The sequence below is a fragment of the Pelodiscus sinensis genome, chromosome 1 (genome assembly GCF_049634645.1).
Source record: "Pelodiscus sinensis isolate JC-2024 chromosome 1, ASM4963464v1, whole genome shotgun sequence".
NCBI lineage: Eukaryota > Metazoa > Chordata > Testudines > Trionychidae > Pelodiscus > Pelodiscus sinensis.
The window spans coordinates 332,871,752-332,932,699 of record NC_134711.1 but is presented as its reverse complement, the minus strand read 5'-3'; the positions used below and the strand labels follow the sequence as shown (position 1 = coordinate 332,932,699).

Sequence of the window (60,948 nt, the reverse complement as noted above, 5' to 3'; positions counted from 1 at the left end):
GATACAGGGGTCTGTGGCTAAGGCATCAGAGATCCGTAGTTCTCATCAGTCACTAGCATCCTACTCTGTAGCACTGTCTCGAGCGACGTGTGTGAGCATGTCAAGGAGAAACTGGACTCACTGTCTAGCAGGATAGTTTGTTAGGTGGGTGGGATGGATGGTTTTGGGGTGCCACCGGTGACAAGGGTACCACTGAGCTCTCTGACATACCAAAATTGGCTCCCACTCACACTTTGAGTCTGTGACAAGCCACAATCTTTTCCAGGTCTTGCACTTACAGAGCCATGCACAAAGTGGGCCAGCAATAAAGAAGCTACAGCCAGTTCCACAGAGTTTTCCACCATAGAATGCCAGAGCTAAATAATGCTGCCCTGATTGGAAGCCTGATCAGTATCAGTTTATTACCCATCCAATCCCTCCCTCAATGTGGAGAGGACAATGTGCCATTTCCTATTCCTGAGCAAAATTTCCTTTTGCATATATATTAGGTAATAGAAAACAGAATTGTTTAGTACATAAAGATTGACTGTAAGAGTTAGAAGTAATAGCATACCAATCAATCAAAGTCAGTTATCTAAGAAATAAACAAAATTGCTATTTGTATACACCAGTAAGAACTTGGTAAAAAAAAAAAGAAGTATCTCATCCTCATTGTGAAAACAGTTCACCAATCTTTCATGCATAGCCGAGATATTCCTGTAGCCTGGGAATAAAGCCACAGTTGAGTCCTTGCTCAGAATGTGTTTCCAGGGGTTGAACTTGAAATACACTGAGGCCAAGTGTCTATATCAGTTCCACGTTTTTTTACCTTCTGCCACGTAGAAGGAGCTTCTTTTTTTTTCCAAGAAAAAGCTCCCGGCACAAATATTAGAATGGCACAGGCACACAATGGATTCCAGTGTCACATGAGCTGGTGCCATTCCCTTACATGTTTCAATGAGTCATAGCAGAGGCCTTTTCACGTATCCTTGGCAGAATGATCACAGGAATAGCTATACCATGGGAATACGATTCTTCTATGGACTTTAATGTATTCCTTGGCAAAAAAGGACCTGAGGATTGCAGTGGATGAGAAGCTGGATACGAGTCAACAGTGTGCTTTTGTAGCCAAGAAAGCTAATGGCATATCAGGGTGCATTAGGAAGAGCATGGCCAACTAATCCAGAGAAGTGATTATTCCCCTTTATTCAGCTCTAATGAGGCCACATCTGGAGTATTGCATCCAGTTCTAGGCCTCCCATTAAAAAAAGGATGTGGACACTGGAGAAAGCCCAGCGGAGGAAACAAAAATAATTAGGGGGCTGGTGAAGTAGACTATCCAGAGCTTCAAAAAGATTTAATGTTGATAAATGTAAAGTAATGCACATTGGAAAAAATAATCCCAACTATACATACAAAATGATGGGGGCTAATTTAGCTCCAACTATGCAAGAGAGAGATCATGGAGTCATATGGCAAGTTCTCTGAAAACATCCATTCTGTGCAGAGGCAGTGAAAAAAACAAACAGAATGTTAAGAGTCATTAAAAAAGGGATAGAGAATATCTTATTGACTCTATATAAAACCCTGGTACATCCTCATCTTGAATACTATGTACAGATGTGGTCAACTCAACTCAAAAAAGATATCTTGGCATTGGAAAAGGTTCAGAAAAGGGCAACAAAATATTAGGGGTTTGGAATGGTCCTATATGAAGAGAGCTTAAAATACTTGGACATTTCATCTTAGAAGAGAGGAAACTATGGGGGTGGAAAAAGTGAATAAGTAAATAAGGAAAAGTTATTTACTTGTTCTCACAATATAAGAACTAGGGATCACCAAATGAAATTAATAGGCACCAGGTTTAAAACAAACAAAGGGAAGGTTTTCTTCACTCAGTGCAAAGTGAACCCGTGGAACTCCTTGCCAGAGGATGTGCTGAAGGCTAGGACTTTAACAGAGTTTAAAAAGATTTAGATAGATTCATGGGGGTTAGGTCCAACGTTTGCTATTATCCAGGATGGGTGGGAAAGGTGTCCCTAGCCTCTGTTTATCTGGAAATGGATGACAGGGGAGGGATCACATGGGGATTACCTGTTGTGTTCCCTCCCTCTGAGGCATCTGGTATTGGCTACTGTTGGCAGACAGTCCGTTCTTATGTTCTTATGTTATGGTTGAATTAAGATTACCAACTTTGGCTATGTTAAGTTTGTAGCTACATTTGAAGTACCTTAACTCAACTTTTAGTGCTGTGCACACTGCAGGAAGTGGAAGGGAGGACACTCTTCCTTTGACTTCCCTTACTCCTTGTGGAAGCAGGAGCACCGCTCTTATTTTGAATTAGCATGTCTTCACTAGACCTACTCATTCAAACCCTTGACAGTAGCAACTTGGATCTTCTTTGTACTGTAGACATACCATTAGGGCTTCAAAAGGACTATTTCCTCCAAATGTGAATATAATTTTGAGGTTCATTAGATAGGTAAAAAGCGATAATTCCACAGTCAAGGAAGTGGGCAACTTTGGCTAAAAATCTGGTTCAGTGGAAAAGCGAAAACAGCAATTTAGGTTGTGGAGCAGAGGGAGGTGGCATCACAGGGCCAAGAAAAGGTTAAGCATCCTGCAGAATAAAAGACCCAAATTAAATCTTTAGGGACGTACCTGTAAATGGTGCATGTACATAAGAACATAAGAACGGCCGTACAGGGTCAGACCAAAGGTCCATCTAGCCCAGTATCCTGTTTACCGACAGTGGGCAGCGCCAGGTGCCCCAGAGAGGGTGGACCGAAGACAATGATCAAGAGATTTGTCTCCTGCCATCTCTCTCCAGCCTCTGACAGACAGAGGCCAAGGACACCATTTTATCCCCTGGCTAATAGCCTTTTATGGACCTAACCTCCATGAAATTATCCAGCTTCTCTTTAAACTCTATTATAGTCCTAGCCTTCACAGCCTCCTCTGGCAAGGAGTTCCACAGGTTGACTACGCACTGTGTGAAGAAGAACTTACTTTTATTAGTTTTAAACCTGCTACCCATTAATTTCATTTGGTGTTCTCTAGTTCTTCTATTTAGGGAACTAATAAATAACTTTTCTTTATCTGCCCTCTCCACACCACTCATGATTTTATAGACCTCTATCATATCCCCCTCAGTCTCCTCTTTTCTAAGCTGAAAAGTCCCAGTCGCTTTAACCTCTCCTCATATGGGACCCGTTCCAAACCCCTAATCATTTTAGTTGCCCTTTTCTGAACCCTTCCCAAGGGTATTTAGCTTTTCTTGTTAGACGTTAACAATATAAATACAGGGTTCTCCTCTATGCTGTGCTTATCGCTCCTTGAAGTGTATCTGCAGATGATGGGCAATGGTCTTATGTTAATTGTTATAGTAAATTACCATTAATGCCTTGAAAACAGGACTATATGGCATGTCCAGGATTGCCTATTGTTCACCAAAAGGTTCTGAAATGTGAAGAGAAACCTGAATCTGTATAAAAGACCGTTTGATCCCTTTTATCTCAGATCTGCTTAAGGTTTCATGCAGAGTCAGCCTAAGTCAGAAGGATTGAAACTCCAGGCTTTAGATAAACCACCCTGAGCATGATGTTGGACATTGGACAGTAAACTATGGACTAAATTTTGCAGCTACAAAGCTCACTATCTACAATGAAGTGTATTCCTCTGTGTACATATCTTTTAACCAATGTTTTATTGTATAATAAATGTTAGTTTCAATAAGGATTCCCGTTAAGAGGGTTGGCACGATTTCACCAGCCAGCTCTGCACATGACTCAGTCTGAGACCAAAAGTGCCAGGAAAAAAATCTTTAAGTTCCTTTATGAGTAAAGATTTGAAGCAATCTGTCCCGGATCTGCCTGGTCCTCACCCCGTAGATGATGGGGTTCAGCATGGGGGGCACCAGGAGGTACACATTGGCAATGAGAATGACGAAATACAGGGGCACATTATGACCAAACCGGTGTGTGATGGAGGAAAAAAGAGTTGGGATGTAAAAGGCTAAGATGACACAGACATGGGAGACGCAAGTCCCAAAAGTCTTGACCCGGGCATCTTTTGTGGGGAGGCTGAAGATGGCCCTGAGGATCTGGGTGTAGGACATGATGATAAAAAACACATCCATGCCAATCACAAAGAATGCCACAGCGAGGCTGTAGTAACTACTGATGCGGATGTCGGCACAGGCCAGCTTCACCACAGCGATGTGCTCACAGAAAGAGTGGGGGATGATGTTGGTTCCACTATATGGCCACCGCCTTGCCAGCAAAGGATAAGGCAGTATGAGCATAATACCACGCAACAACACAGCCAGGCCAATCTTGGTCACATTGTGGTTTGCCAGGATGGTGGAATGTCTCAGGGGATCACAGATGGCCACGTAGCGATCATAAGCCATAACCATGAAGATCCCTGATTCAATTGCGGAGAAGCAGTGAATGAAGTACATCTGGGTGAGGCAGGCACTGAAATCGATTTTCCGGGAATTGACCCAGAAGATGCTCAGCATTTTGGGAAGGATGGATGTAGATAGAACCAGGTCGGTGATGGCCAGCATGCAGAGGAAATAGTACATGGGCTCATGGAGGCTCGGCTCTTTCTTCACAATGAACAAGATGATGAAGTTCCCTAAGAGGGCTACGGTGTACATGACGCAGAAAGGGATGGAGATCCAGACATGGGCCATCTCCAGGCCAGGAATGCCCAGCAGGATGAAGGTGGAAGGGTTGATGAAATCAGTGGTGTTGGAGTCTGATATGGAGCACATTAGGGAAGGTGTCCGAATCTGAGGCAGAACAGTGTCCCCTGCATGTATCTTCCTTTCCCCTGACTTCCTGTATGTGCCTAGTGTGATGATCCCAGTACAACTACCTGAATGGAGAGATAATATTAATATTAAAAAACCTTTAAAAACAAAGTATGGTCCTGCAGTACCCTAGAGACTAACAAAACATGTAGATGGTATCATGAGCTTTCGTGGGCACAGCCCACTTTGGTCCCCGTACAAATACCTTATATATTAATGTTAGTATATGACACGACATGCACTAGAGGAAGCTGTTCTCATGGGTGAAACTGACCATTTGCTCTTCACACAGTGTAGGTGACATTTTCATTATTCAGAGAAATGAATTATGAACAACTGACCCTACTAGCACCAGTTCCATATTGGAAGGTGCTCCAGGCCCTAATAATTCCTCCATGTCTTTGTATGGGAAACTGTAAGAGGCACCAGTGGGAGGGACGGGTATGGATTCGGATTATCCCTTATTTTCTGGTAATGCAAGGAAGGCCAGGTTAGGGAGTCCAAACTGTAGGAGGTTCTTCTTTCACCCCCTTGCTCATAAACTGAAATTGAAAAAAAAAGTAAGTTTGTCAGGGCACGTACCAGAGGAACCATCCTCATGATCAAGGTAAAGACCCAGGAGACGCTGATAGCGGTTCCACGGGACAAACTGTGCCTTTCCCAGTAGTAGCCAAAGACAATATGTACATGCTTACATAAGAATGGCCAGACTGGGCGAGACCAAAGGTCCATCTGGTCCAGTGTCCTGTCTGCCAACAGTGGCCAATGCCAGATGCCCCATAGGGAATGACCAAGCGATCCCTCCCCTGTCACCCACTTCCAGCCTCTGCCAAACAGGAACTAGGGACACAATCCCTGCCCATCCTGGCTATTGATGAATATCAATTCTCCTCCATGAATTGATCCCTCTCCTGACATCCATGCTTAAGGAATGGGATGGAGAATAACATGTTGAACCTGGGACTTCCAGGGTGTGTCTAGACTACAGGGTTTTGTTGACAAAACTATACCTGCGTCCACACTGCCTTTGAGTTATGTCGACATAATGTTGACAAAACTCAGCAGTTTTGTCAATGTATGTAAACCTCATTCTACGAGGAATAACGCCTTTTGTCAACAGAGTTCTGTCAACAGAAGGCATTATTGAATCTACACTGTCCTTTTCGTCTACACTGTCATGTCGACAAAGCGGCTTGCTTTGTCAACAGAACTGGATGTAGTCTAGATGCTCTTTGACGACAGAAGCTTTGTCGACAGTATCTGTCGACAGAACTTCTGTCGACAAAAGCCTGTAGTCTAGAAATACCCCCAGAACTTAGTGCGTGAGCCTCTACAGCAGGGGCAGGGAAGCTTTTTTAGGTAGGGTGCCGCTGACCTGCAGAAAAACGCGTCAGGGACATCACACAAGTGAGAAGCCAAGGAGGAGAAAGACACTCCCCACATTCTCCTCACACACTCGAGTCTAGCAGGCACAGGCTGGTAGATTTTGTGTGCTCCAGATGCACATCCAGTCCTGGGCCTGGGGTTCCTCACCCCTTCTCTACAGCTTGAGCTATAAAGCCAGCTGGCTCCCCGCTAAGGCTGTAGAGCAAACTCATTCTCTCTCTCTGTATGTGGTCTAAGTGCCACCATAGGGACAGTGAGCCACATCCCCATCGTGTGTGAGTGACATATGCTCTCGTTTGGATGTAGCTGGCATAAAAGGAAATTCTGACACGGGCTGTGACAATGGGGATTCCGGATGATGGATGTTTCCAGACCAGAGAGTTCTGGACTAAAGAGGTTCAACCAGTATAATTCATGCCAGACGACAGCCTGGTTTATGAGGAACAGGTCTTGTAAAATAAAATTACTTACGTTCTTTAATGAGAGGAAAGATTTGATTGATGTGCAAGGGAACTGTCATGGCTGTCCCCCTCTGGCACAATGAATGCAGAAGTGGGGCCTGCAAAACACCCCAAAATCTGATCTCTGCAGGCTTTGGTGCAAAAACTCCCCCCAAAATCCTAATACCCAGATTTTGGGGAATCTGCTGACACCATCAAGTGCTTTTGAACTCACAAATGGGGGTGGACGCTTGAAACCAACCCCAGGGCACCCCAAGATCTTTTCCCCAAAGAGCTTGAAAAGAAAAGACAAAATACATGCTGCACTCTGTGATTGCTGTCCCTTCGTCAGATGCATGCGGATCCCACAGACAGATTTTCCTGAGTTACTTAAAAAAACCACTTTTATTATTAAAACAATACCCCACTTACAAGCATAGCTGGAATGGCTAGATGGTAAGAGCCACCAATTAATATACACAGGGAGGATTCCCCCATGGACCAAAACTTAGTTACAAAAGAGAGGAAAAACCATTTCTAACAGCACAGACATCAGATCCAAATTCTCAAAACAGAGAACAATAAAACCTGATGGATTTATCTCGACTTTACCCTACTTTACACATTATGAAGAGTCTTTTTCTTGGAAAGAGACATGTCTTCTGTCTCCCTCAGTATCTAGAGAGCCAATTGGCTCAGAGACAAAGGAGGGAAGACCCCAAAATTCCTTTGTCTCAGTTTGAAATCCCTATCTGCATTTCTATTGACTGAGCAAATACCTGGCTAGGTACATAGACATAGTTAACCCCTTAGGGTGTGTCTAGACTACCCCTCTCTATCGACAGAAAGATGTAGATAAGACACATTGAAATGGCTAAAGAAGCAGGGATTTCAATATCCCACGCTTCGTTAGCATAAACGTGGCCACCACCTTTTTTCAAAGTGGAGTTTAAAAAAAAATGGTAGTCTACATGCAGATCTGTCAAAAATAAACCCTTTTTCGACAGATCCTGTAAATGTCATTTTTTGAGGAATACAGGATGTCGAAAAAAAGGGTTTATTTTTGACAGAGCCGCATCTAGACTGCCATTTTTTTTTTAAAAAACCCCTCCCTTTTGAAAAAAGGCAGTGACCACGTTTATGCTAATGAAGCGTAGGATATTTAAATCCCTGCTTCATTAGCAATTTCAATGTGCTTGATTTGCATCCCTGTCAGAAGAGGGTTGCAAGCTAGATGTAGCCTTAGTCCCCAGGCTGCTGGCCATCTCTCAAGGTCATGACAGGAATCATGCAACTTTGATTTCTCTGAAGCATTTTCTTTAAAAGGGGAGAACATTCAGCTTTTAAAAAATGAACAGTATGTAATATCAGTCGACCACACTTTACGTTAAGTAATAGCTGGCTAACTGGGAGATCTCAGAAAGCAGTCGTCAATGGGCCATTGTTAGTCAATGGGGATATTTCTAGGCAGTTTCTGCAGGGCTGTGTTCCGAGCCTAATGCTACTCTGTATTGACCTCATAAATCCTCTGCAATGAAATAGAAAGACCACTACCAATACAATTTTTGGACAACCAAAAGATTAGCAGAGTGGTTATAATGAGCAGGCCGAGGTTAAGTATTCTGGGGGTTCGATTTGAGGACTCCTGAGGTCTCTTCCAACCCTAGGATTCTATGATTCTATGAATATTTTGTAAGCGGGACCCGTGCAAACAAGATTTTTCAATACAATCAAATGCACAATTACTCTCTCAAATGCAGGTCTGGCCCACAGACTATGACATAACATTATGGAACGCAGGAACCCTGAAAAGGATTTCATGGACACTCTGGACAAACAACTCATCGCAAGCTCCCAGTGCAATGCTCAGGGCAAAAGGATGGATGGGACTCTTGGATGCATGAACAGAGGAGTGATGAGTTGGAGCAGGAGAAGGATTTTACTTCTGGACATGGCATTGGGGAAACAGACGGGGGTCCACATTTATTGGAGATGGTGCAGAAAAGAGACAGAAATATCATCTGAGACCGAGAAATCACCCGTCAGTGACGGACACTTAAAGAGCTTCATGTAATTTTTCTTCTCAAAACGACCGTCACGTGGAGACTTCCATGGGGAGAAAATTGTGAGTTTTAATGGGCTTCTCTAGTGGGAAGGAAAGGGAAGGTCCAACAACTGGAAGAGGAAGCCAGACTTACTGCAATCGGAAGCAAGGGCCGAATGTTTAGCACTGAAGGTGACTAACCTTTGGAACACACTGCAAGTGGCAAATTTTCCAACGTCACAAGAATACAGATCTAGACCATTTGCTTTTCTGGAAGATTTGCTTGAGAGCTCGTTTACACTTCACACACTACAGCGATACTGCCAGAGAGCTTCAGCATAGGTTGTGCTTATGCTGACAATTGTGGTTCTCCAGTCAACATAGATAAATCCACCTATCTGAATGGTGGTAGCGAGGTCAAGGGAAGAATTCTTCCAGGGGTGTGGAATTTTTTTTTCTGTTGCAAAATAAAGGAGATAAAATTCTTCTTGCATTAGCAGAGGCATAGGATGCAAGTCCCAGTAGATGATGATACCACACTACTCAGCACTGGTTAGGACTCAGTTGTAACACTATGTCCAACATAGTGGTGGGGTGGCTTCCCCCCACGGCCTAGGGCGCTCACCTGGGAAGGACAGGGTTGTGGGTTCTAGTCCTGGGTGGGGGTCAGGGCCAGAGGGATAAAGGGCACCCTGACGGTAAGGTGGTGGGGCAGTTTCCCCTGTGGCCTAGGGGATAGGGCACTCGTCATCTATAGGAAGGAGGTAGAGCAGTTGTAAAGGATCCAGAGTTAAGGGGCAAAGATGTGAAAAGGGATGGAATTTCAATCCTAGTTGCTACCTGAAGGAACGGGGTCCATTTAAGTTGGAAAAGAGCAGATTGATGAGGGTGATCTTCAGAGACTTGCAAGGCTGCCATGAAACAAACATGCAGAGACGTTGTTCTCTCTCGCCACAGAGGGCAGCACAAGAGGTGATGGGTCAAACTGCAGCAGAGCTGATGAAGAATAAATCTCAGGGAAGAAAAATCCTGTCCTTAGGGACTGCAGGACAGAGCCAGATGCCTTTAGAGATCGTGGAAGCTCTTTTGCTGTCCACAGGATGGTAGAGAGCCACCTGTCTCTACTGATTCAGGCACCACAAATCCTGCATTTTGGCAGAGGGTCAGACAAGCTGACCCATGTAAAACTGGATTAGGATTTAGGATTCTATGAGTTACTAACCTAGGGTGGACCAGGCCTTAGTCAAACAGAACACATTGGGGGTCAATAGAGAAATAACAGGGTGAAATTCAATGCCCTGTGTTACAAAAGAAGTCTGACAGAATTATCTCATGAACCCTTCAGAACTTAAAATTTATGACTCTGCCAATGACGAATGTAGACCAGCCATTTTGCCTCACAACCTACAAACAAGGGAACCTTACATTTCACGGAAAAGTCTGAACATACAACATGTTCATGGAGGGGAAAAATGAGGAAGTATGTCCTGTGCAACTCCCGGCCACAGACATTACTGGAGCAAAGAAAGTAGCGTAGTGGGATTCACAAATGGATTGGTCATTGTATATGGGCCTAGGGTCACCACTTTCAGATAGAGCCATTGGACTCTTCCACTGGGAGACAAGCTTTTCAGTTGCTTATACGTTTGCCATAATGTAAGTGTTGGGACTTGAATTTCCCATGCTGGGGGTCTCCATTGACTTTCAAAGATTGTTTCAATATTTCAGACATAAGAATTGGGCTAATTTCTCAAGCGAAGATGGGCACAGCCTTACAGCCATTCCAGTGCGAAGCCTGAACGCATCCCCAGTTCCCAGCAGATAAATGTCAGGTAACACCCCGCTCACATGCAGATCACTGAGATGCAAGGGGAAGAGATGACTGTGTCTGTGCATTCACACACAGCTGGCCCCTGAGGTCTTTCCTCAGGTCTCACTCCAACAGGAGTTTTCCCTCAATGGTGGCTGAACAAAATACTGGCCAGCGCTTCAGAATCTAGCCTTGCGTTGTACATTGACTAACATCCTTTGTACTGAGGGAGCTACTAGTCACTGAAAGGCAGCTGCCTTGTGGCTAGAGGCCAGTTGCTGGGGTGGGGCAGGGGTGAGAATCAGCCAAGAGGTACATTTTGCCCATAATGCTGGAGGAGATTAATTTCCTGACCGACTTCCTCACTCATCCATCACCCCCACCTTGCACTGGGTGTGTGGAGCAGGGCAGCTCCTCAGCAGGAGATGGTACCTGTGAGTGTTGAGAGGGACGTGTCTTCCCTGGGATTCCCCCACAGGCAGCCGCGTTCTGCACCTCTCTCAGCCCAGCGTCTGCAGCAGCGTCCTGCGCCGAGAGCCGGCACAGGGGTGTGCACTGGTTTATAACACAGCTCTGGGTCATCTCTGTGGGGTTAACTCAGCCTCTAGGGGCAAGGCAGCATCTGGATGTAACCAACCTGGAGACTGGAGACACTCTAGTTAATGTCTCTATCCACGTCTGGGCTTCTGGGCTACATATCCAGCTTTAGCAGGAAACAGCAATTAAGGGACCCTCCCAAAGGAAGACGAGAACTCTTGAGCTCTCAGCTGAGGTACGGAGAAATTTGCTGCTCTGTGTATACTTACAAATTATAGTTGATTAATAAAGAATAAAAACAGCCAGACTGGGACAGACCAAAGATCCATGTAGCCCAGTATCCTGTCTGCCAACAGTGACCAATACCAGGTACCCCTGAGGGAGTTAACAGAACAGGAAACCATCAAGAGATCCCTCCTTGTCACCCATTCCCAGCCTCTGACAAACAGAGGCTAAGAACACTATTCCTACCCATTCTGGCTAATAGATATTGATGGACCTAACCTTTAGGAATGCATCTAGCTCTTTTTTGATCTCTGTTAAAGTCCTGGTCTTCACTGCATCTTCTGGCAGGGAGTTCCACAGGTTGACAGTGCACCTCATGAAGAAAAACTTCCTTTTGTTTGTTTTCAACCTGCTACCTATTCTTTTCATTTGGTGACTCCTAGTTATAGGATAACGTTAGAGGTGGTGAAATTGCTATTTGGTAACTGCTCATCTTGCAGTCCAGTGTCCAGGTGGGGTACCCAGGGTTGGGATGCCTCAGGAGACTGAAATTTTGGATTCCAGTTAACCAGTGTCATGAGACACAATTTTATATTGGTTGAGAATTTGAAAGTGGAAGGCAGCTTGGGTGACAGGGATCACGAAATCATACAGTTCATGATTGTAAGGAATGGTAGAAGGGAGAACAGCAGAACAGAGACAATGGATTTCATGAAGGCAGACTTTAGTAAGCTCAGAGAGCTGGTAGGTAAGGCCCATGGCAAGCAAAACTTTGGCTATGTCTATACTACACATTTTGAGAAAGATGTGGAGAAATTGGAGAAGGTCCAGAGAAGAGCAACGAGAATGGAAGTGGAGGTGGGTGACAACCTGGGAAGCAGTGATCATGAGATGGTAGATTTCAGGATCCTGACCAAAGGAAGAAAAGAGAGTAGTAAAATACACACCTTGGACTTCAAAAAAGCAGATTTTGACTCCCTCAGAGATCTGATGGGCAGAATCCCCTAGGATGCTAATATGAAGGGGAAAGGAGTCCAGGACAGCTGGCAGTATTTTAAAGAAGCCTTATTGATGGCACAGAAAGAAACCATCCCGACGCGTAGCAAGAGAGACAAACATGGTAGGAGACCGGATTGGCTTACAGGGAAAATCCTTGGTGAACTTAAGTACAAAAAGGAAGCTTACAAAGAGTGGAAACTTGGACAAATGTCCAGGGAGGAGTTTAAAGTTATAGCTCGAGAATGCCGGGGGGTTATCAGGAAGGCGAAAGAGCAAGTGGAATTGCAACTGGCTAAGGATGTGAAGGATAACAAGAAAGGTTTCTACAGGCATGTTAACAAGAAGAAGGTGATCAGAGAGGGTGTGCGGCCCTGTGACGGGTCGCGCCGCCCCCACACCCCACCCGGCGGCCCGCCCCGCACTCAGCCCGCGATCGCGCTGGCTCTCCTGGGCGCCACCCAGGGAGTGCGGCAATCCTGCAGGGCCTGCTCCTCTGCCGCGACCTGGATAACGGGCGGCGCGGCGGGGGTGGGGAGACGTCAGGACGTCCACGTGAGGCGGGGGCAGAGCCTGGTGACGCGGCGTCTGGCGTCACCAGACCCGGACGCACGGCGGGGGAGGAGCCTGGTGACGTGGCGTCTTACGTCACCAGGACCGGACGCCGGCGGGGGATTTAAAAAAGGGGAACAGGGAAAGACAGGAAGGGAGGACGGAGGAGCAAGGAGGAGGAAGGAGGGAGACAGAGAGCGAACGGAGGAGGAAGGAGCGGAGAGGGAGGAAGGAGCGGAGAAGGAGGAGGAGGGAAGAACAGAGGAGGAGGAGAGAACAGCAGAGGAAGGAGGCACGGAACACAGAAGGAGAGGCACGCAGCACAGGAAGGAGGGAAGTGGGGTAGCACAAGTGGTGAGGGGGACTACGTAGAAGGGGGGGAAGCAGAGACGACGGGGAGCAGGACGGGCTCTCCCGTTACAGGCCCCTAATGGATGAAGGAGGTAACCTAGTGACAGATGATGTGGGGAAAGCTGAAGTACTCAATGCTTTCTTTGCTTCTGTATTCACGGACAAGGTCAGCTCCTGGACTTCTGCGCCAAGTTATGCAAGATGGGATGAAGATGGACAGCCCGTGGTGGATAAAGAACAGGTTAGGAACTATTTAGAAAAGCTAAACGTACATAAATCCATGGGTCCAGACTTAGTGCATCCGAGGGTACTGAGGGACTTGGCAAATGTCATTGTGGAGCCTTTGGCTATTATCTTTGAAAAGTCATGGAGATCAGGAGAAATCCCGGATGACTGGAAAAAGGCAAATGTAGTGCCCATCTTCAAAAAAGGGAAGAAGGATGATCCAGGGAACTATAGGCCGGTCAGTCTTACCTCGGTTCCTGGAAAAATCATGGAAGGGATCCTTAAGGAATCCATATTGAGGCACTTGGATGAGAGGAAAGTGATTAGGAATAGTCAGCATGGATTCACAAAGGGCAAGTCGTACCTGACCAATCTGATTAGCTTCTATGATGAGGTAACTGGCTCGGTGGACATGGGGAAGTCAGTGGATGTTATATACCTTGACTTTAGCAAGGCTTTTGATACGGTCTCCCACAATATTCTTGCCAGCAAGTTAAGGGATTGCGGATTGGATAAATAGACGGTAAGATGGATAGAAAGATGGCAAGAAGGACGGGCCCAGCGGGTAGTGATCAATGGCTCGATGTCAGGATGGCGGTCGGTTTCTAGTGGAGTGCCCCAAAGTTCGGTTCTAGGACCAGTTTTGTTCAATATCTTTATTAATGATCTGGATGAGGGGATGGATTGCACCCTCAGCAAGTTTGCGGATGACACTAAGCTCGGGGGAGAGGTAGATACGCTTAAGGGCAGAGATAGGGTACAGAATGACTTAGACAAATTGGAGGATTGGGCCACAAGAAATCTGATGAGGTTCAACAAGGACAAGTGTAGAGTCCTGCACTTGGGACGGAAGAATCCCAAGCATAGTTACAGGCTGGGGACCAACCAGTTAAGTAGTAGTTTTTCAGAAAAGGACCTGGGGGTTACAGTAGAAGATAAGCTGGATATGAATCAACAGTGTGCCCTTGTAGCCAAGAAGGCTAATGGCATATTAGGTTGCATTAAGAAGAGCATTGCTAGCAGATCCAGAGATGTCATCATTCCCCTTTATTCGGCTTTGGTGAGGCCACATCTGGAGTAATGTGTCCAGTTCTGGGCCCCCCACTACAAAAAGGATTAGGGGTCTGGAGCATATGACTTATGAGGAGAGGCTGAGGTAGTTGGGTCTGTTTAGTCTGCAGAAGTGAAGAGTGAGGGGGGATTTGATAGCGGCCTTCAACTTCCTGAAGGGAGGTTCCAAAGAGGATGGAGAGAGGCTGTTCTCAGTAGTGACAGATGGCAGAACAAGGAGCAATGGTCTCAAGTTGTGGTGGGAGAGGTCCAGGTTGGATATTAGGAAAAACTATTTTACTAGGACGGTGGTGAAGCACTGTAATGGGTTACCTAGGGAAGTAGTGGAGTCTCCATCCCTAGAGGTGTTTAAGTCTCGGCTCAACAAAGCCCTGGCTGGGTTGATTTAGTTGGAATTGGTCCTGCCTAGAGCAGGGGGCTGGACTTGACCTTCTGAGGTCTCTTCCAGTTCTATGATTCTATGATTCTAAGGTAGAACAGCAGAACAGAGACAATGGATTTCAGGAAGGCAAATTTTAGTAAACTCAGAGAGCTGGTAGGTAAGGCCCATGGCAAGCAAAACTTTGGCTATGTCTATATTACACATTTTGAGAAAGATGTGGAGAAATTGGAGACGGTCCAGAGAAGAGCAACGAGAATGATGAAAGATCTAGAAAACATGAACTATGAGGGAAGGCTGAAGGAATTGGGTTTGTTTAGTTTAGAAGAGAGAAGACTGAGGGGAGACTTGATAGCAGTTTCAGGTATCTAAAAGGGTGTTAGAAGGAGGAGGGAGAAAATTTGTTCTCCTTTGCCTCTGACAGGACAAAAAGCAATGGGCTTAAACTACAGCAAGGAGGTTTAGGTTGGACAGTAGAAAAAAAAACCCTTCCTTTCTGTCAGGGTGGTTAAACACTGGAATAAGTTGCCTAGGGAGGTTGTGGAATCTCCCTCTCTGGAGATATTTAAGAGCAGGTCAGACAGACACCTGTCAGGGACGATCTAGACAGTGCTTGGTCCTGCCATGAGGTCAGGGGAATGGATTGATGACACCTTGAGGTCCCTTCCAGTTCTAGTGTTCTAGGATTCTATATTTGTTACCGACTTGGTATAATGTAATGATGGAACAACCACCAGAGTCTGTCCTTTTTCTCAGGAGTTTGTCCTGAATTTGGCTTCCTCAGCGGTGTCCCACTGAGGCACAGTGACACATGGAACGAGGTGTACAGCTAGTTCAGATTAGGAAGCCTAATCCGAACTAGGTAGTCCTTGCCGCGTGTAGCCGCGGCACGGAGTCCAACCTAGCTAGCATTTAAAAATGGCGCCGGCCGGATTTATGCAAATGAAGCCCGGGAAATTCAAATCCCGGGCTTCATTTGCAACTCCGTATGACTAAATTACCCCCCCTAGTTCGAACTAGGGGGGTAGTGTAGACATACCCTTTCTTAGTCTCTCTCATGGTTGAGAACAGCCCGGAACTGTGGTATTTTCATTGCCATTGGCTGGGGATCTTCCCTAATATCAATGGGGCTTCAGGCAATTACAGCTGAGCATTCAGAATGGCTCATTTCAACAGAGATAAAGCATCAGCAGAGACCAGTGAGCTGGGAGGGAACAATCCCAGTTCTACCACGGAGTCGCTGGGTCACAGCGGATAACTCACTTCCTCGCTCTCGGTCACAGCCTCTCTCTGTATGAAACGGAGATGATTATTTATTATTTCTAGTGCGCTGCTACCAACACAGGGCTCATCCGGGCTTCGACTCACATGCCAGATGGATTCCCCCATATGTCACGATGAGATAAAACCATAAAGTCAGCAAATAATTTAAAGTTTCTTTGATTGGCAAGTCACTGTTTCTCCAAAAAACGCCATGTCACCAGCCAACACACCAGGGAGTGTGGGTTGAGATCCACAGCCTCAGGAGAAATCTTTAGTCCCTGTATGAGTAAAGAACTGAAGCAGCCTGTCCCGGATCCGTTTGGTCCTCACACCGTAGATGACGGGGGAACACACTTAGGGTACGTCTACACTACAGCGCTAGTTCGAACTAACTTAGTTCGAATTAGTTAATTCGAACTAAGCTAGTTCGAACTAGCGCATCTAGAACTAAAAACTAGTTCGAACTAGCGTTTTGCTAGTTCGAACTAGCGCGTCCACACTGATTGGACGCAGGGGGGCATTTAAGGGCAGCTGAAACCGGTTCTGGCAGGGCATCAGGTCAGCAGTTGCTTTGTGTGGCTGCTGTCTGAGGCTATCTGAGGCTCGTGCTTAAAGGGACCCCCCCTGGACAGCCGGTTCTCAGCTTTTCCTGCTTGCTTGCCAACCTCGCCGAGGGACAGCAAAGCGTCGGTCTCTGTGCCCGTCTGTGTCGGTGCTTCCCTTCGGGGGGGCCGCCGCAGGTGGCAACATGGAGCCACGGCTCGCCCTGCACCTTCTGGTGCACGTTCTGGACTTGCTGCTGCAAGCCTGCCAGCAATGGCTCGAGGCTGCCTGGCACCACCTGGGGAACGTCAGCCCCCTGCCTCTCCGCCTGGCCGCCCTGGGGGCCGTGGAGGAGCCGCGGCGGCGCCCCGGCACCGGCGTGCCCCGCCGCATCTGGCGTCTGGACACCAGCAGCGACTGGTGGGACCGCATCGTCCTGGAGCACTGGGACGACCGACAGTGGACCCAGAACTTTAGGATGAGGAGGGACACCTTCCTGGAGCTCTGCGAGTGGCTCGCCCCTGCCCTGCAAAGAAGGGACACTCGCATGAGGCCCGCCATCCCCCTCCAGAAGCGGGTGGCCATCGCCCTCTGGAAGCTCTCCACGCCGGACAGCTACCGATCCGTCGGGAACCAGTTCGGCGTGGGGAGATCCACTGTCGGAGCAGTGCTCATGCAGGTACGGCGCTCGTCGGCCACCGAGCCGGGGGGGAGGGGGGCTGCGAGGAGGGGATGGGCCGCCCCAGGGACAAAGGGGGGGGGGGCGGGAGGAGGCGAAGGCGCCCCGCACCGGAGGGGTCGGGCTGTCCCGGCCGTACTACACGCCGCCAGGGGGGTTGCTTCCGGGAGTGGGGCGCGGGGCACTGCCAGGGCACGCACGCTCCCAGCCACCCGGGCGCCCCACTGATTGACGCTTTGCTGTGTCTCTCTCCGCAGGTGGTCAAGGCCATCAACCGGGTGCTGCTCCGCAGGGTGGTCTGCCTCGCCAACCCGGATGCCGTCATCCGGGGATTCGGCGCCCTCGGCTTCCCCAACTGCGGGGGGGCCATCGACGGGACGCACATCCCCATCCGTGCCCCGGAACACCAGGCGTCCCGGTACGTGAACCGCAAGGGGTACTTCTCCGTCATCCTGCAGGCCGTATGTGACCACCGGGGACAGTTGACGGACATAAATGTGGGCTGGTCCGGCAAAGCACACGACGCCCGGGTGTACCGGAACTCCTCCGTGTGCCAGCGGCTGCAGGACGGGACCTTCTTCCCCGACCGCCACATCAGGGTCGGGGACGTGGACATGCCCGTCTGCCTGGTGGGGGATGCCGCCTACCCACTGCAGCCCTGGCTCATGAAGCCCTACACGGGACACCTCAATCCCTCCCGCCAGGCCTTCAATAACAGGCTGAGCAGGGCCCGCATCGTGGTGGAGGGGGCCTTCGGGCGACTGAAAGCCCGCTTTCGATGCCTCCTCACCCGTCTGGACCTGGCCGAGCACAACATCCCTCCCGTGGTGGCGGCATGTTGTGTGCTCCACAATTTGTGTGAGCGGAAGGGGGAGGCTTTCTTGCCAGCCTGGATGGCTGAGGCTGACCGCATGGCTGGACACTACGGTCAGCCCCGCACCGCCGCCGTCCGGGAAGCCCAGCGGGGGGCCATCCGGATCCGGGAAGCCCTGCGGGAGAGCTTCCAGGTGGAGGAGGAGGAGGACTGACCTCTCCCTGCATGCCCCACCGGGGCCTTCTTCCACCCTACCCCCCCCCTTCCCCCTTCCTACCTACTGTCAAATAAAGACACCTGTTTTTCCAACAAAAACGTCTGTTTATTTCACAGAACTGGGGTGGGGGAGGGAGGAATGAAGGTGGGAGAAGGGAGGGGGAAACCTGGGACGAGGGAGCTGGAAGGGGAGGGGAGGGAAGGGAGGAAGGGAAAGGAAAGCTCAGGGGTGGGAGTCTGGGTGCCTCTCCCGTCTCGCCACACTGCGGGTCCGGGGGCGTCGGTGGGGAATGGTTGTGGAGGGGGGGGCAGAGAGGACAGGGGGTGTGGAGGAAGCAGGAGCGGAAGCAGGGGGAGCAGGAGCGGAAGCAGGGGGAGCAAGAGGGGGAGCAGGGGGAGCAAGAGGGGGAGCAAGAGGGGGAGCAGGGGGAGCAAGAGGGGGAGCAAGAGGGGGAGCAGGGGGAGCAAGAGGGGGAGCAAGAGGGGGAGCAGGGGGAGGAGGAAATGGGAAGCGGTCTAGCAGGCTCTGGAGGTGGCCTCGCAGGGCACGGCCCTGCTCCTCCAGGGCCTCCAGACTCCTCTGGCGCAGCCTGAGGTCCTCCTGGACCCAGTGGTCCTGGAGACGGAGCTGTCGGTCCAGGAACCGGAGATGCCGCCTCTGGTAGTCCTCCTGGTTCCTGGCTGTCCTGCTTGCCCGGGCGCGGGCGGCTGCTGCAGGCGGGGTGGTGCGCCCTGCAGTCCCCGGTGCTGCAGCTGTGGTGCAAGAAGACCAGCGGTCAATTACCCCAGGGGCCCAGGTGTGTGAAACCCAGCTCCCCTCTGCAAGGCCAGGGCCCCTGCAGGATCCCCAGCTGCTGCTCCGTAGTGGGCAAGGCCCAGGCGCACGGTCCCGGGGCTCCCTCTCGCCCCAGCCCCCCGTACACATAAGGGGAACACGAGGGTACTCACAGGTGGACGCCTCCCCGGCCTCTGATGATGCAGGCGAGCGGCTCTGTGGGGTGCCTCGGGGGTCCCGGGTCCTGGGAAGGCTGGCAGCAGGCTCCTGGCTCTCAGAGCCCTCTTCCTCCTCCTCGGTGTCCAGGAGCGGTCCCTCTGCCCCGGGGTCAATCACGTCCCGGGGGGCAGGGACGGCATGAGGCCCCAGGATGCGGTCCAGGGCATGGAAGTGGGGGCAGGCCTCCGGGTCAGCCCCTGGCAGGCAGGCCCGGGAGTAGGACTGCCGCAAGTCTTTAATCTTGCAGCGCACCTGCTCCCGGCTGCGCTGGTGGCCCCTGGCGGCCAGGCTGGCAGCCATGCGTCCATAGACGGCCGCGTTCCGGTGGCTAGTGCGGAGATCGTGGACATTTGAGGCTTCCCCCCAAACCTCGATGAGGTCCACGATCTCCGCACTTGACCAGGCGGGCGCCCGCCTTTTGCGCCCCCGGGCAGGCTCCCGGGAGCCGCCAGGCTGGTCGTGGGGAGCAGTGGAGGGCTGGGAGCCCTCGGATGGCTGGCTCATAGTGTGGCAGGTGCAGGCTGTGCAGGCACGGGTGCTTGCAGCCTTGCAACTGGCACAAAGTGAGTAGCCAGCCCGTGGCCCTTTAAGGGCTCCGGGGCCGGGAGGGGGGCAATAGAGTTTCCCTGGTGTTGGCCAGAGTGGCCACCAGGGAAACCTGGGAAGCCTTAGCCTCCCACTAGTTCGAACTAAAGGGCTACACAGCCCTTAGTTCGAACTAGCTAGTTCGAACTAGGCGTTAGTCCTCGTAAAATGAGGTTTACCTAGTTCGAACTAAGCGCTCCGTTAGTTCGAATTAAGTTCGAACTAACGGAGCGCTAGTGTAGCGCATAGGAAAGTTAGTTCGAACTAACGTCCGTTAGTTCGAACTAACTTTCTAGTGTAGACATACCCTTAGAAAATTCAGTCATCTGAAGAAGTGGGCTACATGTTTTGCTAATGTAACCAGATAACTTGTTGTTTTTTAAGTTTATCCTGTTCAGACTAACTCGGCTACCATCCTCTCCAGGTGAATTCCAGAACTAGTTGGGGTTTGTGAGCTTCCCACTCCTGGGAGGTGGGAACTCCTCAACTTCACGTCTCCTCCCACCCAGAGACCTACCAACCGGTCACAGCCAGTGGGGCCTCTTTGGGGGAACACAGGGTACGTCTACACTACAGCGCTAGTTCGAACTAACTTAGTTCGAATTAGTTAATTCGAACTAAGCTAGTTCGAACTAACGCATCTAGAACTAAAAATTAGTTCGAACTAGCGTTTTGCTAGTTCGAACTAGTAAGTCCACATTGAGTGGACTCTGAACAGGGCTTAAGGATGGCCGGAAGCAGTGCCGGCAGGGCATAAAAGGAGGACTTAGAGCATGGAGATGCTGTCTCAGGCTAGCCGAGGGCTGCGCTTAAAGGGTCCCGACCCCCACCCTGGACACACAGTTCTAAGGGGTGCCCCGCTTGCAAAGAAGTTCTGGCTTGGAGTGCCCTGAGTGCCCACACTGGGCACATCACACCACTCGGCCATCAGCCCGGCTGCACTTGCCACAGGCTGCCATCTGGGGAGAGGGAGTAATTGGGGGGCTGCAGGAGAGCTTCCACCCCCAGAAGCCCTCAGAGCCAGCCCAGTCCTCCCCATCGGGGGCTCGTACCCCATTCCTCCCTCACCTCCTTCCACTTACCCTTCCCTAGCCCCCCTTCTTATTGATGTACAAAATAAAGATAACGTTTCTTCCAACATTGACTCTGTCTTTATTGAAAAAAACTGGGGGAGACTGGGAAAAGGAGGTGGGAGAGGGGAAGAGAGAGGCTGGGAGAGGGGAGGGCAACTAACATGATCAGGGGTTGGGAACAGGTCCCAGATGAAGAAAGGCTACAGAGACTGGGACTGTTCAGCTTAGAAAAGAGGAGACGGAGAGGGGACAGGATAGAGGTCTCTAAAACAGGGGTTGGGTGGAGAGGGTGCATTCAGAAAAGTTCTTCCTGAGTTCCCATAAAGAAGGACTAGAGGACACCAAAGGAAAGGAATGGGTAGCAGGCTTGAAACTAGTAAGAGAAAGTTGTTCTTCTTGACAAAGCAAATAGTTAACCTGTGGAACTCCTTGCTGCAGGAGGCTGTGAAGGCTAGAACTAGAACAGAGTTTAAAGGGAAGTGAGATAAAGTGATGGAGGTTGGGGCCATGGAGTCCTATTAGCCAGAGGGTAGGAGTGGTGTCCCTGCCCAAAGTTTGTGGAAGGCTGGAGAGGGATGGCACGAGACAAATGGCTTGGTCACTGTCTTCGGTCCATCCCCTCCAGGGTCCCTAGGGTTGGCCGCTGTCGGCAGACAGGCTACTGGGCTAGATGGACCTTTGGTCTGACCCAGGACGGCCATTGTAAGCTCAGGGCTCAGTGTCGGGGGTCTCAGTGGACCCCCTTGATTTTCATGCACACCTGGTCCTGGGTGGCCAGGCTGGCAGCTCTCCTGCCCTAGACGGCCACTTTCCTGTGCCTAGTGCGGAGATCATGGACGAGTTCCACGATGTCCGCACTAGCCCAGGAAGGTGCCCGCCTCTTGCGGTCCAGGGCAAGCTCCCGGGAGCCGCCAGCCTGGTCCCGGCAAGAGGGGGTGGGCTGGGGGGCATCGGGTGGGTGGCTCTGTGCCGTGCCAGGTGCAGGGTCTGCTAGCTGGGTGCTGGCAGGCTTGCACCTGGCACGGGCACCGTAGCCAGCCCGTGCCCCTTTAAGGGGTCCGGGGCTGGGAGGGGGGCATAGAGTTTCCCTGGTGTTGGCCAGAGTGGCCACCAGGGAAACCTGGGGAGGGCTAGCCTCCCACTAGTTCGAACTAAAGGGCTACACACCCCTTAATTCGAACTAGCTAGTTCGAACTAGGCGTTAGTCCTCATAAAATGAGGTTTACCTAGTTCGAACTAAGCGCTCCGCTAGTTCGATTCAAATTCGAACTAGCGGAGCGCTAGTGTAGCACCTATTAAAGTTAGTTCGAACTAACGTCCGTTAGTTCGAACTAACTTTGTAGTGTAGACATACCCACACTGAGTGCTGAGGATGATGTTGGTTCTGCAATATGGCCACTGCCTCGCCAGGAAGGGATAGGGCAGTGCAAGGATGCATCCACATAACAGAATGACCAGGCCAATCTTCATCACCAGGGAGTTTGTCAGGATGGTGGAATGTCTCACGGGATGGCAGATGGCCACGTAGTGATAGCACAGGTTGTACTGTAGCTAAGACCAAAGCAGACTGTGAAGAGCTTCAAAAAGATCTCACCAAACTAAGTGATTGGGCAACAGACTGGCAAAAGAATTTTAATGTTCATAAATACAAAGTAATGCACATTGGAAAAAATAACCGCAACTATACATATAATATGATGGGGCCTAATTTAGCTACAACTACTCAAGAGAGAGATCTTGGAGTCATTGTGGATAGTTCTCTGAAAACATCCTCTCGGTGTGCTGCAGCAGTCAAAAAAGCAAACAGGATGTTAGGAGTCATTAAAAAAGGGCTATAGAATAAGACAGAGAATATCTTATTGCCTCTATATAAAACCATGGTACACCCACATCTTGAATACCAGGTACAGGTGTGGTCTCTTCATCTCATAAAAAGTATATTGGCATTGGAAAAGGTTCAGAAAAAGGCAACAAAAATGATTAGGGTTTTAGAACTGCCGCCATAGGAGGAAAGATTAATTAGAAGGGAACTTTTCAGATTAGAAAGGAGGAGACTAAGGAAAATATGTTAGAGGTCTATAAAATCATGATTGTTGTGGAAAAAGTGAATAACGGAATATTATGTACTTATTCCCATAATATAAGAACTAGGGGCCCCCAAAATAAATTAATAAGCAGCAGGCTTAAAACAAACAAAAGGAAGCTTTCCTTCATGCAGCACACAGTCAGTCTGTGGAACTCCTATCTCCTCTCCTTCCCTATGTCCTTGGTGTTTCCATGTATGATGACCACCAGCTCTTCCCCAGCAACACACATATGTCTATCTAGATGTTACAAGAGATCCACAATCTTTGCACTTGGCACAAAAGTCACCAGTGGTTCTCCCACTCAGCGCAAACCCAGCTATTTAGATTTCTGATGTTTGAATCCCCCATGGACCATTTTTTGTTACTATGTGGAGTTCCATCCCCCGCAGAGGTAGCCTCAGTAGGAGAGGATGACATGACATCAACTCAAACGAGTGTCCCAGCTGCTCCAATGTGATGTTCTCCTTCCTTGCTTCTTCTGCCTCTCCCAGCTGTTGTTCTCCCAGTTTCACAGCTGATCCCCTGCCCTGCCTCACAAAACCTGGCTCATGCCAAAGGGCGCCCAGCCCACACCCAGTGCAGGGACCATCCCTGTAATAGACGCCAGCAGGGAGGTACTGAAAAACTAAAAAAAGGAAATGACACACTGAATTCATTTTTCATGGCTTTGTAGCAGAGCGTTAGGGCCCACACGCAGTACGAAGCACAATCTTGCCTTTCTGCATCACAGCCCTGCCCCCAATCTCCAACTGGGGTTGTACGTGAGACCTGGCTTCTCTCTCTGCTCCTGCCCAGTGTGTCGGCTCCAGCGCTGCATCCTCCTGGTCCTGAGGTCAGGCTCATGGTCAGACTGCAGCAGCTTCCGTCCCAGCCCTGGAGCAGACGGAATCAAGATGGCGAGGTACAGAGGTGGAGATGATCCCGTGAGTGATGGGGGTGGGGAAGTGAGGAGAGAGCAGGGTTGGTGTTTTGGGAAAAGAGGGTAGAACAACAGCAGAAGGATTTGGGGGAAGAGCTGAATCATAGAACACTAGGACTGGAAGGGACCTCGAGAGGTCATCGAGTCCAGTCCCCTGCCCTCATCGCAGGACCAAATACTGTCTAGACCATCCCTGATAGACATTTATCTAACCTACTCTTAAATATCTCCAGAGATGGGGATTCCACAACCTCCCTGGGCAATTTATTCCAGTGTTTGACCACCCTGAAGGGAATCTGAAGGGAAGAAAGGAGGCAGGGAAAGGGGCTTCAGTGCTCAAGTTACCAGGAATTTGAAAGTGGGAAACTTCATGAGTGAATGAGTTGAACACAGACCAATTGCTCGGTTTGTCCCACGGACACAGCATAGTAAGGCCAGCCCAGGGTTCAATGTCACTTTCACGTTATAGTCAAATTCAGAGAGCAGGGCCCAGCACCATGTCGTCAATCAGCTCTTCTCTGATCTCAGTCTCAGACACAGAGCAACATTAGAAATTCTTAGGAACCCTTTTGAGTAAAGAGCCGGAGCAACCTGTCCCGGATCTGTTTGGTCCTCGCCCCATAGATGATGGGATTTAGCATGGGGGGCATCAAGGCACACAAGTTGGAAATTAGAACTTGGAAATGCCGGGGCACATTCTGGCCAAAGCGGTTCGTGAAGGAGATGAAAAGCATGGAAATGTAGAAGGCTAAGATGGCACAGATGTGAGAGCCGCAAGTTCCAAAAGTCTTGAGCCGGGAGTCCTTTGTGGGGAGGTGGAAGATGGTCCTGAGGATCTGTGTGTAGGACAAAGCAATAAAAATCGCATCCGGCCCCATCACACAGAATATGACAACGAGGCCGTAGTAACTACTGACACGAATGTCAGTGCAGGCCAGGCTCACCACAACTATGTGTGAGCAGTACGGCTCAGGAACGATGTTGGTTCTACAATATGGCCACTGCCTTGCCAGGAGGGGGAATGGCAAGGAAAGTATGGCACCACGCAGCAGCACGGCCAGGCTGATCTTGGCTACAGTGGAGTTTTTCAGGATGATGGAATGTCTCAGGGGATCACAGATGGCCACGTAGCGATCATAAGCCATGGCCGTGAGTGAGCCAGACTCCATCAGTATAGACCACTGAATGAAGAACATCTGGGTGAGGCAGGCACTGAAATCGATCTCCCTGGAATTAAACCAAAAGACGCTCAGCATTTTGGGCTGGATGGACGTACACACCACCAGGTCGGTGACGGCCAGCATGCAGAGGAAATAGTACATGGGCTCATGGAGGCTCCGCTCCATCTTCACAATGAACAGGATGGTGATGTTCCCCAACATTACTATGACGTACATGGCACAGAAGGGGATGGAGACCCAGATGTGGGATGCCTCCAAGCCAGGGATGCCCTGCAGGATGAAGATGGAGGGGTTGGTGAAGTTGTTTCTGCTGGAATCTGACATGGAGAAAGGGAGAACGTGTCCAGCTTGGATGCAGAATAGTATCACCTTCAAATGAATATTCCTCTGATGTCTTGTATGTACCCTGGGTCTCAGGTGACGGTTACAGCACAAATGCCTGGATGGAGAGACAATGTTCGTATGAGACACGACATGCACTGCTAGGGGCTGTTCTCATGGGTGGAGCGTATTGGTCACTCTCCACACACTGACCAATGACATTTTGACTATTCAGAGAAGTGAGGTATGAACAAGCTACTAACACCCATTCCACATTTTATGATTGTCCATGTGTCAAGAGTGCCAATATGCTGTGATGCAGGAAACCTGAATAGGCTCCAGTAGGAAACACAAGTGAGGATACTCGTTACACGTCTTTGTTCCGTAGTGCCCAAGCTACAGAGAACCTGTTCTAGTAAGTTCACAATTCAGCCTGTTTCTAAAAATCTCAGCGTGGGGAAATGCGAAACCAAGACACGTACCAGGGGCAAACGTCCCAACCAGAACACCCCTCGGGACAAGTCCTGGGCATCATTGCTGGTAGCTCAATAGAACCGAACCGTGTGCAACACAAACACTATTCAGGTGCCAAAGGAACAGGGAGGTTGTGGAGCTGTCATGGGGTCGTGCGCCCTTTACACCTTATGGAGGGGAAAATATGGCCTGGCGGCCGAGTCTGTGCTGCACCTTGTCTGTGGGGTCAATATGGCCCAGCTGTCTAGTCTGTGCTGCACCTTGTCTGTGGGGTCAATATGGCCCAGCTGTCTAGTCTGTGCTGCACCTTGTCTGTGGGGTCAATATGGCCCAGCTGTCTAGTCTGCACTGCCCCCTGGCTGGGGTCAATATGGCCCAGCTGCCTAGTCTGCACTGCCCCCTGGCTGGAGTCAATATGGCCCAGCTGCCTAGTCTGTACTGCCCCCTGGCTGGGGTCAATATGGCCCAGCTGTCTAGTACAGAGCTGGCCAGGTTAGGAGAGAGTTGAGAACCTGGTCTGGGATTAATTAGTGCCAGTAACCAGTATGATGTCTGGAAAACTCCTCCACTAATACGAGTGCACATCTGGTTGAGAAGGGAACTGAGCAGATACAAGAGACTTTGATTTCCCTGAGGCGTTTGATGTAAGAGGGAAACCTGACAGACCAAAAATGCACATTCTGCAATAGCAGAAGAGCTCCTGTAAAGTGGACACAATGTACTGACCTCTGGTCACTCCCAGATCCCAGAGAGCTGACGTTCATGGGCCCATCCGCCAATGGGGCTGTTTCCAGCGGGGCCCTGCAGTGATCTCTTGTAGGTCTCGTGCCCTAACATAGCTTTATCATTGGCAGAAGTAAATGGAAAATATCTGGAGATAAAATCTGTGCCTGAGCCGAAGGCCGGCAGAGGGGTCACAAGGAGGAGGCCGGGGCAGGCACCGATGGATCCGGAGCGCTGGCTGAGCGGGGCCCGTGCACACACAGGGTTTGATACAGTCACGTGCAGGCTGTATCAGTGTACAGTCACGTGCAGATTTCTGAGGCGGTTCCATAAGGCCAGGTGCAGAGTCCTTCCCCGAGGCCAGAAGGCGACAATCTCTGGGCAGTGACACACAGCCGGCTTCTCTGGTCCTTGCCCAGTTCTTGCTCCCAGGGGAGTTTTGGCTCCATGGGTCTGAATCAAATCTGAGCCATGGCCAGAGAATACTGTCCGGCCTGGTCCATCTACTAGCACCTTTTATCTGACAGGATCCACTTTGCACCTAAAATGCAGCAGCCTGGGGCTGGAGGCCATTTGCAAAGAGGGACAATTTGGCCAATAACAGTGGATTAAAACTCATCCCCCCTTGGGGCAAGGGTACCTGAATGTTTAATGTCTGGGCAGAGTAGAAAGGACCCAGACTTACCCTCTCTCCCAACACTCCCACAGTGCACTGGGTTAGTCGAGCAGTTGTGCTCCTCAGCTACTGCTGGTACCTGTGAGTGCTGAGAGGGACGTGTCTTCCCTGGGAACCCCCCTCAGGCAGCCGCGTCCCGCACCTCTCTCAGCCCAGCGTCTGCAGCAGCCTCCCACGCCGAGAGCCGGCACAGGGCCATGCTTGGTTATATCACAGCTCTGGGCCGTCCCAGTGGGGTTGGCTCAGCCTTTGGGGAGAAGCGGCATCTGGATGCAAACAGGCTGGGGAGCAAACACTTTCTAGCCAGTGACTCTCCAGGGACCCTTCCATGTCTGGGCTTCTGGGCTCTTTATCCAACTCTAGGAGTAAACAGCAATTAAGGGGCCTTCTCAAGAGCGGAGGAGAACTCCTGGGCTCTGGGCTGAGTCAGAGGAATTGGCTGTTCTGTGCACTTGTGTGTATTGTAAAAGTACTGTTCACTACTAAGAAAACCAGGGATAATTCCTAGGTCTTCATAGGCCCTTGTGCCTTGTCAACGTGCAGGCGGGACAGGTAGAAAGTGAAGGCACAGATCTGGAGACCGATAAATGTGAGGGGTCAAAACCACTTTCTGGAGGACCCCCTATTAACTATGAATAGAAAAACATTTACCACATTCAGGGTGTGTCTAAACTACATGCCTCCGTCGACGGAGGCATGTAGATTAGCCAGATAGGCAGAGGGAAATGAAGCCGCGATTAAAATAATCGCGGCTTCATTTAAATTTAAATGGCTGCCCCGCTCTGCCGATCAGCTGTTTGTCGGCAGATTGGGGCAGTCTGGACGCGCCGCGCCGACAAAGAAGCCTTTCTTGATTGGTACAGGTAAACCTGGTTTCACGAGGCATACCTGTGCCGATCAAGAAAGGCTTCCTTGTCGGCGCGGCGCGTCCAGACTGCCCCGATCTGCCGACAAACAGGTGATCGGCAGAGCGGGGCAGCCATTTAAATTTAAATGAAGCCACGATTATTTTAATCGCGGCTTCATTTCCCTCTGCCGATCTGGCTAATCTACATGCCTCCGTCGACGGAGGCATGTAGTTTAGACGTACCCTCAATGTGCCATGCCCACTGCTTTATACGATCCAGGGCAGTGTTCATTAAACCAACCCCCAGAATCAATCCCAGAACCATCTCCATGCTTACCAGGGAGAGCCGGCAAAGTCGTTCCCAGGACCTTCTGGAGACGGGGCAGATTACCCGGGTTTTCTATTCCCCTGCTCATGTAACACCAGGTCAGCCTGAGGGATCTGCCCATTCTCAGCAGGCTCTGGATTTGCCCCAGGCTCCAAGGAACAGGCAGCTCTGGGCCTTCCATGAACGCTCGCTGAACGACAGGACCTGACTCCTGGGTGTGACTTTCTCGGCACAGTGTAAACCAGCACTTCGGGACTGTTGAGTGACAACAACATGGGGATTTGATTCCAATTTTTTCCCGTATTTTATTGCATCATCGGCATGTATGGGTACAGTGGAACCTGATGAGATCCCTACGGGACTTGTGATCATGAGCCTTGTTCTGTCTTGGGCTGTGTTGCTAGTTGTAGTGAGAGAAACTTCACCCGCTGTGTTGGCCTGTCATGAACAAGATGAGCCAGCCATCCAAACTGGTCACCTCTTCCTTAGAAACATCTTCTTGACATGTCTCTGGGAAAGCCTTTACGTTACCCACCTGAACAAAACCAGCCCTTTGGATGCTGCTTGACCTGGAACTGGCAAACTCCCACACCACCTTTCTAGAGGAAGGGCAAGTTGTCTTCCCTTCTCCCACCTAACCACTGCCGCTGACTCCTACTTCCTCCCAGTATGCTTCACTCCCTGATGCTGGTGCACCTCAGTTCCGAGAATGTAACCCCACAGCCTTCGCCTCGGGGTTCACAAGTTGGCAGGTTGTCCCAGATGTAGGCGCTATAAGCACTTGAATCCATTGGTGTTTCCTGACACCCATCAGTTTCCACAGAATCATAGACCCATCCAAAGTTAAAGTTAGATGCGAGCTCAAAGGATCATTCAGGCCAATCTCCTGCTCAAAGCAGAACCCAATAACCCCTGTCATGAGACAGAATTTTTTATTGGCTAAGATTTTGAAAGTGGAAGGAGTTTGGGTGACAGGGATCATGAAATCTACAGGCCATGATTGTAAGGAATGGTGGAAGGGAGAACAGCAAAACAGAGACAATGACTGTCAGGACGCAGATTTTAGTAAACTCGGAGAGCTGGTAGGTGAGGCCCAAGGGAAGCAAGACTTTGGCTATGTCTACACTACACTGTTCTTCTGGAAAAGCTACTCACATTGCAAATTGCAATATACATTTTCCGCTTCTTTTTTTGGAAGAGATTTTTCTGACATTTGGCCCAGCTACACTAGGCTGTACATAAGGGGAAAACCCTTTCTTAGATCATCTCCTCTTCCTCTTAAAACAAGGTTTACAGGCTACAGAAAAAGTTCGTCTGTTCCTCCAAAAAATTTTTTGGATGACCGGGCACATTCCCTGGACAATCATGGTTGATTGCTAGTCCCCAACTGGAGACACCTGGGGGATGGGCACTATCACCAGAGGGCTGGGAGGGAAAATACTTTCTTCTGGTGCAGTGCAGTGTGAGGTTTAGCCAAATGGTGCCAGCAACTTTCCCTGCTTGGGCGAGTCCACAGCCGTTCTGAACCCGCAGCGACGGGGCAGGAGCCATGTGTGTTGTGTTATTCCCAGTTTGTGTATTTTCCGGAAGGCGGGTTTCATGTAAATCTGTGCCCTGATTACTTATCTGACCAGTTACACAGTGGGCTGGCTGGCTGGGATCCGCAGCAGGAAAGGGGCTGCCTGGACTCCAACTGAGGATCCAGCACAAATGGAGAGATGGGTCAGGCTCAGCATATGGTGTAGATTTGGGGATCAGAGACACTCCCTGAGACATTAGTGAATTACATCTAAGCTTGTGGGATCCCCAAGTGTGTTCTGAGTATGTCCAGTGTAGACTGAACTGTTCCCTTCTTCTCTTTGGTTTTATGTTTGTTGTAACTGTGCAGACAATGTCGGTGGGTTATAAAATGTCTCTGTTATGCTCTAAAACAGATTACTTGTTTCTTCATCATAAGATTTTTAAAGTGATTTAATTAAATTCATTCCTGTCCTTCCTTTCGGGACTTGCATATGGGGGAGGCTGATCCTGGGCATTCCTTGCTCAAATTTCTTCCAGCCTGAATGCTGGGTCTCCAGTGACTTTCTATGGGAGCTGGGGAGAAGGACGGGAGGGGGTTAGACATTGAAGGATAGCGAAGTCTGGCTCACTCAAAATTATAATAATAGAGACTTGAGAATTACTCAGAATTCCCCTCTGAATTCTTCTGAGGAATTTTGCTGTTAGTTATAATATATTACTTCATTTATATATATTATTATGATAGCAAGGTTCTGGAAACTTCCACCCAATAAGGGTTAAATTCCCTATAGAACAGAGGTGAGGAACCTTTTTGGAATCAGGAGCCAAAGACCAAGAGAAAAATCAGTCAACGTTAATCTGTGGTACAGACAGACAACATGAAGTGCTAATTTGTCCACATCAACTGAGTAGTCCTTAAAAAGACTGGGTCTTTTCAGCTTAGAAAAGAGGAGATTAAGTGGGGGATATAATAGAGGTCTATAAATCATGATAGGTAGGAATAAGTGAATAAGGAAAAATTATTTACCTGTTCCCATGACAGAAGAACTAGGGGACATCAAATGCAATTAACAGGTAGCAGGTTTAAAACAAACAAGGACATTTTTCTTCACACAGCACAGTCAACCTATTGAAATCCTTGGCAATGGATATTGTGAAGACCAGGATTTTAACTAGGTTCAAAAAGACCTGGTCAATTTCAGGGAGGTTCGTTCCATCGGTACTTATCTGCCAGCACAGAATCATAGAATCACAGAATGCCAGTACTGGACGGGACCTCGAAAGGGCATCAAGTCCAGCCCCCGGCCCTCATGGCAGGCCTCAGTACTATCTAGATCAGTGTTTCTGAAAATGTTTCCTTAAATCACTTTGAGAAACACATTAACTGGCAGCTCTGGGTTGATTATTTACGAGCACTACAGCCATGGAACCTCACGGCTCCTATAGACTCTGTTTTCTCCTTTGCAGCCAAGCAGAGACATGGGAAAATACTTTCCATTGAAGACGTACTGCCCAGGGTAACATATTCTTACTGCTCAGGAGAGACAGACTTGAAAGCCTTTGCAGGTTGACATCTCAAAAGTACAAGTGGCAGTCAGTTTGGTATGACACAGTGTCACGCTGAGACAATTCAGTAAACTCCACGAATAATTTAAAGTTTCTTTGATTGGCCAGTCACTGTTTCAGGGAAGATACCATGTCATGAGCTGGTCCACCAGAGAGATCTTTCTAAGATCCACCACCAGGGGAGAAAACTTCAGTCCTTTTATGAGTAAAGAGCTAATGCAGCCTGTCCCGGATCTCTTTGGTTCTCACACCATAGATAATAGGGTTCAGCATGGGGGGAACCAGGAGGTACGTGTTGGAAATGAACATTTCGTAAAGAAGGGGAATATTGCTACCCAAACGGGACACCAGGGAGCTAAATATAGTTGGGATGTAAAAGGCTGATATGACACAGATGTGTGAACCACACGTCTCAAAAGTCTTGAGACGGGCATCCTTAGAGGGAAGGCTGAAGATGGTCCTGAGGATCTGAATATAGGACAGAATGATGAAAAACACATCCAGACCGATCCTGCAGGACAGCACAAAGAGGCCGTAGTAACTACTGATGCGGGTGTCAGCACAGGCTAGTTTCACCACGGCCAAGTTCTCACACTGAGAGCTGCTGATGATATTGGTTCTGCAATATGGCCACTGCCTCGCCAGGAAGGGATAGGGCAGTGCAAGGATGCATCCACGTAACAAAATGACCAGGCCAATCTTCATCACCAGGGAGTTGGTCATGATGGTGGAATGTCTCACAGAATGGCAGATGGCCACATAGCGATCCAAAGCCCTGGCCACGAAGAAGCCAGACTCAATCAGTGAATGAAGAACATTTGGGTGAGGCAGGCATTGAAATCGATCTCTCTAGAATTTTGGGCAGAGTGGACGTACACACCACCAGGTCGGTGATGGCCAGCATGCAGAGGAAATAGTACATGGGCTCATGGAGACTCGAGTCCTTCTTCACAATAAATAGGATAGCAAAGTTTCCCAAGATGGCTATGATGTATATGGTGCAGAAGGGGATGGAGATCCACACATGGGCTGCCTCCTGGCCAGGAATGCCCAGTGAGATGAAGGTGGAGGGGATGATGAAGGCAGTTGTGTTCGTATCCATTCTGGAGTAGGGAAGAAGCGATGAAACTCTGTACCAGAATGGCGTCTCCGACTTGAACCAGATGCTCTGTGGTGATTGTGGATGTGCCCGGATTCTAGGGCGATGGTCACCGTATAATTGCCTGGATGGAGACACAATGTGAACATGAGATACCACGTGCACTAATGGAGGCAGTTCTCCTGGGAGAAGGAGATGGTACTTTCTTCACATTCTGACAAATGACACTATCCAGAGACATGAATTATGGACACTAAACCCTAGAATCATAGAATCCTGGGAATGGAAGAGACCGTAGCAATCATCGAGTCCATGCCTGCCTGAAGCAGGAGCAACCCCAACAAAACGATCCCAGCCAGGGCTTTATCAATCCAGGACTTAACAACCTTTAGGGCTGGAGATCCCACCCCTTCCCTAGGAAACCAATCCCAGTACTTCACCACCGGCCTAGGGAAATAGTTTTTCCTAATATCCAACCTAGACCTCCCCCACTGTAACTTGAGACCATTGCTCCTTGCTCCGCCATCCATCACTACTGAGAACAGCCTCTCTCCAGCCTCTTTGGAACCTCCCTGCAGGAAGTTGAAGGCTGCTCTCAAATCCCCCCTCACTCTTCTGCAGACTAAAACAGCCCCAATCCCTCAGCCTCGCCTCGTAGGTCATGTGCTCCATCCCCCTCATCATTTTGGTTGCCCTCCACTGGACCCTCTCCAACGTATCCACATCCTTTTTAGAACAGGCGCCCCAGAACTGAACAGAATACTAAAGATGTGGCCTCACCAGAGCCAAATAAAGAGGAATAATCACTTCTCTAGATCTGCTGGCAATACTCCTCTTAATGCAACCTAATATGCCATTCGCCTTCTTGGCTACAAGAGCGCACCGGAGATGGAGCAGTGGAATGACCAGCAGTGGCTCCACAACTTCCAAATGGGGAAGGAGACATTTCTTGACATAATGCAGCTGCCTTGGGCTACAGGACAACTGCAAAGAGGCACAGTTTGGCCAGTAACACTGGGACAAACACTTCCTCCCCTGTGGCAGGGGCCCCAGAACGGCTAGTGTCTGTGAAAAGCAGAAAAGACCCAGACTTACTGTCTATCCCATCACATCCACAGTGCAATGAGTGACTCAAACAGGTGAGCTACAAAATGTGAATTATAACCTATCCTTTAAATCAGCTTCCTTACCTAATGACTGGAAGACAGCTAACATGATGCCAATATTCAAAAAAGGGCTCTAGAGGTGATCCTGGTAATTACAGACCGGTAAGTCTAGTGTCAGTAACGGGCAAATTAGTTGAAACTATAGTAAAGAATAAAATTGTCAGACACATGGTTGAACATAATTTGCTGGGGGAAAGTCAACATGGTTTCTGTAAAGGGAAATCCTGTTTTACTAATCTGCTAATCTGCTGGAGTTCTTTAAGGGGGTCAGCAAACATGCAGGCAAGGGGGATCCAATGGGTATGGTGTACTTAGATTTCAAGAAAACCTTTGACAAGGTCCCTCACCATAGGCTCTAAAGTAAACTAAATTGACATGAGAAGAGGGAAGGTCCTTTCATGGATTGATAACTGGTTAAAATACAGGAAACAAAGGGTAGGAATAAATGGTCAGTTTTCCGAGTGGAGAGAGGTAACTAGTGGGGTCCCCCAATGATCTGTCCTGGGACCCATCCTATTCAACTTATTTATAAATGATCTAGAGAAAGGGGTAAACAGTGCATGGGTAAAATTTGCAGATGATGCAAACTGTTCAAGATACAGAAAGCCCGGGGATTAGATCGTGCCGGTTTTCTAAAAATTCCAGGTATCTGAAGGGGGATGGGAGCTGTACGGGGGCTAGGATGTGGCCTGCTAGCGGGGGCCATGAGAGGGGCAGGATGCAGTCTGGTGTGGGAGGGTGGAAGCCGGGGGACAGTGATAGCAGGGGCGGCATGCCAGGAGCAGAAGCTGTGAGGGGGCTGAACTGCGGCGAGGCAGGGGGCAACAGGTGTGGGGTGGGCTGAACTGCCAGGGCGGCCATGAGCTCTGTGGGTGCTGGGCTACCAGAGAGGAGGCCAGGAAGCGTGGCGGGGGCAGGATGCCAGGAGGTACAGGGGTCTTTTTGCCCTTCCCTCAGGTACATGCTGCACGCAGATCTGGCAGGGGTAGGGGGAAGCGTCTGAGAAGCGACCTAGCTTAGAGTGCTTAAAGCGACAGTTTCCTTTTCTTTCTTTTTTTTGCTTTTAACAACTTTTTTCCTGGCTCAGAAATTTGCTGGTTTCTAAAGTTTACCACCGAGTTTAAGTGCTGGATAGCACAGGTTGTACTGTAGCTAAGACCAAAGCAGACTGTGAAGAGCTTCAAAAAGATCTCCCCAAACTAAGCGATTGGGCAACAGACTGGCAAAAGAATTTTAATGTTCATAAATACAAAGTAATGCACATTGGAAAAAATAACCGCAACTATACATATAATATGATGGGGCCTAATTTAGCTACAACTACTCAAGAGAGAGATCTTGGAGTCATTGTGGATAGTTCTCTGAAAACATCCTCTCGGTGTGCTGCAGCAGTCAAAAAAGCAAACAGGATGTTAGGAGTCATTAAAAAAGGGCTATAGAATAAGACAGAGAATATCTTATTGCCTCTATATAAAACCATGGTACACCCACATCTTGAATACCAGGTACAGGTGTGGTCTCTTCATCTCATAAAAAGTATATTGGCATTGGAAAAGGTTCAGAAAAAGGCAACAAAAATGATTAGGGTTTTAGAATTGCAGCCATAGGAGGAGAGATTAATTAGAAGGGAACTTTTCAGATTAGAAAAGAGGAGACTAAGGAAGATATGTTAGAGGTCTATAAAATCATGATTGTTGTGGAAAAAGTGAATAAGGTAATATTATGTACTTATTCCCATAATATAAGAACTAGGGGCCCCCAAAATAAATTAATAAGCAGCAGGCTTAAAACAAACAAAAGGAAGTTTTCCTTCATGCAGCGCACAGTCAGCCTGTGGAACTCCTATCTCCCCTCCTTCCCTATGTCCTTCGTGTTTCCATGTATGATGACCACCAGCTCTTCCCCAACAATACACATATGTCTATCTAGATGTTACAAGAGATCCACAATCTTTGCACCTGGCACAAAAGTCACCAGTGGTTCTCCCACTCAGCGCAACCCAGCTACTTAGATTTCTGATGTTTGAATCCCTCGTGGACCATTTTTTGTTACTATGTGAAGTTCCATCCCCCGCAGAGGTAGCCTCAGTAGAAGAGGATGCCATGACATCAACTCAAAGGAGTGTCCCAGCTGCTCCAATGTGATGTTCTCCTTCCTTGCTTCTTCTGCCTCTCCCAGCTGTTGTTCTCCCAGTTTCACAGCTGATCCCCTGCCCTGCCTCCCAAAACCTGGCTCATGCCGAAGGGCGCCCAGCCCACACCCAGTGCAGTGACCCTCCCTGTAATAGATGCCAGCAGGGAGGTACTGAAAAACTAAAAAAAGGAAATGACACATTGAATTCATTTTACATGGCTTTGTAGCAGAGCGTTAGGGCCCACACGCAGTATGAAGCACAATCTTGCCTTTCTGCATCACAGCCCTGCCCCCAATCTCCAACTGGGGTTGTACGTGAGACCTGGCTTCTCTCTCTGCTCCTGCCCAGTGTGTCGGCTCCAGCGCTGCATCCTCCTGGCCCTCAGGCCAGGCTCCTGGTCAGACTGCAGCAGCTCCCGTCCCAGCCCTGGAGCAGACGGAATCAAGATGGCGAGGTACAGAGGTGGAGGTGATCCAGTGAGTGATGGGGGTGGGGAAGTGAGGAGAGAGCAGGGTTGGTGTTTTGGGAAAAGAGGGTAGAACAACAGCAGAAGGATTTGGGGGAAGAGCTGAATCATAGAACACTAGGACTGGAAGGGACCTCGAGAGGTCATCGAGTCCAGTCCCCTGCCCTCATGGCAGGACCAAATACTGTCTAGACCATCCCTGATAGACATTTATCTAACCTACTCTGAAATATCTCCAGAGATGGGGATTCCACAACCTCCCTGGGCAATTTATTCCAGTGTTTGACCACCCTGAAGGTGGCAGGGAATTAGGGGCTTCAGTGCTCAAGTTACCAGGAATTTGAAAGTGGGAAACTCCATGAGCAGATGAGTTGAACACAGACCGATTGCTCGGTTTGTCCCACGGACACAGCACAGTAAGGCCAGCCCAGGGTTCAATGTCACTTTCACGTTACAGTCAAATTCAGAGAGCAGGGCCCAGCACCATGTCGTCAACCAGCTCTTCTCTGATCTCAGTCTCAGACACAGAGCAACATTAGAAATTCTTAGGAACCCTTTTGAGTAAAGAGCCGGAGCAACCTGTCCCGGATCTGTTTGGTCCTCGCCCCATAGATGATGGGGTTTAGCATGGGGGGCATCAAGACACACAAGTTGGAAATGAGAACTTGGAAATGCCGGGGCACATTCTGGCCAAAGCGGTTCGTGAAGGAGATGAAAAGCATGGAAATGTAGAAGGCTAAGATGGCACAGATGTGGGAGCTGCAAGTTCCAAAAGTCTTGAGCCGGGAATCCTTTGTGGGGAGGTGGAAGATGGCCCTGAGGATCTGGGTGTAGGACAAAGCAATAAAAATCGCATCCGGCCCCATCACACAGAACATGACAACGAGGCCGTAGTAACTACTGACACGGATGTCAGCACAAGCCAGGCTCACCACAACTATGTGTAAGCAGTACGGCTCAGGAACGATGTTGGTTCTACAATATGGCCACTGCCTTGCCAGGAGGGGGAACGGCAAGGAAAGTATGGCACCACGCAGCAGCACGGCCAGGCTGATCTTGGCTACAGTGGAGTTTTTCAGGATGGTGGAATGTCTCAGGGGATCACAGATGGCCACGTAGCGATCATAAGCCATGGCCGTGAGTGAGCCAGACTCCATCAGTATAGACCACTGAATGAAGAACATCTGGGTGAGGCAGGCACTGAAATCGATCTCCCTGGAATTAAACCAAAAGACGCTCAGCATTTTGGGCTGGATGGACGTACACACCACCAGGTCGGTGACGGCCAGCATGCAGAGGAAATAGTACATGGGCTCATGAAGGCTCCGCTCCATCTTCACAATGAAAAGGATGGTGATGTTCCCCAACATTACTATGACGTACATGGCACAGAAGGGGATGGAGACCCAGATGTGGGATGCCTCCAAGCCAGGAATGCCCTGCAGGATGAAGATTGAGGGGTTGGTGAAGTTGTTTCTGCTGGAATCTGACATGGAGAAAGGGAGAACGTGTCCAGCTTGGATGCAGAATAGTATCACCTTCAAATCAATATTCCTCTGATGTCTTGTATGTACCCTGGGTCTCAGGTGACGGTTACAGCACAAACGCCTGGATGGAGAGACAAGGTTCATAAGAGACACGACATGCACTGCTGGGGGCTGTTCTCATGGGTGGAGCGTATTGGTCTCTCTCCACACACTGAACAATGGCATTTTGACTATTCAGAGAAGTGAGGTATGAACAACCTACTAACGCCCATTTCACATTTTATGATTGTCCATGTGTCAAGAGTGCCAATATGTTGTGATGCAGGAAACCTGAATAGGCTCCAGTAGGAAACACAAGTGAGGATACTCGTTACACGTCTTTGTTCCTTAGTGCCCAAGCTACAGAGTCCCTGTTCTAGTAAGTTCACAATTCAGCCTGTTTCTAAAAATCTCAGAGTGGGGAAATGTGAAACCAAGACACATACCAGGGGCGAACGTCCCAACCAGAACACCCCTTGGGGCAAGTCCTGGGCATCATTGCTGGTAGCTCAATAGAACCGAACTGTGTGCAACACAAACACTATTCAGGTGCCAAAGAAACAGGGTGGAGAATTATCTGGTCTGGACATTCCCTCAGTTTTGGTCACCCAGTCACTTTGAAGGATAGAGCAGATGGAAAGAGGGTTTCCCAGAAGGGCTATGAGAAAAGAGGAAGCTGCCCTACGCAGACAGATGGAAATGTCTGTGAATGTTTAGAGAGCAGTCGAAAGAGCAGGCATATGACAGAGAACCCCGGACTTCAGATAAGACGATTGACTCCCTCAGAGAGCTGATGGGCAGGATCCCCTGGGATGTAACGCGAAGTGGAAAGGAGTCCAGGAGAACTGGCAGGATTGTAAAGAAGCCTTATTGAAGGCTCAGGAACAACCCGTGCCGATGTGCCGTAAGAAAAGTAAATATGGCAGGTGACCAGTTCGGTTTAGCAGTGAAATCCTTGGTGAGCTTAAGCAGAAAAAGGAAGCTTATAAGAAGTGGAAACTTGGACAGATGACTAGGGAGGAGTATACCTATATTGCTTGAGCATGCAGGGGGGTAACTAGGAAGGTAAAGCACTATTGGAATTGCAGCTAGCAAGAGATGTGAAGGGAAACAAGAAAGGTTTCTACTGGCATGTTAGCAATAGGAGGGTGAAACATGTCAATGTAGACGTAGCCAAGCAGTTAGTTCTTAAGGGATAGTTTATGAGAGAGCTAAAGAGCCTCACTTCCACAGTCAGAAAAGTAGAGGACAAGAAACTGCTGCAGTCCCGAAGCACAGGCAGCAATTAAGGAGGGGGAGCAATATGGGAAAAGGGAAAAATCCATAGCAAACCATGCAAATTGGACATGATAGAAATTCTTAAGGGATATCAAGAACATAAGAACGGCCGTACTGGGTCAGACCAAAGGTCCATCTAGCCCAGTATCCTGTCTGCCGACAGTGGCCAGCACCAGGTGCCCCAGAGAGGGTGGACCGAAGACAATGATCAAGCGATTTGTCTCCTGCCATCCCTCTCCAGCCTCTGACAAACAGAGGCCAAGGACACCATTTTATCCCCTGGCTAATAGCCTTTTATGGACCTAACCTCCATGAATTTATCCAGCTTCTCTTTAAACTCTATTATAGTCCTAGCCTTCACAGCCTCCTCTGGCAAGGAGTTCCACAGGTTGACAACACAGCTGTGTGAAGAAGAACTTTCTTTTATTAGTTTTAAACCTGCTACCCATTAATTTCATTTGGTGTCCTCTAGTTCTTCTATTATGGGAACTAATAAATAACTTTTCTTTATCAGCCCTCTCCATACCACTCATGATTTTATAGACCTCTATCATATCCCCCCTCAGTCTCCTCTTTTCTAAACTGAAAAGTCCCAGTCTCTTTAACCTTTTATCAAGGACAGTGATATCCTGGCAGAGCTGAGGATGTCCAAAGTGAGATTATTAAGTATATTAAGAACAAAATAAAAAAGGATCAGCCACTTCCTAGAGGGAGAAAGAAAAGTCACTGATGTTACAGGAAAGCTTGATGTAGTCACAAAATATTTCTGTTCTGCATTCATAAAGAGGCACTTTGAGGCACTCAGGTCACATGAGGTGACGCAATACATTCCTATCATTCAATAAGGCTGTTAAACAGCATCTAACATAGAAACTTGGGGTGGCAAACCCAGGAGTTGTGAACAGAGTGATCAAAACCACACCTTGTTTGCACCCACAAATGCACAATCAGTCAGCAGCAGAGCCAGAATATAGTAAAGCCTGATGTGTGCTAAACAGAAACTATTACACAGAAACAGAACGGCTGTGTCTACAGTGTCATGATTTTGTGCTAAAGCCTGTCTACACTGGCGGGGAGTTGTTGCGCAAGAACACTGATGTTCTAATGTGTGAAATCAGGGCTTCTTGTGCAAGAACTATGATGCTCCCACTCAGGAAGAAGCCCTCTTGCACAACTGTTCTTGTGCAAGAGGCCAGTGTAGACAGGCAACATGAATTTCTTGCACAAGAGAGCCCTATGGCTAAAATGGCCATCGGAGCTTTCTTACCCAAGAGAGTGTCTACACTGGCACAGATGCTTTTGCGCAAAAGCACATGCCAGTGTAGACACCCTCTTGTGCAAATACTTTAACGCAAAAACTCTTGCGTGAAAAGTATTTGCACAAAATCTTGCCAATGTAGATGTAGCCCTTACGTACAGAACTGGCCAGGTTAGGAGACAGTTGAGAACCTGGTCTGGGATTAGTTAGTGCCAGTCACCAGCATGATGTCTGGAAAACTCCTCCAGTAATACGAGGGCACCTCTGGCTGAGAAGGGAACTGTGCAGATGCAAGAGACTTTGATTTCCCTGAGGCGTTTGATGTAAGAGGGAAACCTGACAGACCAAAAATGCACATTCTGCAATAGCAGAAGAGCTCCTGTAAAGTGGACACAATGTACTGACCTCTGGTCACTCCCAGATCCCAGAGAGCTGACGTCCATGGGCCCATCCGCCAATGAGGCTGTTTCCAGCGGGGCCCTGCAGTGATCTCTTGTAGGTCTCGTGCCCTAACATAGCTTTATCATTGGCAGAAGTAAATGGAAAATATCTGGAGATAAAATCTGTGCCTGAGCCGAAGGCCGGCAGAGGGGTCACAAGGAGGAGGCCGGGGCAGGCACCGATGGATCCGGAGCCCTGGCTGAGCGGGCCCGTGCACACACAGGGTTTGATACAGTCACGTGCAGGCTGCAGACAAAGGAAATCTGAGGTGGTTCCACAAGGCCAGGTGCAGAGTCCTGCCCCGAGGCCAAAAGGCGACAGTGTCTGCACAGTGACACACAGCCGGCTTCTCTGCTCCTTGCCCAGTTCTTGCTCCCAGGGGTCTGAATCAGATCTGAGCCATAGCCTGAGAATACTGTCCGGCCTGGTCCATCTACTAGCACCTTTCATCCGACAGGATCCACTTTACACCTAAAATGCAGCAGCCTGGGGCTGGAGGCCATTTGCAAAGAGGGACAATTTGGCCAATAACAGTGGATTAAAACTCATCCCCCCTTGGGGCAAGGGTACCTGAATGTTTAATGTCTGGGCAGAGTAGAAAGGACCCAGACTTACCCTCTCTCCCACCACTCCCACAGTGCACTGGGTTAATGGAGCAGTTGTGCTCCTCAGCTACTGCTGGTACCTGTGAGTGCTGAGAGGGACGTGTCTTCCCTGGGAACCCCCCTCAGGCAGCCGCGTCCCACACCTCTCTCAGCCCAGCGTCTGCAGCAGCCTCCCACGCCGAGAGCCGGCACAGGGCCATGCTTGGTTATATCACAGCTCTGGGCTGTCCCAGTGGGGTTGGCTCAGCCTCTGGGGAGAAGCGGCATCTGGATGCAAACAGGCTGGGGAGCAAACACTTTCTAGCCAGTGACTTTCCAGGGATCTTTCCATGTCTGGGCTTCTGGGCTCTTTATCCAACTCTAGGAGTAAACAGCAATTAAGGGGCCTTCTCAAGAGCGGAGGAGAACTCCTGGGCTCTGGGCTGAGTCAGAGGAATTGGCTGCTCTGTGCACTTGTGTGCATTGTAAAAGTACTGCTGACTACTAAGAATACCAGGGATAATTCCTAGGTCTCCATAGGCCCTTGTGCCTTGTCAATGTGCAGGCGGGACAGGTAGAGAGTGAAGGCACAGATCTGGAGACCGATAACTGTGAGGGGTCAAAACCACTTTCTGGAGGGCCCCCTATTAACTATGAATAGAAAAGCATTTACCACGTTCAATGTGCCATGCCCACTGCTTTATACAATCCAGGTCAGTGTTCATTAAACCAACCCCCAGAATCAATCCCAGAACCATCTCCATGCTTACCAGGGAGAGCAGGCAAAGTCATTCCCAGGACCTTCTGGAGACGAGGCAGATTACCCGGGTTTTCTATTCCCCTGCTCATGTAACACCAGTTCAGCCTGAGGGATCTGCCCATTCTCAACAGGCTTTGGCTTTGCCCCATGGCTTCCACTCTCCAAGGAACAGGCAGCTCTGGGCCTGCCATGAACGCTCGCTGAACGACAGGACCTGACCCCTGGGTGTGACTCTCTCGGCACAGTGTAACCCAGCAGTTTGGGACTGTTGAGTGACAACAACATGGGGATTTGATTCCAATTTTTTCCCGTATTTTATTGCATCATCGGCATATATGGGTACAGTGGAACCTGATGAGATCCTATGGGACTTGTGAGCATTGATCTGTCTTGGGCTGTGTTGCTAGTTATACTGAGAGAAACTTCACCCGCTGTGTTGGCCTGTCATGAACCAGATGAGCCAGGCATCCAAACTGCTCACCTCTTCCTTAGAAACATCTTCTTGACATATCTATGGGATGGCCCTTACGTTACCCACCTGAACAAAGCCAGCCCTTTGGATGCTGCTTGACCTGGAACTGGCAGACTCCCACACCCCCTTTCTAGAGGAAGGGCAAGTTGTCTTCTCTTCTCCCACCTTACCACCGCCGCTGAGTCCTACTTCCTCCCAGTGTGACCTTCCCCCAAGGAATCACTCCCTGATGCTGGTGCACCTCAGTTCCGAGAATGTAACCCCACAGCCTTCGCCCCGGGGTTCACAAGTTGGCAGGTTGTCCCAGATGTAGGCGATATAAGCACTTGAATCCATTGGTGTTTCCTGATACCCGTCAGTTTCCACAGAATCATAGACCCATCCAAAGTTAAAGTTAGATGCGAGCTCAAAGGATCATTCAGGCCAATCCCCTGCTCAAAGCAGAACCCAATAACCCCTGTCATGAGACAGAATGTTTTATTGGCTAAGATTTTGAAAGTGGAAGGAGTTTGGGTGAGAGGGATCATGAAATCTACAGGCCATGATTGTAAGGAATGGTGGAAGGGAGAACAGCAAAACAGAGACAATGGATGTCAGGACGCAGATTTTAGTAAACTCGGAGAGCTGGTAGGTGCGGCCCAAGGGAAGCAAGACTTTGGCTATGTCTACACTACACTGTTCTTCTGGAAAAAGCTACTCAAATTGCAAATTGCAATATACATTTTCCGCTTCTTTTTTTGGAAGAGATTTTCTGACATTTGGCCCATCTACACTAGGCTGTACATAAGGGGAAAACACTTTTTAAGATCATCTCCTCTTCCTCTTAAAACAAGGTTTACAGGCTGCTGAAAAAGCTCCTCTGTTCCTCCAAAATTTTTTTGGAAGATCAGGCACATTCCCTGGACAATCATGGTTGATTGCTAGTCCCCAACTGGAGACACCCGGGGCATGGGCACTGTCGTCAGGGGGCTGGGAGGGAAACTCCTTTCTTCTGGTGCAGTGCAGTGTGAGGTTTAGCCAAACGGTGCCAGCAACATTGCCTGCTTGGGCGAGTCCATAGCCGTTCTGAACCCGCAGCGACGGGGCAGGAGCCATGTGTGTTGTGTTATTCCCAGTTTGTGTATTTTCCGGAAGGCAGGTTTCATGTAAATCTGTGCCCTGATTACTTATCTGACCAGTTACACAGTGGGCTGGCTGGCTGGGATCCGCAGCAGGAAAGGGGCTGACTGGACTCCAACTGAGGATCCAGCACAAGTGGAGAGATGGGTCAGGCTCAGCATACGGTGTAGATTTGGGGATCAGAGACACTCCCTGAGACATTAGTGAATTACATCTAAGCTTGTGGGATCCCCCAGTGTGTTCTGAGTGTGTCCAGTGTAGACTGAACTGTTCCCTTCTTCTCTTTGGTTTTATGTTTGTTGTAACTGTGAAGACGATGTCAGTGGGTTATAAAATGTCTCTGTTATGCTCTAAAACAAATTACTTGTTTCTTCATCATAAGATTTTTAAAGTGATTTCATTAAATTCATTCCTGTCCTTCCTTTCGGGACTTGCATATGGGGGAGGCTGACCCCTTGCTCAAATTTCTTCCAGCCTGAACGCTGGGTCTTCAGTGACTTTCTATGGGAGCTGGGGAGAAGGACGGGAGGGGGTTACACATTGAAGGACAGTGACGTCTGGCCCACTCAAAGTTATAAAAATAGAGACTTGAGAATTACTCAGACTTCCCCTCTGAATTCTTCTGAGGAATTTTGTTGCTAGTTATAACATATTACTTCATTTATAAATATTACTATGATACCAAGATTCTGGAAACTTCTACCCAATTAGGGTTAAATTCCTTATAGAACAGGGATGAAGAACCTTTTTGGAGTCAGGAGCCAATGACCTAGAGAAAAATCAGTCAACGTTCATCTGTGGTACAGACAGACAACATGAAGTGCTAATTTGTCCAGATCAACTGAGTATTCCTTAAAAAGACTGGGTCTTTTCAGCTTAGAAAAGAGGAGATTAAGTGGGGGATATGATAGAAGTCTGTAAAATTATGATGGGTAGGAGTAAGTGAATAATGAAAAATTATTTACCTGTTTCCATGACAGAAGAACTAGGAGACATCAAATGAAATTAACAGGTAGCAGGTTTAAAACAAACAAAAGGACATTTTCCTTTACAAAGAATAGAGTCACACACAGACTCCTTGGCAATGCATATTGTGAAGACCAGGATTTTAACAGGGTTCCAAAAGAACTGGCCAATTTTATGAACATAAGAGCATAAGAATGGCCGTACTGGGTCAGACCAAAGGTCCATCTAGCCCAGTAGCCTGTCTGCCAACAGTGGCCAACACCAAGAGCCCCAGAGAGGGTGGACTGAAGACAATGATCAAGCAATTTGTCTCCTGCCATCCCTCTCCAGCCTCTGACAGACAGAGGCCAGGGACACCGATTCTATCCCCTGGCTAATAGCCTTTTATGGACCCAACTTCCATGAAATTATCTAGCTTCTCTATATACTCTGATATAGTCCTTGCCTTCACAGCCTCCTCTGGCAAGGAGTTCCACAGGCTGAATACACGCTGAGTGAAGAAGAACTTTCTTTTATTAGTTTTAAACCTGCTGGAGGTTAGTTCCATCAGTACTTATCTGCCAGCACAGAATCATAGAATCACAGAATGCCAGAACTGGAAGGGATCTCGAGAGGTCATCCAGTCCAGACCCCGGCCCTCAAGGCAGGCCCCAGTACTATCTAGATCAGTGTTTCTGAAAGTGTTGCCAGAAATCACACCGAGAAACACATTAACTGGCCGCCCTGGGTTAATTATTTATGGGCATCACAGCAATGGAACCACACCGCTCCTATAGACTCTGTTTTCTCCTTTGCAGCCAAGGAGAAACATGGGAAAATACTTTCATTGAAGATGCACTGCCCAGGGTTACATATTCTTACTGCTCAGGTGAGACAGACTGGAAGGCCTTTGCAGGTTGACATCTCCAAACTACAAGTGGCAGTCAGTTTGGTGTGACACAGAGCCCCAGCTGTACCTGAGTTCCAGGTGGCATCTTGACAAGACCCATCATAGATATGAGCCAAGTGGGGAAGGAGGAGCTCAAGGGACTAAAAGGACAAGACATAGAAGTGGCTCAGGGCTCAAGGGGAGACATGGAACAGGGCCCTGAGGAAAAAGGCGGGACAAGGGCAGGGTTTTGGGAGTCCAGTTACAACGAGGAAGTTGTCAACCCTATGAGTTGTGCACAGATGGATTCCCCAGTGTGTCACGCTGAGACAATTCAGTAAATTCCACACATAATTTAAAGTTTCTTTGACTGACCAGTTACTGTTTGAGGGAAGGTACCATGTCATGAGCTAGCCCTCCAGGGAGCTCTTTCTAAGATCCCACATTTTGGGAGAAAACTTTAGTCCCTTTATCAGTAAAGAGCCAACGCAGCCTGTTCCAGATCTGTTTGGTTCTCACACCATAGATAATAGGGTTCAGCATGGGGGGAACCAGGAGGTACGTATTGGAAATGAACATTTCATAAAGAAGGGGAATATTGCTACCCAAACGGGATACCAGGGAGCTAAATATAGTTGGGATGTAAAAGGCTGATATGACACAGATGTGTGAACCACACGTCGCGAAAGTCTTGAGCCGGGCATCCTTAGAGGGAAGGCTGAAGATGGTCCTGAGGATCTGGATATAGGACAGAATGATGAAAAACACGTCCAGACCGATCCTACAGGACAGCACAAAGAGGCCGTAGTAACTACTGATGCGGGTGTCAGCACAGGCCAGTTTCACCACGGCCAAGTTCTCACACTGAGAGCTGCTGATGATGTTGGTTCTGCAATATGGCCACTGCCTTGCCAGGAAGGGATAGGGCAGTGCAAGGATGCATCCACGTAACAGAATGACCAGACCAATCTTCATCACCAGGGAGTTTGTCAGGATGGAGGAATGTCTCAAGGGATGGCAGATGGCCACGTAGCGATCAAAAGCCATGGCCACGAAGATCCCAGATTCAATCGCTGTGAAGCCGTGAATGAAGAACATCTGAGTAAGGCAGGCACTGAAATCAATCTCCCTGGAATTGAACCAGAACATTGCCAGTATTTTGGGCAGGGTGGAGGTGGACAGCACCAAGTCGCTGATGGCCAGCATACAGAGGAAATAGTACATGGGCTCATGGAGACTGGACTCCCTCTTCACAATAAATAGGATGGCAACATTTCCCAACATGACTATAGCGTACATAATGCAGAAGGGGACGGAGATCCACACATGGGCTACCTCCAGGCCAGGAATACCCAGTAAGATGAAGGTGGAGGGGTTGGTGAAAGCAGTTGTATTTGAGTCTGTCATGGAGTAGGGAAGAAGCGATTCAATTCTGAAGCAGAATGCTCTCTCTTACTTGAACCAGATGCTCTGCAGTGTTTGTGGATGGGCTGGATCTAGGGTGATTGTCACAGTGGAATTGCCTGGTTGGAGACACAATGTGAATATGAGACACCACATGCACTGATGGAGGCAGTTCTCCTGGGTGAAGGAGATGGCACTTTCTTCACACTGAAAAATGACACTATCCAGAGACATGAACTATGAACAACAGACCCTAGAATCAGAGAATCCTAGATTAGGAAGAGACCTCAGGAGTCATCAAGTCCAGCCCCCTGTCCAAAGCAGGACCAACCCCAACTAAATCAACCCAGCCAGGGCTTTGTCAAGACAGGACTTAAAAACCTCTAGGGATGGAGATTCCACCCCCTCCCTAGGGAACCCAGCCCAGTGCTTCCCCACCCTCCTAGGGAAATAGTTTTTTCTTAATCTCCCGCCTAGACCTCCCATTTTGCAACTTGAGTCCATTGCTCCTCGTTCTGCCATCTGTCACCACTGAGAACAGCCTCTCTCCATACTCCTTGGAACCCCTCTTCTGGGAGTTGAAGGCTGCTAACAACCTCTCCCTCCCCACCACAACCACTCTTCTCTTCTGCAGACTAAACAAACCCAAGTCTCTCAGTCTTTCCTTATAGGTCTTGCATTCCAGCCCCCTAATCATTTTGGTCACCCTCCATTGGACCGTCTCCAATGTGTCCACATCCTTTCTATAGTGGGGGGAAGGGGAGTGGGCCCAGAACGAGACAAAATGATGAGGAGGATGGAGCACATGAGGAAAGGCTGAGGGATTTGTGTTTGTTTAGTCTGCAGAAGAGGAGACTGAGGGAAGATTTGATAGCAGCCTTTAACTTCCTGAAAGGAAGTTCCAAAGAGATTGGAGAGAGGCTGATCACAGTAATGACAGATGGTAGAACAAGGAGCAATGGTCTCAAGATACAGTGAGGGGGGTCTAGGTTTGATATTAGGAAAAACTATTTCACAAGGAGAGTGGGGAAGCACTGGAATGGGTTCCCTAGGGAGGTTGTGGAATCTCCATCCCTAGAGGTTTTCAAGTGTTGGCTTGACAAAGCCCTGGCTGTGTTGATTTAGTTGGGATTGATCTTGTTTTGAGTCGGGGGCTGGACTTGATGACCTCCTGAGGTCTCTTTCAGCTCTATGATTCAATGATCAGCAAAACCGTTTGGGAGGAAAAGGTAGGCAAAAATATTGGAATGAAAATTGGGATTTTTTGAACTATTGTTTTATTAGTTAACTAACATTTTTGAGTCCATGATGAACAATGTGCACATGTTGTCTAACAACCCTTTTCAGTGGCTAATCAAGGCAGCACTTAGGGGAGAAACGGCACTGTATAATACATTGGAGAAAAGAAAAGTAGATAAAAAGCAATACAAACTGGAAATTTTTGAAAAATGGTGAGGGATGTTATAGATATCAGGTAAAACACTTAGTAGGGTTAAGGATGAGAAAAAGAGGATATTAAGAATACCTGGGGGCGGGGGAAAGGATACCTTGGAAAATATTTTGACTATTTTCAAAGGGTGAAAGGAAAATTGCTCCCATTGGAGAAAAAATCCACATGTCCTAGAAATGGTTTTGTTCAGTATTTGGAAAGAAACATTTATGAAGAGCTCAAAAAGCATCTGCAGTAGAACGTTAGAGGTATGAACACCAGAGATATGAACTGACCGATCAGCCACACATCTCCTTCAGAGCCAGAACTGGGCAGTCAGGCAGCAATCAGCAGAGACCTCAGCCCTCCTGCCACCTCAGAAAGGAGGCCAATTGAGGACCGGTTCCATTAAACGTAAATTATTTTAAAAATTAAGGGAAAGTTCAAAATAAAAATGGTTGACAAGTTTAAGAAAGACTGGAAAGGCTGGTTTGGGATGTTTATAACATCAGTAATATTGTTAATGTTGTTCAGCCCTATGGTTTACGTAAAACTGGTCATATCAAATAAACAGCTTCATCTTTTTACAGGAGTACAGCTTTGGTTGATCAAGAGAACAGCAGAGCTGTAATAAACCTGCATTTCTCTGAGACATTTGCTTTAGTAGGGGAAGCAGATGAAAAATGGGCAAAACCCTGGTTTATCGACAGATTTCAAGTAGGGTTTCATAGGGATAATGTGTAGGTCTGATGTTTTAATCGATGTTCTGGAAACAAACAGAAAACCAGGGCTGATAACATTCTCAGAATGTTAGTGTTCAAATTGCAGAGAGCTTACAGTGAGGAGGCCAGGTATATGGGATGCATAGGTAGGAGCATTGTCAGCAGATTTAGTGAGGAAAGGACGTGGGTGCATTGGAGAGGGTCTTGCAGATGGTAACCAAAATGATGAGGGGGCTGGAGCACATGACCTACGAGGAGAGGCTGAAGGATTTGTTTTTCGTTAGTGCACAGAGGAGAAGAGTGAGGGGGGATTTGAGAGCAGCCTTCAACTAGCTAATGGGGGTTCCAAAGAAGATGGAGAGAAGCTGTTCTCAGTGGTGGCCGATGACAGAACGAGGAGCAATGGGCTCAAGTTGCAGTGGGGGAGGTCTAGGTTGGATAGTAGGAAAAAAAACCAATTTCCTTAGGAGTGTGGAGAAGCACATCTGGAATACTGCATCCGATTCTGGGGGGCCCCAATTAGAGAAAGGATGTAGCTCCATAGGAGAAAGGGAGCAGAGGGCAACAAAAGTGATGAGGGGCCTGGACCACATGGCCTGTGAGGAGAGGCAGAGGGATGTGGGCTTATTTAATCTGCAGAAGAGAAGAGCGAGGGGGGAGTTGAGAGCAGCCTTCAACTTCTTGAAGGGGGGTTCCAAAGAGGATGGAGAGAGGCTGTTCTCGGTAGTGACAGAGGGCAAAACAAGGAGCAATGGGCTCATGTTGTAGTGGGTGATGTCCAGCAAAGGCACCGGGCTATTTACCAGCTTTGCAGAGCACAAAGGATCCCAGACTTACCCTCTCTCCTGCGGTGCCCTGGGTTTGTCGAGCTGGTGAGCTCCTCAGCCTGAATTGAGTACCTGCAAATAGTGAGATTGTCGTTCCTGGGAGCCGCCCACAGGCAACTGTGTCCCACGCCTCTCTCAGACCAGCACCGGCAGCAACGTCCCACGCCGAGACCTGGCACAGGGCTGTACAGCATTAATAATATAGCTCTGGGCCATCCCAGTGGGATCACTCAGCCCCTAGTGGTACGTGAGCATCTTGATGGAAAAAGACTGCAGACCAACCTGTCTGGGCTTCGGGGCTAGTTTTCCTGCTTTATGAGTAAACAGCAATTAGGGGACCTTCCCAAGAGGAGAGGAGAACTTGTTGGCTCTGGGCTGAGTCACAGAGGAATCGACTGCTCTGAGATTTTTTGTGCACTTAGAAATTATAGTTGATTAATAAGAAAACTATGGAGAATGTTTTAAATTAATGGAGATTGCCTATCTCCTAGAACCGGAAGGGACTTTGAAAAGTCATTGAGTCCAGTCCCCTGTTTTCACAGCAGGACCAAGTTCCATCCCTGACAAATTTTTGCCTCAAATCTCTAAATGGCCTCTGCAAGGATTGAACTCACAATTAGCAGGCCAATACTGAAACCACTGAGCTATCCCTCCCCCCTGTCTATGGCTGGCACCTAGGGGTCAAAGATGACAAGTTCTCCTCAATAACTTCCATCACATTCTGAAGCACCTTTCTCTGAATGGTACTGACAAGACCTTGCAAAGAAAAGGGAATGTGAACCGAAACACATATTGCAGCTAAGCAGGGAGACATGAATTTACCAGGCAGATCAAGGTGCAGGATGAGAGAGAGACAACCAGGGGACCTGACTTCTCTGCAGTACCCACAGTCCTTCCATGGCAGGAGCTAGTCATTGGGTGGGAGGCAGAGGAGAGGCTGGAAGAGGGAAGCTGAGCAGTCACCATCCTCTCCAGGGGAATCTGAGTGTTTTAGAACCAGCTGAAGGGCGTGAGCTCCCTGTTTATAGGACGTGTGAACTCTGAGACTCCACTTCTGCTCCCACCAGCCTAGTCCACACTAAAGAGGAAAGTCAACCTAAGCTGTTACACACCAGCTACCTGTGCTGTGTTGTTCACAGGCCTGCTTCAAATTTTAGGACTGAATAGGTGTTCTTAGTGAAATACCATGGACTGCCTCCGTTTACTCTACACACCTGAAATGCAGCTGCCTTGGCTTCAGGCCATCCACAAAGAGGAGCACTTTGGCCAATAACGCTGGGATAAACTCTTCCTCTCCCATGGCAAGGGCCCCAGAACGTTAGTGTCTGTGCAAAGCAGAAAAGACCAGACTTACTCTCTAGTCCATCTCTCCCACAGTGAAATGAGTTACTCACACAAGCGAGCTACAAAATGTGGTTTGTAACGTATCCTTTAAATTAGCGTCCATATCTAATGACTGGAAGACAGTTAACGTGATGCCAATATTTAAAAAGGGCTCTAGAGGTGATCCTGGAAATTACAGACTGGTAAGTCTAACGCTAGTACTGGGTAAATTAGATGAAACAATAGTAAAAAATAAAATTGTCAGACACATGGATGAACATAATTTGTAGGGAGAAAGCAACATGGTTTCTGCAAAAGGAAAGCATGCCTTACTAATGTATTTGAGTTCTTTATGGGGATCCACAAACGTGGACAAAGGGGACCCAATGGATATTGTGCACTCAGATTTCCAGAAAGCCTTTGACAAGGTCCCTCACCAAAGGCGCTTAAGTAAAGAAAAGTAAATTGTCATGATAAGAGGGAAGGTCCTTTCATGGATTGATAATGAGTTAAAGGACAGGAAACAAAGGGTAGAAATAAATGGTCAGTTTTCAGAGTGGAGAGAAGTAACTAGTGGTATCCCCCAAGGGTCAGTCCTGGGACCCATGGCAAAATTTGCAGGATACAGTAAACCCGGGGATTAGATTGTGCCTGTTTTCTAAAAATTCTATGTATCTGAAGGGAGGGACAGGAGCTGTGCAGGGGCAGGGTTATGGCCTGTGGGGGGCAGGGGCTGAGCCACGAGAGGGGCAGGATGCAGCTTGGTGTGGGAGGGTGGAAGTCAGGAGGCAGCAATGACAGGGGTGGCCTGCCAGGGGGGAACCTGTGAGGGGGCTGACCTATGAGATGGGCTGGGCTGCCAGGGTGGCCATGAGCCATGGGGGTGCTGGGCTTCCGAGAGCCACGGTGGGATCTTGTCTTGCCAGGTAGGATGCCAGGAGGCATGCGTGTGGGGGGGGGGGGGCTGCTAAGAGCAACAGGGGGCCTTTTTCTCCCTCCCTCAGGTATTTGCTGCACACACATCTGGCAGGGACAGGAGGATCATCTGAGAAGCAGCCAGGCTTAAAGTTCCAGTTTCCTTTTTTTTTTTTTGCTTTTGCTTTTAACAGCTTTTTTCCTGGCTCAGAAATTTGCTGGTTTCTAAAGCTTTCCAGCTAGTTAAGTGCTGGACAGCACAGGTTATACTGTAGTTTAAGACCAAAGCAAACTGTCAAGCACTTCAAAAAGATCTCACCAAATGCACTGATTGGGCAACAACATGGCAAATGAATTTTAATGTTCATAAATACAAAGTAATGCACATTGGAAAAAATAACCGCAATTATACATACAGTAGGATGGGGCCTAATTTAGCTACAACTTCTCACGAGAGAGATCTTGGAGTCATTGTGGGTAGTTCTCGGAAAACATCCGCTCAGGGTCAGCAGCAGCCAAAAAGGCAAATAGAATATTAGGAGCCGTTAAAAAGGGGATAGAAATAAGACAGAGAATATCTTATTGCCTCTATATAAATCCATGGTGCTTCCACATCATGAACACTGTGTACAGATGTGGTCTCTTCATCTCATAAAAGGTATATTGGCATTGGAAAAACAGCAACAAAAAAGATATACGGGTTTGGAATGGCAGCCATAGGAGGAGAGATTAATTAGAAGGGAACTTTGCAGCTTAGAAAAGAGGAGACTAAGGAGGGATATGACGGAGGTCTATAAAATCATGACTGGTGTGCAAAAAGTGAATATGGGTATATTATGTACTCATTCCCATAATATAACATCTAGGGGTCCCTAAAAAAATGAATAGGCAGCAGGTTTAAAACAAACACAAGGAAGTTTTTCCTTCATGCAGCACATAGTCAGCCTGTGGAACTCCTATCTCCTCTCCTTCCCTATGTTCTTGGTGTTTCTATGTATCATGACCACCAGCTCTTCCCCAGAAATACACACGTTTATCTAGATGTTGCAAGAGATCCACAATCTTTGCACCTGACACACAAATCACCAGTAGTTCTCCTGCTCAGCACAAACCCAACTATTTAGAAGTCTCATGATCAAATCCTCCACTGCCTGTTTTTTCTTATGATGTAGGGTTCCATCCCCCACAGAGGTAGCCTCAGGATGAGAGGGTCCCATGACACCAGCTCGAAGGAGTGTCCCAGCTGCTCCAATGTGACGTTCTCCTCCCTTGCTTCTTCTGCTTCTCCCAGCCATTGTCCTCCCAGCTTCACAGCTGATCCCCTGCCCTGCCTCCAAAAATCTGACTCATGTCAAAGGGGTCCCAGCTCACGCCCAGTGCAGGGACCCTCCCTGGAACGGATGCCGGCCGGGAGGTACTGAAAAACTAAAAAAAGGAAATGACACACTGAACTCATTTTTCATGGCTTTGTAGCAGAGCGTGTCCTGGCTTCCCTCTCTGCTCCTCTCTTTTGATCTGAGGAAGTGGGTCTGGCCCACCAAAGCTCATCATCTAATAAACCATCTTGTTAGTTTTTAAAGTGCTACATAGTCCTGTATTTTGTTTCTTCTCCTCCCCAGTGTGTCAGCTCCAGCACTGTGTCTTCCCTGCCCTTGGCCAGGCTCCTGGTCAGACTGCGGCAGTTCCTGTCCCAGCCCTGGAGCAGACGGAATCAGGATGGAGGGGTACAGAGATGGAGGTGATCCAGAGAGTGATGGGGGTGAGGAAGTGAGGAGAGGGTTGGTGTTTTGGGAAATGGGGGTAGAACAACAGCAGAAGGATTTGGGGGAAGAGGTGAAGGGAATCTTAAGGGAATAAATGGGGGAGGGAAAGGGGCCTCAGTGCTCAGGTTACCAGGAATTTGAAAGTGGGAAACCCCATGAGCAGATGAGTTGAACACAGACCGATTGCTCGGTTTGTCCCACAGACACAGCATGGTAAGGCCAGCCCAAGGTTCAATGTTACTTTTCCATTATAGTCAAATTCAGAGAGGAGGTCCCAGCACAACGTCACCAATCAGCTCTTCTCTGATCTCAGTCTCAGATGCAAAGCAACAGGAGAAATCCCTAGATACCCTTTTGAGTAAAGAGCCGGAGCAGCCTGTCCCGGATCTGTTTGGTCCTCGCCCCATAGATGATGGGGTTTAGCATGGGGGACATGAAGACAAATAAGTTGGAAATGAGAACGTAGAAATGCCGGGGCACATTCTGGCCAAAGCGGTTTATTAAGGTGATGAAAACAACAGGGATGTAGAAGGCTGAGATGGCGCTGATGTGGGAGCCACAGGTCCCAAAAGTCTTGAGTCGGGCATCTTTTGTGGGGAGTCTCAAGATGGTCCTGAGGATCTGGGTGTAGGACGCAGCTATGAAAATCGCATCTGGCCCCATCACACAGAGTACGACAAGGAGGCCATAGTAACTACTGACACGGATGTCAGCACAAGCCAGGCTCACCACAACTATGTGTGAGCAGTACGGCTCAGGAACAATGTTGGTTCTACAATATGGCCACTGATTTGCCAGGATGGGATAGGGCAAGGAAATTATGACCGCACGCAGCAGCACGGCCAGGCCGATCTTGGCTACAGTGGAGATTTTCAGGATGGTGGAATGTCTCAGGGGATCACAGATGGCCACGTAGCGATCAAACGCCATGACCGTGAGTGTCCCAGACTCCATCAGTAAAGACCACTGAATGAAGTACAGCTGGGTGAGACAGGCACTGAAATCGATCTCCCTGGAATTAAACCAAAAGATGCTCAGCATTTTGGGCTGGATGGACGTACACACCACCAGGTCGGTGACAGCCAGCATGCAGAGAAAATAGTACATGGGCTCATGGAGACTCAGCTCCATCTTCACAATTAATAGGATGGTAAAGTTCCCCAACATTACTGTGGCGTATATGGCACAGAAGGGGATGGAGATCCAGACATGTGCTGCCTCCAGGCCAGGAATTCCCTGCAGGATGAAGATGGAGGGGTTGGTGAAGTTGTTTCTGGTGGAACCTGACATGGAGAAAGTGAGAAAATGTCCAACTCGGATGCAGAATAGTGTCACATGAATCTTCCTCGGATGTCTTGTATGTACCCAGGGTCTCAGGTGATGGTCACAGCACAAATGCCTGGATGGAGAGACAATGTTCGTATGAGACACGACATGCACTGCTGGGGGCATGTGAGACATGAATAATCTACTAATACCTATTCCACATTTAAGATTCTCCATGTGTTAAGAGAGCCTGCATGTTGTGATGCAGGAAACTTGAACAAGCTCCAGAAGGAAACAAGTGTGGATACTCATTATACATCTTTGTTACTTAATGCCCAAGCTACAGAGTCCATGCTGTGGTAAGTTCACAGGTCACCCATTTTCTAAAAATCTCAGAGCGAGGAAATGCAAAACCAAGATACATAGAAGGGGTGATCGTCCCAACCAGAACACCCCTCAGGGAAAGTCCTGGGCATCATTGCTGGCAGCTCAATAGAACCAAGCCGTGTGCAACACAAACAGTATTCAGGTGCCAAAGGAACGGGGTGGAGAATTATCTGGTCTGGACAGTCCCTCAGTTTTGGTCACTCTGAAGGCCAGAGCAGATGGAAAGAGGATTTCCCAGAAGGGCTATGAGAATGGCGGAAGCTGCCCTACGCAGACAGACGGAAATGTCTGGGAATGTTTAGAGAAGAGTCAAAAGAGCAGGCATATGACAGAGAACCCTTGACTTCCGAAAAGCCGACTGACTCCCTCAGAGAACTGATGGGCAGCATCCCCTGGGATGCTAATATGAAGGAGAAAGGAGTTCAGGAGAGCTGGCAGTATTGTAAAGAAGCCTTATTGAACGCTCAAGAACAACCCGTGCCGATGCGCAGTAAGAAAAGCAAATATTGCAGGCGACCAGTTTGGCTTAGCAGTAAAATCCTTGGCAAGCTTTTGCCTTCCTGATTACTTTCCTGCATGCTCAAGCAATATCTTTATACTCCTCCCTGGTCATCTGTACAAGTTTCTACTTCTTCGTTGGCTTCCTTGTTGTGTTTCAGCTCCGCAAGGATTTCCCTGGTAAGCCAAGCTGGTCACCTGCCACATTTGCAATTCTGACCGTGCTGCTGTCTTGGACTCCATTCCCCTTCATGTTAACACCCCAGCGGATCCTATCTCAAACCTGCACCATCCTTTGTGGGAGAGGAATCGGAGGAACTGTCCTGGATTGAAGCGTCATTAGAGGAGGTTTTGGAAGAAATAGAAAAACTTAACAGAAAAACTTAACAGTAACAAATCTGCAGGACCAGATGGCATTCATCCAAGGGTTCTAAAAGAACTCAAATGGGAAATTGCAAAACTCTTAACTATGGTTTGTAATCTATCCTTTATATCGACTTCCGTACCTACCGACTGGAAGACAATTAATGTGACACCAATATTTAAAAAGGGCTCTAGAGGTGATCCACTGTCGGCAGACAGGCTACTGGGCTAGATGGACCTTTGGTCTGACCCAGTATGGCCGTTCTTATGTTCTTATGTACAACTGGAGTGGCTGCTAGTAAGGAGTGTGAAGGATAACAAGAAAGGTTTCTACAGGTATGTTAGCAATAATAGGGTGATCCAGAGGGGCGGGCCCTATTGGATGAAGGAGGTAACCTAGTAACAGATGATGTGGGAAAAGCTGAAGTACTCAATGCTTTCTTTGCCTCTGCCTTCTTCAAAACAGGCCCAACAAACAACAAAACAGAACACCACTGCAGCCCGAACTGAAACCCCTCCAGGGCATTGTCACAAAACTACAACCTAGCTTGGAAAATAACCCCTCACTCTCACAAGCCTTGGGGGACAGGCCAGTCCTCACCCAGAGACAACCCCTAGAACTGAAACAAATTCTTTCCAGCAATCACACAGCACACCCACATGACACTCACCCAGAAACATGCCCCTGCCATCAACCTTGCTGCCAACTCTGTCCACTGACAGGATTTTTTTCCGGATTTTTCCTTCTGTTTCCCACCTCCTCGTCCTCTCTTTGTCTGCTATTTATTGGAGCCCTTTGCTCCATTCCTCTGAAAAAGTGGGTTGTGCCCACGAAAGCTCACGATCCCATCCACATGTTTTGTTAGAAATGTCCTGAGGCACCAAACGGACTTTTTTTACAGGTCTTTTCAGTTACAGACTAACACGGCTGCCGCTTTGAGCCTTTTCGTTCCCAACCAGTAACATCTAAATACACTTAGGCTGGGTCTAGACTGGCCAGTTTTTCCGGAAAATCAGCCGCTTTTCCGGAAAAACTTGCCAGCTGTCTACACTGGCCGCTTGAATTTCCGCAAACGTACTGACGATCTCATGTAAAATTGTCAGTGTTCTTGCGGAAATACTATGCTGCTCCTGTTAGGGCAAAAGTCCTTTTGCGCAAAAGGGCCAGTGTAGACAGCTCAGATTTGTTTTCCGCAAAAAAGCCCCGATTGAAAAAATTGCGATCGGGGCTTTTTTGCGGAAAAGCGCGTCTAGATTGGCCACGGATGCTTTTCCGCAAAAAGTGCTTTTCCGTGCCAATCTAGACGCTCTGTTCCGAAAATGCTTTTAACGGAAAACTTTTCCGTTAAAAGCACTTACGGAAAATCATGCCAGTCTAGACACAGCCTTAGTGCTTCAAACGGCTTCCACCCCAAAGCAGAGGAAAACTGTCACCAATAGTGATTGGGAGCAGACTTTTAGACAGTAAAATGGGAACACAAGCAATTAGTTCTTAGGGAAGAGTTTGTAACAGCCCCAGAGCCCTGAGATGCCAGGGGAGGAGGTGACAGTGTCTGGGCAATGACACACAGACAGCTTCTCTGGCTGTTGCCCAGTTCTTGCTCCCAGGGGAGTTTTGCCTCTGTGGGGTCTGAGTTAACTCTAAGCCATAGCCTGAGAATACTGTCCTGCCTTGTCCATCCACTAGCATCTTTCACCCGACAGGATCCACTTTGCTCCTGAAATGCAGCAGCCTGGGGCGAGAGGCCATCCGCAAAGAGGGACACTTTGGCCAATAACACTGGATTAAAACACATCCCCCTTAGTGCAAGGGCACCTGAATGTTTAGGGTTTGGGCAGAGAAGAAAGGAGCCAGACTTACCCTCTATCCCATCATTCCCACAGTGCACTGGGATAGTTGAGCAGGGGAGCCCCTCAGTTAGACCTGGTACCTGTGAGTGCTGAGAGACACGTGTCTTCTCTGGGAATCCCCCTCAGGCAGCCGCGTCCCACAGCTCTCTCAGCCCAGCGTCTGCAGCAGCCGAGAGCCGGCACAGGTCTGTGCTTGGTTATATCACAGCTCTGGGCTGCCCCAGTGGGGTTGGCTCAGCCTTTGGGGAGAAGCGGCATCTGGATGCAAACAGGCTGAGGAGCAGGGACTTTCTAGCCAGTGACTCTCCAGGGTCCCTTCCATGTCTGGGTCTCTAGGCTCTTTATCCAACTCTAGAAGTAAACAGCAATTAAGGGCCCTTCCCAACGGGAGAGGAGAACTCCTGGGCTCTGGGCTGAGTCAGAGGAATTGGCTGCCCTGTGCACTTGTGTGTATTGTAAAAGTACTGTTGACTACTAAGAATACCAGGGATAATTCCTAGGTCTCCATAGGCCCTTGTGCCTTGTCAATGTGCAGGCGGGACAGGTAGAGAGTGAAGGCACAGATCTGGAGACCGATAACTGTGAGGGGTCAAAACCACTTTCTGGAGGGCCCCCTATTAACTATGAATAGAAAAGCATTTACCACATTCAATGTGCCATGCCCACTGCTTTATACAATCCAAGGCAGTGTTCATTAAACCAACCCTCAGAATCAATCCCAGAACCATCTCCATGTTTAACCGGCAGAGCAGGCAAAGTCATTCCAAAGACCTTCTGGAGACGGGGCAGATTACCCGGGTTTTCTATTCCCCTGCTCATGTAACACCAGGTCAGTCTGAGGGATCTGCCCATTCTCAGCAGGCTCTGGATTTGCCCCATCGCTTTCAGGCTCCTTGGGATTGGCTGCTCAAGGCCTGCCATGAACGCTGGTTGGACAACAGGACCTGAGCCCTGGGTGTGACTTTCCTGGCACAGTGTAAACCAGCAGTTTGGGACTATTGAGTGACAACAAGGTGGGGATTTGATTCCAATTTTGTCTGTGGGTAAGAAGTGGAACCTGTTTTCTATGCCTGTCATGACCATGAGAGATGGCCAGCAGCCTGGGGACTAAGGTGTTAACTATGCCCCTTACCTAAGCCAGGTAGAGTCAGCCAGTAGGAATGAAGGTAGAAATTTCAAACCGGGACAAAGGAATGTTTGGGGTTTTTTCTCTCCTTTGTCCCTGGGCAGTTTGCTCTCCAGCTAGTGAGGGAGACCGATGGAATCTCTCCTTCGAAGAAGAGTCTGTTCACTGTGCGTGTATCTAAACTACATGGCTCCATTGATGGAGCCATGTAGATTAGACTGATCGGCAAAGGGAAATGAAGCCGTGATTTAAATAAATCTCGCGCCGACCTGAAAGCCCTTTATCGACCTCCCCGTTATGCCTCGTAGGATGAGGTTTACCAGGGAGGTCAATAAAAGGCTTTCCTGTCGACAGGGGAGCGTCCAGACTAGCGCGCTGAGCCGACAAACAGCTGATCAGTTTGAAGCAGATTTTGGAATCAGTCGAGTACTAAGGTAATCCAATTAAAGGGTATTTGGAACTTAAGGGTTAATTGCATCTAAAAGCCAATTAGGGAGGGCAGTACATGCTGATGGTACATGCTGTGGTCTCCTCTCCTCAAAAAAGATATTTTGGCCTTGGAAAGGGTTCAGAAAAGGGCAACTAAAATGATTAGGGGATTGGAAAGGGTCCCATATGAGGAGAGGTTAAAGCGACTGGGACTTTTCAGTTTAGAAAAGTGGAGACTGAGGGGGGATACGATAGAGGTCTATAAAATCATGAGTGGTGTGGAGAGGGTGGATAAAGAAAAGTTATTTATTAGTTCCCTAAATAGAAGAACTAGAGGACGCCAAATGAAATTAATGGGGAGCAGGTTTAAAACTAATAAAAGAAAGTTCTTCTTCACACAGCGCGTAGTCAACCTGTGGAACTCCTTGCCAGAGGAGGCTGTGAAGGCTAGGACTATAAGGGTACGTCTAGACTACATGGCACCATCGACGGAGCCATGTAGATTTGTTTTTTTGGCAAAGGCAAATGAAGCCGCGATTTAAATGATCGTGGCTTCATTTACATTTACATGGCTGCTGCGCTGAGCCGACAAACAGCTGATCAGCTGTTTGTCGGCTCGTGTGCTAGTCTGGACGTTCCCCCTGTCGACAAGTTTGCAGATGACACTAAGCTAGGGGGAGAGGTAGATACGCTTAAGGGCAGAGATAGGGTCCAGAGTGCCTTAGACAAATTGGAGGATTGGGCCACTAGAAATCTCATGAGATTCAACAAAGACAAGTGTAGAGTCCTGCACTTGGGACGGAAGAATCCCAAGCATAGTTACAGGCTGGGGACCAACCAGTTAAGTAGTAGTTCTGCAGAAAAGGACCTGGGGCTTACAGTGG

The 60,948-nt window shown here is 48.6% G+C and overlaps 3 protein-coding genes across 3 annotated transcripts; all 3 read right to left on the bottom strand.

Moving 5' to 3' along the window:
* Positions 1-3,802: 3,802 nt before the first annotated feature.
* On the bottom strand, positions 3,803-4,803 carry LOC102450721 (olfactory receptor 52E4-like). The gene is given in 2 exon segments (XM_006127840.2): positions 3,803-4,762; positions 4,765-4,803. Coding segments are annotated over 2 exon segments (999 nt in total).
* Positions 4,804-16,059: 11,256 nt separating this feature from the next.
* On the bottom strand, positions 16,060-19,907 carry LOC142830936 (uncharacterized). The gene is made up of 3 exons (XM_075938971.1): positions 19,278-19,907; positions 18,694-19,082; positions 16,060-16,104 (listed from the first exon to the last, which is right to left on the bottom strand). Exons 1-3 carry the CDS (start codon positions 19,825-19,827, stop codon positions 16,060-16,062), a joined length of 984 nt encoding a protein of 327 aa, XP_075795086.1. The 5' UTR covers positions 19,828-19,907.
* Positions 19,908-24,544: 4,637 nt separating this feature from the next.
* Positions 24,545-25,132, bottom strand: LOC106732328 (olfactory receptor 52L1-like). The gene has a single exon (XM_014575846.2). The coding sequence runs from the start codon at positions 25,130-25,132 to the stop codon at positions 24,545-24,547; it is 588 nt and encodes a 195-aa protein (XP_014431332.2).
* Positions 25,133-60,948: the final 35,816 nt, after the last annotated feature.

What these genes read in the sequence shown, in the direction of transcription:
- LOC142830936 (XM_075938971.1), bottom strand. Translation starts at nt 19,827, where the DNA reads ATGAGCCAGCCATCCGAGGGCTCCCAGCCCTCCACTGCTCCCCACGAC. An exon ending in GGCCGGGGAGGCGTCCACCT is followed by an intron (nt 19,083 to 19,277) that starts GTGAGTACCCTC and finishes CTTGCACCACAG; the next exon opens with CTGCAGCACCGGGGACTGCA. An exon ending in CTCTTGCTCCCCCTGCTTCC is followed by an intron (nt 16,105 to 18,693) that starts GCTCCTGCTCCC and finishes CGTTTCATACAG; the next exon opens with AGAGAGGCTGTGACCGAGAG.
- LOC106732328 (XM_014575846.2), bottom strand. Translation starts at nt 25,132, where the DNA reads ATGGCTTATGATCGCTACGTGGCCATCTGTGATCCCCTGAGACATTCC.